Source organism: Pseudorca crassidens, chromosome 2 (assembly GCF_039906515.1).
Source record: "Pseudorca crassidens isolate mPseCra1 chromosome 2, mPseCra1.hap1, whole genome shotgun sequence".
Taxonomy (NCBI): Eukaryota; Metazoa; Chordata; class Mammalia; order Artiodactyla; family Delphinidae; genus Pseudorca; species Pseudorca crassidens.
Window position 1 is genome coordinate 162,800,968 of NC_090297.1, and position 50,538 is coordinate 162,851,505.

Consider the following 50,538-nt stretch of genomic DNA (forward strand, 5'->3'; position numbering starts at 1 on the left):
ATTCAGTAATAAGTTGTGAAGCTAAAATTTATAAGCAATTAATAATAAAAAAAGAAAGGATCACCATGCTAAAGACTGATTTCTCTATTTTCCTTATAGAAAACATTACAAAATAATTATCATAGGAAAAGCTGATCAAAAGTATACAGCCAAAAAGTGTGGGGAAAATTATCGTAACTGTTGCCCATAAAGTCTAGGAACACAGATAAATATACATAATGTTGTCAAGAGCTTTTTCAATCTTTAAAAATTAAATAAAATAATTATGTTCTGGATTTTTGGACGCCCTGTAGAAGTGTGTCAGGCAGTTAATAAAAATTTTATGGTTATCTGTGTGATGTTTGTGAGTTTTGTTAACTTTTCAAAATGTCACTTCTGAGTTCTTTCTCATTCTAAATATATATTCACTTTCCTACGTTTCTGCTCGTAATTTTTGTGTTTTTTACTTAATGACGGCCCCACAAATTGTAGGAGCTTCAGTTCCCGAAAAAACCAGGATGTGCCCTTCCACGACAGTCTCAGAAGCCACGGAATTTCTCTGCAGCCTCAGTTTCTTCTTAAAAAAAAAAAAAAAGGCATTTGCTCGGCATTTCCTTAGAATTGCCAGAGTTCCGCCAACCACACAACTCTCTACCAATGCGGAGGGTCTGACCGGAGGGGTAGGGAGCTCACCAGCAGTCACCCTCCCGTCACAGACCTTACTCGGGGTCCTTCTGACCCCGCTCGGCCCCTCCCCTGCCGGACACCGCGAGCCGCCGGAAAGAACGGCGGGGCGGGGGCCGCTGGGCTGTAGTACCCTCCCTCCGGGAGGAAAGAGGGCAGGAGGGGGACCGGGTGAAGGTGGGCACGGGGCGCTCGGGACCCGCGGGGCTAGGGGTCGGAGCGAGTGGTGGCAGAGCGGGGCCGACCGACGGATCGGGGGGGCGGGGCACCATGCCCGGGAGCCCTAGATTCTACTCAGCGGCGGAAGTTCCGGTGTCGGTAGGCGGAGGTCAGAGGTCAGCAGGAAGTCGATACGTGGCCACCGCCTGTCCCCGCCGAGGAGGCGCAGCAGGCGGAGATGGCGGCGGTGCTGAACGCAGAGCGACTCGAGGTGTCCGTCGACGGGCTCACACTAAGCCCGGACCCGGAGGAGCGGCCCGGCGCGGAGGGCGCCCCGCTGCTGCCGCCGCCGCTGCCGCCGCCCTCGCCTCCCGGGTCCCGCCAGGGCCCGGGCGCCGCAGGGGAGCAGCCGGAGCCCGGGGAGGCGGCGGCTGGGGGCGCGGCGGAGGAGGCGCGGCGGTTGGAGCAGCGCTGGGGCTTCGGCCTGGAGGAGCTGTATGGCCTGGCGCTGCGCTTCTTCAAAGGTGAGCCGAGCAGGCCCCACCCCCGCCGCCTCTGCCCCGCCCCGGGGAGACTGGACCCGTCTCGTCCTCACCCACCCGTGCGGGACCGCGGTGACCGGAGCTGGGCTCTGTCCTTGGGGTTACCCGAAGTTTGTCACTACCCGCTTGGCCACTAGGTCCCACCCGTAGGGGCCTGGAACCTTGGTTTATTAGTCCGGGTCCCGCCTCCCCGAGGTTACCGGGGCATCTTACCTGACTTAGCTTCTCGGTTTTCCAGGAGCCTGGGTGGAAGAATGAGCCATCTCTCTCTCTTTCCCAGAGGTTCCCGTTCTGGGATTTTTTTTTTTTTTTTAACTGTCGCATTCCTTTTCCTGTTTGTTATGGCTTGGCACGTCAGAACCACCGATTTTTGCCCTTTTTCCACAGTGGAAATCTTTTCATGGGTTTCATATATATACTTTCCATTCATTCTGGAGAGCTTAGGACTTGATCACCTGGCAGTACTGATGTGGCAGAGAGAAAGAAGTAAAGTATTAATCCCCCTTGGCTTGTCAAACTCTGAAGAGAAGGGATGCTCACTATGTAACTAGTAACTTCTAGATCGTTAAAATTTTACCTTATAAGCAATGTCCAAGAGTGAATTCTCAGATTAAGGTCTAAAAGTACCCTCTGTACTTCTCACAGAATTAATTGTAATAAATCTTGTCTTAGAGCTAGATTGTGGTGTGTGGGTTTTTTTTTTTTTTTTTTTGGTTTTTTTAATTGGGTGACACCACGTAGTCAGATGGTGGTGGTACCAGTCACATGACCTTGTCAGTGGGAAAAACTGATGAGAAGAGATACTTAGATCTTCTGGGGTAGATGAGCAAGGAGAAACATCAGCAAATGAAACTTTAGACGTGGTTGCTAGGTTCCATATACATTCCAGAACAGCATATTTATGACACTTTTCCCAGAGGGAGTACCTTTTGGAGTACATATCTTACTAGCTGAAGTTGAGTCGTTGAAAGTAGTGATACATTCGAAAGTTATTTGTTTTCTCTGAAAATGACTCTAATTGTGCAAACTAATGAAAGTCTTTTATAAATTTTCCAGAATATTTGGTCATTCCCCTTCATTGCATTTTTTATTAAAAAGTTTACCCTTGAAATATTCATCGTCATTGCATGATGAGTTCAGCTCTCCGTGCCAGCTTGGGGAATTGGTAATGGCTAATGGGTTTTGGATCACTTGACCCTTAGGTCACTGGCTTGAATTTAGAGTTTCCTGAGGTGATGATACCACTTATGTAAAAATCTGGTGGTTTCTGTACAATTCATATAACTACATTTTACTTAAAATTTTTATTCTTGGAACTTACTTTTCCGGTGTACAATAAGATTAAAGTATATTGTAGCAGAATAACATGTAAGAATAGAAAAGAATGAACTTCTTATACTAACTTTCACCATATAACTAACAAAAAAAATAAATGGATAATTTTATCTTCTGAGTCTGTCTTATTTGAAAATGGTAGTAATGTCTTCTTTGAAAGATTAAAACACTCTTCCCCCCCATTATTTATTTATTTATTTTGGCTGTGTTGGGTCTTCGTTGCTGCAGGCGGGCTTTCTCTAGTTGCGGCGAGAGGGGGCTACTCTTCCTTGTGGTGTGCGGGCTTTTCATTGAGGTGGCTTCTCTTTGTTGCAGAGCACAGGCTCTAGGTGCACGGGCTTCAGCAGTTGTGGCTCGCGGACCCTAGAGCGCAGGCTCAGTAGTTGTGGCGCACAGGCTTAGTTGCTCCGCGGCATGTGGGATCTTCCCAGACCAGAGCTCGAACCCATGTCCCCTGCGTTGGCAGGCAGATTCTTAACCACTGCGCCACCAGGGAAGTCCCTAAAACACTCTTAATGTGCAGTAAATTTAGCATTGCTTGGGAGTCAGGAAGCTCTGGATTCCTTTTTTTGGGCTGTGCCGCGCAGCCTGCAAGATCCCAGTTCCCCGACCAGGGATTGAACCCGGGTCACGGCAGTGAAAGCGCCAAGTCCTAACCACTGGACCTCCAGGGAATCCCTCTGGATTCTATTTACCATGTACTCCTAGACAATTAACTTTTGTCTTCCAGACTCAGTTTGTTTATATATAGAGATATAATATGGCTGGATTAAATGAAATTTGACATCTCAGATTTAAGGTTTAGTGCTCTAAACCTAACATTATCTTAACATGTTTGTTGAGTGGTAGGATTCCTAGGGGAACCTGTAATTTGGGACCTAGTTATCAGTCACCTTAAAGAAAAAAGCTACATTGATAGTTATGATTTACTAAGTTCCTAAGTTAATCTCTCAAAGCAATATCCAAGTACTTAAAAGGAGAAATAACAGTCTAGCAATCAAAAGCTCCCTTTCTGCATGGATCATTACATGTTAGCAATGAAGAAGCTATTAGTATATGAGGTTCCTGAGTTGGGGTTGGGGGGAAGGATCTAAAAACAGTCAGAAGAATTATGGAAAGTAGGGTGAGTCGAGTGTTGTCTGCCTTTGTTTTAATGTGTGAATTTTTCCAGCATAATACTTGGCATTTTTATCAGTCTTGCAAGGACTTTAATAAATCACTATTTTGTGGTTTTGTATCTCACATGAATTAGAAATACCATTACACTTTATCTTTTACTGTGGAATAAATATGAATCTTGAAAGCATGGGTATCTTTTTCCATTGAAAATAACTTGGATTGGGAATTAGGAACCCTGTTTCTCATTCTATCCCTGTCACAGTGATCATAGGCCAGTGACTGAACCCATTGTGTCAATTAGCTAACCCTCTTAGTTTTTGAAGATAAAAGTAAAATAATAGATGAAAATACTGGAAAATGTAAGTTAGCATTTTACCATCTAAGCTCCAGACATTGTTGAGTCCTTATTATGGATCAAGTTTTATATAAGGTTACCACTGTAAATGAATAGTATATTCCCTTTTGCTATTATGGAACTTAGAGTCCAAAAGAGGAGTTAAAGACCCAGTGGCAACTGCAATACAATGTGGAGGATCCAGAGAGCAAATGCCATTCCAGAGAAGGGGGAAGGCCAAGAGCCATGAAAGGGCAAGACGTGTGTCGGGGAAATGGCAAATAGAAAGTAGGTACTGTAGTTTGATGGAGAGAGCTGGGCAGGTAAGTTGGTGTCAGATCCGTGGAAGGACTGGAATGCTATTGTAAATAGCCTTTTTGACAGCAGACAGTGAGGAACCATTGAAGGTTTTTAAAAGGAGGAGCAAAGTTGCCCAGTTCTACTTTAGGAAGATTAAGCTGGTTTCCTTATCTCTTTAGGTTAAGGAATGAATCAGCTGGCTTTATTGTAGCCTTTATACTTCTTGGATAGAGTTAACCTGGGGAGTTGTGTTTCAGTTTTTAGAGTTCTTGGGGGTGAGTTTTTCCTTCTCTAATACTTTGTTGCCTCACTCCATTAAGCTGGTAGATGGTTGCATTAATTTAAAATTCCAGAGTGATAATTGCCACCAGTTATTGAGCAGATGTTCACTAAATATCAGGTACTATTTTGAGAGCTGTATATATACTGTTTTGTGTAATCCTCTACAAGCCCTTCAATGGGGGTGTTATCCTGGTTTCTTAGTTGAGAAACTTGCCCTATAGGCCCGTTAGTTACCAGTAGTAAGAGGCAGAGTGGGTCCTGGGTCTGTCTGATTCCAAAGGCAGTTCTTCCCACTATAGGAGATGAAAAGCAAATAGGAACCTTGCTTTTTGATGGTGTTCCTAGGAAAATATTCAAAACTACCTACCTTGTTGCCTTACCACGTTTTAGAACTTCTTTAATATATTTGCTTGAAAATATTAAGAGCTAATGGAAAGAGATTGTTTTTCTGCTCATGGTCACTTTATCGAGAATCTCTTCAGAGATCTGGAAAGGTAAAGTGTGGGAGAATCATCTGCTCTAAATTCCTACATAACATTGTTACCCAGTTTCCAATTTTGGTTGTTATGAAAAAATCCCTTCCAAAGGACTGAAGTAAATGTGCCCATCAAAAATATTGATAAATGCTAAATCTCATTGCTACTAATACATTATTAGACCTTTTGAGAGGCCTGCATTTAGCCAACATAATGATTGTGTTTTACTCTTGGTAAATTGAAAATGGATGTGTGATTCATTAGCAATTGAAAAATGGTAATATTCTAATTGTCTTTCCTTCACTGTAATACTTTTCCTCACATGCTATTTGGTTTGGGGTACAGCTTAAATAAGAAAGAAAAGATAAATGCTTCTTTCCCATTATTAGGTTTCAAAATAATGAGTTGTCTCCCTTAGCAGCCTCAAAAGGTGCCAGTTTTCAAAATGTTATATACTCATGCATGTAAACCTTTTTTTTTTTTTTTTTTTTTTTTACTTAGGCTCTTATTATTGAGGCTCAAATTGTATGATCTTTAGCAAGTGGTGGCCTCTTAAGATTGGCTCCTAAGTTCCTTTGACATGACTAGTAGTCTTCTGTAGCTTCCTTGGTATCTGGTATGATGAGATGTTCCAGATTCATCGTATACATTTCCTGCCTCCATAGGAATCAGCCATTTTTCCAAAGAGACATGGTTCCTTTAGTGGGAAGTGGCATTTGAAGAGCCGTAATCTAGGTGTTAGCAGTGGACGCTCATTGCTACTGGACCAGTAGCTCATTGCTACTGGTCGTTATTTCAGTAGACAGATCTAGGGTGTGTGTGTGTGAGGGGAGTGATAAGTTTTTGAGGGTGTGATATGTGAAAGGAAGCTGTAGTTGAATTTGGAGGAACTTAAGTCTAGGACTCAGTTTCTCTGTGGAATTGTTAATGAATTTCCACTAGCATTGCTGTAGATTACACTGTGTTACGTTGCTGATAGCAGAGAAGCAATCATATGTACATACTGAATAGTTCCATTTCCTTTTGTCCTCTTGAAACATATGCATCTCCAAGAACTTTTATAAATGGCTCCATTAATGTTTTAAAATACTGCACAACTGTAATTTATTCTTTGGTAACATAATAATTAGTGTGCGCCTCCTGGACTTAAGTGGACTAGCTTCAGATAAATTCAAGTTTAATTGTTACTATTGAATATCTATTAAATTTTGAGTTTATTTTTCCCTTCTTTATTGTCTTTATCTTTAGGTATACATGTATAGCGTAGGAGGATGTAATAGACCTAAGAGACACTTATAAGAAAGAAAATTATAGCCGCCAAGAATAGTAATGCCTTTTAAACATCTGCTTTTTTAATTTGCTATTTCATATTAGATTTGAGCTGAACTAAAATTTTCCTTTGAATACTGGATTCAAGGATATGTTTATATATGTGTATTTTTTGTATATATTTTTGTATATGTGTATATTTTAGTGTAACTGATTTAACATTTGCCTGAGGCCTCCCCTTTATTTACTGCACGTGCAGAAAAGTATATAAATCATAAATGGTGCTTGATGAATTTTTACAAAGTGAGTACACTTTGGTAACCAACAACCAGAAGGAGGTAATGTTTACTGTTATCAGTTAGCTAAAACGAGAGCTACTCTGGCTCAGTATTTAGGAAGTTGAGTTCTGGAGTGAACACTACCTGGGGTACTTTTTCCTAGTTTTGCCACTCAGTTGTTTAAAATCTGCCTTCCTTTACTCAAATTGTTGTAAGAATTATAAGAATTGTGTGTGTGTGTATATATATATATAAACTCTTAGCAGAGTACCTAGCAATTGGTATTCTGTGACTGCTTATGTTGTTAAAGAGGAGAGATTACCAAGAATTTATTAGAGAGTGTGTTGAATTTATGGGGGGGAGATCAACTTTTATTAAGCACTTTGTACATGCTAGACAGTTTCCAGAGTTTCATACTCATTAACTCAGAAATACTGCATTTATTATACTTTATTATAAGTAGTATAAGAATGTATCAGTTTATTTCTCAATTGAACATGGACGAGATGTGGTTTTAATTTTAATATTTCTAGAAGATGGATTTTATTCAAAGTGTATTCTCTGCCAGGCAACAGTGATAGGGCCATGAAAGAAAACAGATTTGAGCTTAGGCTGCTTTGGGGGAAATTCTGTATCTGCAATGAGAGAAGGGGGAGGTGGTCCTGCTATCTTCCACACAGTTCAGACAGTCCCTGGATACTGCTTTCAGTTTGAGGCATCATTCTTTAGGGTTAAAGACAAAATGGAGCTCATTCAGAAGAGAGCAACTTGTATAGTGTGGGAATTCGAATCCCTGCTATCATTATTATAATAGCTGCTGTTTAATGAGTGTCTGCTCTACTCAGGCACTGTATCAAGACTTTGGAACACATTATTTCTAACCCTCACAAGAAATGTGAGAAGTTATTATCTCCATTTTATTGATAGCAAAACTGAGGCTAAGAAAGGTTATCTGTGTCTGTGTTATATACTTAGTATAATAGCAGAGCTGGGTCTTTAGGAGGTATGTATGAGTGAATAAGCTGGGAATATTTAGCCTAAAGAATAGAGAACTCAGGGCAAATATGATGTACAGTATTTTGTGGCTTTTTTTGAGGTCTGATCTGTTAGATGTGTTTTATTTAATGCCAAGGACTAGAAATAGACCCTGTGGATAAAATTGAGACAGATCTACTCAGAATAAAGACCTAAAATAAAAATCACAGCTATCCAAACATGGAATAGGCTGTTTGAGACAATGAATTCCCATCACCAGGAAGTGTTCAAGCATACGTTAGCAGTAACTAGGTGGGTATGCTTTGATTTCTTTATCTTAATCTTTTATGTATCTACTTCAGGTTTTTTCTTTGTTGTTACCGTGCGGCTTATATAATATAGTTATACTATAAAGTACTATACTGTAGTATAAAAATATAGGTTAAACTGATGACTTCCATAGCATACAGTAACTCTATTCTTTCACTTCTCCCTCCCTCACATTTTAGACTATTGATGTTACAATATACACCTTTTTATATAGTGTGTCCAGTAACAAATTATTGTAGAGCAAGTGGTTATGTAGAGAGGATTTGAACTTTGGTTGTGCAGTTCAGTCGTCTATCTTTAATATCCTTTCCAACCCATAGATTTTATTGGCTTTCATTTCATCAAATAAAGGCTAGAAGGAACATTGAAATAATTTGTTACCTTCCTCTATCTTCACCTCCAGAGAGAAGAGAAAAATATTTCTCAGTAAACTTACTCTGACAGTTGACATGTGAGACTAATAACTTTTTGTTTAATTAATTTCAGATGGAAGGGTAATCTTTCAGAGCTTTGGGCTTGGTAACTGTGATTATAACGCTATTATCAAATTATTCGTGCTGTCTTACTAGAACTGTAAAGTTAGATACTTACGAATTTAATAGAAGTGTAATCTAGAAGCCATTTCTCTCTTTATTGGGAAAATGTGTTACCACAAATTTAGTGGCTTAAAGCAACACATACTGTTTTATAGTTCTGGAGGTTAGAAGCTCAAAATGGGTCTCACGGGGTTAGAATCCAGGTGTCAGCAGAGCTCTGTTCCTTCTGGAGGCTCTAGGGGAGAATCTGTTGCCTTTTCCAGCTTCGGGAGGCCAGCTGCATGCTTTGGCTTGTGGCCCCTTCCTCCATCTTCAAAGCTAGCAGCATAACATCTTCAAATCTCCGTCTGACTCTTCTTGCTCTCCCTCCATTTATAAGGACTCTTGTGATTACTTTGGGCCCACGTGGGTAGTCCAGAATAAGGTCAGCTGCAATCTTAATTCGCCTTTTTCCTGTAACCTAACATATTCACTGGGATATAGATTCTGAGGATTAGATGTGGATATCTTTGGGGGGGTAGTATTACTATGCCTACCACATGTTATAATGTCTTCTGAGCTGATTACTGAAATTGAGCATATGAGTTTACTCCTTTTACCTTTTTATCAAAGTGAAAACCAAGGCAATTTGAAAGGTCAAGTTGTGCTATAAAATTTATAAGGAAAAATAGCCAACTCGATCTCTCTTTTTTCCCATCTCAAAGACCTTCTCCCCCAAGGCAACCACTTTCCATTATTTTAACTGTTTCTTCTGGTATTTGTCTCCATTTTCCTGCTGCTTCTTTTAATTTATTAATTATTATTATTTAAATATTTATTTATTTGGCAGCATCAGGTCTTACTTGTGGCACGAGGGATCTAGTTCCCTGACCAGGGATCAAACCCAGGCTCCCTGCACTGGGAATGTGGAGTCTGGACCACTAGGGAAGTCCCTGCTTCTTTAATTTAAAAAAAAAAAAAGAGAAAGAAAGAAAAAGAAAAAAGTAGCTTATACATGTATGCCTCTCTCTTCCTTCTTCCCAAATTCTTAATTTTATAATATCACATTTGTGATTAAATCAGTGTCAGTTGTTTCTATTTGTGTTATTCATACCTGAGACAGATCTTGCACTTTGATTATATTTTGGTTCTCATGCAAACTCTTTGTCTTTTGTGTAGTTAGAGGTAATTATCATTTTTTTCTCTGTCCTCAGGTAAACTCTTTTTTTTAAGAGACATCTCTCCTAGATATCCTTAAATTTTTGATTCGGTCTTAGCTTTCTACCTTGTGAGTCTCCGCCCACTGTCATCCTGAAAATTACCTTCAACTCTCTGTGGTGTTGGAATTCCTTCTCCTGGAATTCCTTATTTTCTTTTAGACTTTCTCTTTTCCTGTTGGAAATTTCTTTCAGCCTTTTTTTTTCCCCCATGTTGGGAGCTTTCTCAAATGTCCGGTGATCCTTGGGTATTCATTCTTGTTAAAGGGTGAGGCACTGGAGAGCCAATTGTAACCTTGAGTACAAGCTTTTATTGTAGGTAATGAGGCAGAAGTTTCATCGGGGAACCCTCGACATCAGTGTCTTTCAAACTAGTACGTGTAAGTCTTTTATTTTGTGCCAGTTTTTCATGAAAATATTCCTGTCTCCTGCCTGGAGTGTATGAATCTAGTTGGCCAGCATTTAGGCACTAGACAGGAGAAGGGAGGGTGGGTGGAAGTTGTTTACCATTTACCAGCGTAACTTTCATTTCATTTCTCTTTTTAGTCCTGCAGTTCACTCTCAGGCTGGTGTTCTCCTACCTGGAGTATCTGTGATTCGTGTTCTCTAGTGTACACATCCAGACCTCTGCTAAGTAGGGGCAAGGTAGCCATCTGCCTGCTTGGGATTGCCAAACAAAATGGGAGGTAGGGGTACCTGCTTTTTAGATAGTTTTTATTTATATACATATATATGTGTGTGTGTGTATTTATTTGTTTGTTTGTTTTACTTCCTGGCCACGCCCCGAGGCATGTGGGATCTTAGTTCCCCAACCAAGAACGAATCCGAGCCCCCTGTATTAGAAGCGTGGAGTCTTAACCACTGGACTGCCAGGGAGGTCCCTAGATAGTTTTTAAACCAAAACCCCTGTTTTTATCTAGACTTCAGCTTTTAAAGAACCTGGTACCTTCAATTCCCGAGCCTTTCCAAGGTTCTCTGAATTGGCTTCCTTTTTCCTTTTAGTGGGGTTTCATTGAGGATCAGATGTAATTGTGTGTGTTCAGTTCACCATGTTTAACTGGAAGTTGAATTTTATGTTTTCAATCCTTTTAATTATATTCGAATTTTTAAAATATTTAGAAATCATTTGGCTTTTGCATTTATTTCTTCCTTTAGTCCAGGGTCAGTAAACATTTTCAGTAAAGGGGCAGATAGTAAATATTTTAGGCATTAAGGACCGTATATGGTCTGTGTTCATATTCTTTGTTTTTTGTTTGTCTATTTCTGCTTGTTGTTTAACAATTCTTAAAAAAGATAAAAAACATTCTTAGCTCACAGGCCTTAAAAAACAACTGTGGGCAGAATTGGTCTAGTTTGCCAATCCCTGCTTTAGTCTGTCTCCTTTAGGTAAAATAGATTTTTAACCTGACTTTTGGTCTTCAATTTTATAGAAAATAAACTTTTTAATATAATTGTTGCTGGACAGATGCCAACAAGTGATCCCTTTTAGTCCATTTGATTGAAAGTGGCTAGCTCTGTACGCACGCTTCTCCAGGTAGTAGCGATGGTCATTTCCTGCCTTTCATTGATGTGTTTTCACACACTTGCATCTGAAAAATAGCTCTGCCGCTTCTTTCCAGCATAATTTATATTTGTCTTTTTTTGTTGCCATAGAAAGTGCTTTTCCAAATTGATTGAATTTAATGACTTTGTACTAATTAACTCTGTAAGTGCAGGGACCGAGGATGATGCCTCTTCCTTACTGGCAGGACTGAAAGAGCTTTCCTTTGGGAATATGGTCTTGGCTAAAGATCTTTGAGTTTCAGCAAGGCTTTTCTGTCTGTTGCAGTTATGGTAGTTATAACTTCTTTCCTGCTAACTACGTTTAATGCCCTTGGAACCAGAAATAATTTTAGGAGAGGGAATTCCCTGGCTGTTCAGTGGTTGGGACTTGGTGCTTTCACTGCCAGGGCCTGGGTTCGATCCCTGGTCAGGGAACTAAGATCCCACAAGGCGTGAAACAAGGCCAAGTTAAAAAACAATAATAATAATAAATAAAATATATTTTTTAAAAAAGAAATAATTTAGGAGAAAATTAGTCTCATCTAACGCAGAAAAACTAAATAAAACAAACCTTCGTGGTGTGTGAACTAGAGCCATCTGAAGAGTAGGAGAGAAGTAACTTTTTTGTGATACTATAATAGTCTGCCTAATGATATTGATTGTGAAGGGTTTTCATTTTCTGTTTTCGTTGAAGTTTAGAATGTCAACATGATGTGGGCTGTCCCATACTAAAGGTGGTTGGGATTCTTAGTATATCCTTCTGGGTTTTGTATATTCCTCAGGAGAGAATAATTGATCTGTTAATCTCGTCCCAAAGGCTGAAAAATAAGTTGCCTTGACTTTTTTTTTTTTTTTTAACATCTTTATTGGGGTATAATTGCTTTACAATGGTGTGTTAGTTTCTGCTTTATAACTGCCTTGACTTTTTAAAAAGGTTTGTTAAAAAAGAAAAAAAGCATATGTGTATTTGATATAAAAGTACATATGCACATTGGAAATCTGTGGAAATAATAAATGAATAAAGAAAAAATCTGTAATCCAATCTTTCAGAAATAATTATTAGTATTAACATTTTGGTGTGTTTCCATTTCTTTGGTTTGTATGTGTGTGTGTGTGTGTGTGTGTTTAAGACAGATTTAGTTCCCAGCTAGAATAATGATGAATAAATTGAAGATTCAGTAATACGTATTAAAGGAAGGATTATAGCGCAAGTCTTAAAACTAGCAAATGCATAAAAGATTCTATGGAAAGGCCAGTAAAATTCGCAAGATTGGATGTACTGTTTTGCTCATTTTCACAGAACTTGACCTGTACAGTCAGTTTCTTCTTTAGAGAGATTTGTTGGGTGTGGTTTTGGTGTGGTGAGTGCCTGTTTACAAAGCGTGTGCTTAGTGCTGGCGTTCATGGTGGTGAACAAATTTATGTGAGTGCTTGACAGAAACTTACACTTAAAAACATATTCCCCTTTTGAAAAATTAATTCCGTCAGGCATAAAAAGGGCAGATGTTAAAATGACATCCAAAAATCCTGAAACCCCCCCTCCCTCTGTTGATGAGTCACCTTTTAGGGTCAAGGTTAGCCTAACACCTTGCTGAATAACGGGTACAGTTTCCTTGTTGACTCACCCTCTCCCATGGTCCCCGATTCTAGTTTGAAATAAAGGAGCAAATTTATCACCTCATAAGAAATGGACCCTCCCTCCATTAGAATAACTTTATAGTAGTCATATTTTTAAAATATTTTTTTCATACCCACTAGTCCTATCTGTTAGCTTCAGATCATCTCCCTAAAGCAAATAAGAATTCTTGTGTGTGTATGTTTGAAAATTGCTGTATTACATGACTACTCAGAAAAGTGTTTGGTCTTCCAGTGAATAAAGTTTCCATCTGACTTTATCTTTATTGACGTTTATTTGGGTCAAAGCAACCACTTTCATAGAATTTAGACTTTTTTTTTTTAAAGGAAAAAACAAAACAAAATCTCAGGGATCCTGATTGAACAAAACAAGGAAGTTATATTCTGCTATGCACTCTACCTCCACTGTTTCCCAGGCTCATTACACCTATTTTTTTCTTGAATGACCAGCAGCATATTTTTCTTTTATAAGGCTCAAGATAAAATGAATAGTTAGGTTGATGCCTTTTTGGTTTTAAAAAACAAAAACTTTCTAAATAATAATCTTTCAATTAATAGGCTAAGATCAAGGTTGGAGCTGTTTTTCAGATCATCACTTTTGGGGGAAGTAAGAAGAAAGTTGTCTGTGCTATGTTTCTCTGAGACATAATTAGCATAAGAAAACTTTTGGTGATTAGTATGTACAAAATTAAGGTAGATGGTAAAGGAAGCTTATGGGCATCTTTAAAATTGGAGAAAGGCTTTTTGGTAAAAAGTTGCCACTATTGTTTCACATTTTTTAGCACCCTAACATCTTAGAATACGGAGTTCTGATAAGCTAATTTTGTAAGAAAAATCTTAACTGTAATTTTTAAAAAGAAAGATCTATATGTGTAATCACCCATTTTTACATAGTTATAAACCTAGTATCTAATTTTTATTCTACTTATTTAAATTAATACATCATAAATATATTCTCTAAAATGCTAAAAAGCCCTTATATTGTTATTTTAATAGCTGTATAATCTATTCAGTGGATTACTATAAGCATTGCGTTATTGTTGAATAATTAGGTTTTTAATTTTAAATAATGCAGCAGTGAACAGGTATAACACCGTGTTTCTTGCTAAGATAATTGTTCAAGGCTGTATTTAGAAAAGATTCATTGGGAAGTGAATGAAATAAGGAGCACCTCTTTTAGACTTGTTGGGTTTTATTTTTTATTTATTTTTTTAAAATTAACTAATTTATTTATTTTTGGCTCTGTTGGGTCTTCGTTGCCGCACACAGGCTTTCTCTAGTTGTGTCTAGCAGGGGCTACTCTTTGTTGCAGTGCGAGGGCTTCTCATTGCTGTGGCTTCTCGTTGTGGAGCATGGGCTCTAGGCACATGAGCTTCAGTAGTTGTGGCACACGGGCTCAGTAGTTATGTCTCACAAGCTCTAGAGCACAGGCTCAGTAGTTGTGGCACACAGGCTTAGTTGCTCTGCAGCATGTGGGATCTTCGCGGACCAGGGCTCGAATCCGTGTCCCCTGCATTGGCAGGCGGCTTCTTAACCACTGCGCCACTAGGGAAGTCCCTAGGCTTGTTGTGTTTTACATGAAAGATAATGTAAAGATGTATTTCAGTTTTGTAAGCTCTCATCTGTTTTGCTTTATTTTGATTATATACTATGTTCGAATTAAACGTAACTACTGGCCCAACCTAGAGTTGGAACAAGTCATGTTATTACCTCTGACATAATTTTATTTTTTCCTTAACTCTAAAATAATTGTTCCTTTATCTCAATATAATTTTTAATAATTTGTTTACAGTATATATATACCTGAAATACGCACCTAAACACAATTATATACTGTATTGCCAAGCTATACATTTTTAATTGAGCTCAGTAGTTTGTAAACTGCAGGAGGGCTATGAATCCTCGTGTCTAGCACAATGATTTGCGTACAAGGGCTCAATAAATATTTATTAAGTTGAATGAATGAATGTAAAAAAGGGCTTATAATTTCCATCATTGATTGAAATAGACTTCTAAGAGTTAGATTTTAAAATGAGGATTGCGTTTTAGTTGGTAAATATAGACCTATGGATAATTCTGTTCTAAAAGCTTTAGAGGAAATTTCTACTCTTCGTGCTAATTGTTTAGTGATACTGTTTGCTCAGTAGCAAAGACAGATGGCAGGTCCGCAGGTTTCTGAGTTGTTTTGATTTTTATTACATAAGTAAGGTCAGTGCCACAGTTTTGTCTTTTTTCCAAATATTACATGAATTCGTGCTTGTTGAAAAAAATGCAGATAGAAGTACGTATGTATAATTCTTTTCAGTTCCCACCCACAGTGTTGCCAATCACTTCCCCAGAGGCAGTACCTCTTAACAGTTTAGTTTGTTCTTCCACATATTTTCCTTTGAAAGATTAAAATGTTTCTAGTTTTGGGACTTCCCTGGCAGTCCGGGGGTTAAGACTCCACACTCCCAGGGCAGGGGACACGGGTTCGATCCCTGGTCTGGGAGCTGAGATCCCATATGCCGCACGGTGTGGCCTAAAGAAAAAAAAAACTATAAAATGTTTCCAGTTTTCAATTTTCTGATCACCACTCCTGATCTTAGCCCCCTCCCACTTTCTCATTCTTATCTTTTTAGTGTGACTCCTTCTAGATCTTTTTCTTTGCATTTACATTCATATAAATGTATCTATAGAATATATATGTGGTATGTTGACATGATGTATTTCATCAATTCTAAGACTTACTATTATTTAAGAAAGAAAAACTTATTTAAGTAATTTAAGAAAGAAAAACTGCCAATGATAACTGTAAAATACAATAGATTGTAAAAGCTAGTCTGATTTTAGAGATGTTAAAGTGTGGGTAGCAGAAGTACTTAGAATTGAGGATATATATTTTGTGCTATGATTGTATGTAGTTTTCTGCAGCTTGCTTTTTTCATTTAACAGTGTTCCCTTTATGTGTTTCATTTATACCACAGACTGAATATGACACATTATTTAGCTGTTCCCTTACTGATGAACTTTTAATTTGGTTACAGTAACAAGAAAAGCGCGCTGCAGAATATCCCTATATCCACCTCCTTTTGTGTATTTGGGAGTGCTTATCAAGGGTAGATGATGAGAATTGGAATTATTGGACCATAGGGCATCTACTTATAATTTTGGAATATATTGCCAAATTTCCTTCCAAGATAACTGTAACAGTTTATACTTTCAACATTAGTGTATGAGAATGGGTACCTGTTTGTCCTGTTCTTACCAACTCTTGATGTTACTTAACTTTTTTAAACCTATCTGATGGCATTTTTTTAACCTATCTGATGGCAGAAAGCATCTTAGTATCTAATGGTTTCACTGTCCATTTCCTTGACTAGTGAAATTGAGTATCTTGGCATGCTTATTGGCAACTTCTGGTTTTTTCTTCTCCTCTGAGTTTCCTGTTCATATCCTTTTAAACCATATTCTTCTCTCATCATCAGTGATTTTCTTTTGGTGACCTCTGTGTACATGGATAAAATTTGTAGGCAAAATATACTACTTTCTACCTCCTGTTTTGTTTGTTTTGAAATTTGGTAATCTCTTATTATCATTAGAATCAACCAGTAATTAATTCTACCATTTATCAAAGAAGTAGAACTATTCTATAAGGACTTCCCATTTACCCAGTTTCATACTACTTTGGAATGTTGTTGGTGGTAGTTAAGTCTCTACAGGTCAAATTGGCTTCTCTCATAATAGCCCATTGGAAATCTGCCAGAGCCAGCCATAATATGAAGGAAGTAAAAGTATCTAACAGTTATTACCATTAAAACTATCCTGTTACCTCTGAAGTATCAGGGGACTGTTCACTTTATTGGTAAACAGACTAAGAGGTTAAATGGTCCTACAGCTAGGAAGTGTCTGAGATGAGATCTAAACCTAGGCTGTCTGATTCCAAAGACCCTTCTACCACATCATAGTGCCTCAGTGGGATGGAGACGTTTTGAATATAGCCTTTCAAAGTATATGTAATTGTCTCTTATGTTAAAAGTGCTTGATATAAAATTATTTTTTAAACTAAGAAATGATTGCTGAACATTTTTAACATTTGTAAAATATGTCAAGTGGGGCTTCCCTGGTGGCGCAGTGGTTGGGAGTCCGCCTGCCGGTGCAGGGGACGCGGGTTCGTGCCCCGGTCCGGGAGGATCCCACGTGCCGCGGAGCGGCTGGGCCTGTGGGCCATGGCCGCTGGGCCTGCGCGTCCGGAGCCTGTGCTCCGCAGCGGGAGAGGCCGCGGCATTGAGAGGCCCGCGTACCACCAAAAAAAAAAAAAAAAAATATGTCAAGTGGTACACTAGTATGTGTGTCCCTACTGTAGCTTGACAGATTGGTTTCTCTTTAGTAGCGGCTTTTTTTTTTTTAATTTAAATGTAGTTGATTTACTCTTTGTAGTAGTTTTAACATAAATATCAGTACTTAAGCTTTATTTTTAAAAAATTAATTCAGCATCAAGTGTTTCTATCTTGGCTTTGACTATTAAAATTTAGTACTTGAAATTAAAATCTCCCTATAGTGGGGTTTATATATATCACAGGCAATTTGTGATATACCTTACAGCAAAATTTCAACATATAATCCTGAAAATTATGTATTTTGCCAGTGCTAATTGTTTTCTTTGTATTTATTTTTCTTAAAGAAAAAGATGGCAAAGCATTTCATCCAACTTATGAAGAAAAGCTGAAGCTTGTGGCACTGCCTAAGCAGGTTCTTATGGGTCCATATAATCCAGACACTTGTCCTGAGGTTGGATTCTTTGATGTGTTGGGCAATGACAGGAGGTAACGGTGTTTTATTGTATAATGAAGTTAATGAGAGTAATGTTGAAAAGGGTACAAAGTAAATTGATTAAGATTTATATAACTGGCTCGTTAGCTTTAGAATAAGAACTAAACAAACATTTTTGCTTGCAGCTTTTGGAGTCTTCAGACGTTTATCTGTTTTTGGCTCGGAGATGTTTATGGCTAAATATTGTGGAAGAAGTTTACTCATCTGTTTATGAACATACGACAAGTACAGCTTCATTTGATTCTTCCTAAATGATATTTAAAAAGCCATTTACAATGTAGTAATTGATTCCCTTATTGGGACATACAGAGTTGTGACAAGAAAGAATATATTAAGCATTTTATTCAGTTAAGGCTAAACTATGCTATAAGAAAAGTAAAACTTTGATACCTTTTACTGGTATGGAAATTGTCAGCAGTGCAGTTAAATTGTGGTTTACAACAGTAAGTTTGGTTTGTATGTGGCATATCTAATTTAGTAAATCACTATATGCTTGTTGAAGTTTTGAACCTTTTGTTTATAGTAGAATCATTCTTCATTTTAGTTATAATTGAGACTTGTTCATATTTAGGTTTAAATTAAATCAAATTCTCATTCTATTAAGAAGAGGAAGTAACTTTTCTTGTTATTCTTCACAGGAGAGAATGGGCAGCCCTGGGAAACATGTCTAAAGAGGATGCCATGGTAGAGTTTGTCAAGCTCCTGAATAGGTGTTGCCATCTCTTTTCAACGTATGTTGCATCCCACAAAATAGAGAAGGAAGAGCAAGAAAAAAAAAGGTGAAGTTTGAAGGCACAGAATACTTTATCCTTGAGCAGCCTACTGCATAGTATACTGCTGCTTTTGCTTTATGGAATGTTTTAAATCAGGTGTCTTAGTTCCATTGGATCCCCACTTCTTATGGCAATTGCTCAAACTTTCTGATGTGAGCAGGTGTTTTTATTATGAGTTTTGAGGGGAGAGGGTTGGCTGCTTCCGTCTGGCTATACCTTTAAAAGTAACCACCCATCCATCATGGCAGCATTCCTTTTGTGTTGCTACACTAGGTTTCTGGGCAAGCACAGTAAGCTCAGCCACTCCCTTCCTCCTTACTCTCTGGTCTGATACACCCTTTGCTGCTGCCTCCCTTGGGTTTCTAGAATATACATACTCCATATCATGGTTATTAGCTGTGCTACATGGTAGACCTCATATAGGCATTTCATATTGGCTGTGGCTTATTATTTCCAGAGGTTGCATGGGGAGCTGTTGAACGTGCTGTTTGTATGTTTATGGGATTCTCTGTCATGATTGTGAACTCAACAGAATTATAGTTAGCCCTTTATTTATTTATTTATTTTAATACGTATTTATTTGTTTATTTGGCTGCACCAGGTCTTAGTTGCAGCAGGCAGGCTCCTTAGGTGTGGCATGCAAACTCTTGGTTGCGGCATGCATGTGGGATCTAGTTCCCTGACCAGGGATCAAACGCGGGCCCCCTGCATTGGGAGCATGGAGTCTTAGCCACTGTGTCACCAGGGAAGTCCCCCAGCACTTTATTTATCTAGAGGTTATATTTTCAAGAACTTTGACAGTCCAAAATTTCTAGGTAATGAAAATAATGCTGTAACACCAATTTTCCCTCAGATTATATTATACTTACTTTAGAAACAGTTGGTTCTCTGGTTTCCCACCTTAACCTGGATTGGAAATAACATTAGAACAGAAAATAACCTAACAGTGAGGGAGGAGACAGAAACCATGAAAAATAGATGCAAGAATGATAAAACTGTGGCAGTCAGGGCTAATGTGAAAGTAAACTCTCTATCACTGTATTATGACGTGTACAGTTTTTATGCTTGCAGTTATAACTCCTGAGTTACCAAGAGACAGAGTATTGGGTATAATTTATTTCTCTTTAAGCGAATAGAAAATACCTTAATACATTTCCAGAAGATACTTATCCAAAGGAAGATAGTTTTTAGCCAGAGAAAAAGTTTGATTCCTATGAGAATGGAGTGAGGTTCCTTTACTGGAATTGATTTATGTGCTGCAGTCCATTGTGTAGTGATATTGGATCACTGAGGTGTAGCTGTGTCTTTGGAAGTAGTATATATTGCTTTTTAAGGTCTTTTTAAAAAAATATATTTATTTATTTATTTGGCTGCACTGGGTCTTAGTTGCAGCATGTGGGCTCTTTTAGTTGCAGCATGCAGGATCTAGTTCCCTGACCAGGAATTGAACCCGGGCCCCCTGCATTGGCAGCACAGAGTCTTAACCACTGCACCGCCAGTGAAGTCCCTTAAGTTCTTTTTTAATGATAAATTGAATACTTAAGTTACTACTCAACATGTAAAACTGTATTTTTCCTTTTAAAAATACACCTTTGTCATGAGATGAGGTCCATGTAGAATTCTTTTAAAGCATTTAAGACTAGACTTCCTCTTTCCTGAAGCTTAAGCTCTGGTTTATGGAACATCTTGCCCTGTGTACTATCTGTGACATATAAAAAGTAGGTCATGTTATTGCTGTAGTTTGAGACTTGGTTGTGGCTCTGGTGTGTTAATCACTTATAGAAGTTTGGGGAGAAAAGGGGTAACGCACGCACTTCTCATGGAGGGCCATGAAATGGTGTCTCCTCTGAGACCCCTCAGAAGTCTTCTCTTTCATCCCATCTTCAACCTCCCTGCACTCCTCACAACTCTCAGCCTATATGGCCTCCATTCCTAGCGCAACAGAGTTTGCTCTCCCTCGGGAGAGGGGCTGTGGTGGTGAGCAAGAGCTGGGTAAGGGCTGCACCTAGATCCCCAACTGTTCTTTTCTTTTTTTAAATTAAAAGCTTTAATTTTTTTTTTAAATTTCAGAAATTATACATGAATATAAGCAATATAAATGATTTTCCATTTATGGCAGTATATGAAGCACAAACTGAAAACCTTCCTTCCCACCTTACTTTTAGTCTCACTCTCCTCTCCGTAGACAATAGCGGACAGATTTAAGGTGTATTTTTCCAGGCCTTCTTCTATTTATTTACCTGCTTTTTCCATTAAACATATATATTAAATGTCTTTACATATTGGGCCATGTAGTCCTATTCTTTTTTTATGGCTACATGGCATTTCAGGGTGGATTATTCATTTCTCTACACATTTATTGTGTGCTTATTCTTTCCCACACTGTGGTAAGCCCTGAGGATATAGCAGTGTGAGATGGGCAGTCTCTGCCCTGATGGAGCATGTACTTGATGAGTAAGGCAGATGTATTGCTAACTTTATCACACAAATTTAATTTCAACCACAGCAGGTAGTATGAAGGAAAAACTTGTGGTGCTGTGAGCATATCTTAGAAGGAAGGTTTCAGGGTATTGTAATGTTTTAAGTGGTACCTTACTGATGGACTCCTTTTTCTGTTGCTGTGAAGCAGTCATTGTTTTTGCTGTGATCTGTATATTTTGAGATTGACTCCATATGATAAATTTCTCCTCATGAAGTATATGTATTTCAAATTGTGATAAAATTATCACATGATTCTCTAAAAAGCTTGTGTCAGTCTTCACTGGGAAAGAGTCTTAAATTATTTTTAAACGGGATTCTTTGTTTAGGGTTCATTCCCTCTGTCCTTTACCTTGTAGGAAGGAGGAGGAAGAGCGAAGGCGGCGTGAAGAGGAAGAAAGAGAACGTCTGCAAAAGGAGGAAGAGAAACGTAGGCAAGAAGAGGAAGAAAGGCTTAGACGGGAGGAAGAAGAGAGGAGGCGGATAGAAGAAGAGAGGCTTCGGCTGGAGCAGCAAAAGTACGCGTGCTGTGTGGCTTGTGTTTCACAGCGAGCAATGGATTGCCACACTGTTGTGCTTGACCGTTTACCATTGTGTGCCTTGGAATAATTCTCTGATTTGTTTGACTGGGAAGTCGACCAGCATTAGCTGCTTGCCATTTGTACCAATGATGTATTACCAAGGAAGGCCTCATCTTAAGCATCATTTGGTTGCGAATGAAGAATGTATTAGAAGGATTTGGAATTTGCTCCCAGAACCCAGGCACTAGAATAGGAGCTGAGGTTGCTTGCTTGCTCTCTGTCTTTGGGTCCACACAGTCTCTTGTCTTTGCTTCTCTCAGCTATGTCTCTGTTTCATTCTTCCTGTTCTCTGCAAATTGTCACTCTGCTTTGTCATATGCAAGGCTGTCCTAGCCAGGATTTATGTGGTCTTTGTTTTCATGCATCTGACAGAGACTGGCTGGCATATGAGAGACCCAGTTACAAATTCCCAGGCCAAAGGCTCTAGTTGGTTCAGCCTGTGTCAGGTGTCTGTTCCTAGTCTCCTAGTACAGAACTTGGGAGCTGAAGCCATTTCTTATTCAGTAAGGGCTGTGAAAGCAGCTGTCTCAGAAGGGATTGATTCTTCCAGAGGGAGCTGTGGGAATAAGGAGAAAGGGATTAACGCCCATAAAACACTGGGAAGAAGGCCTAGGGTTCTAGATGTGGCATGGAATATAGATTAAACCAGAGGACATGTGGATCCATTGTTTTCTCCCCATTATTTCTGAGTAGTTCCTCAGAAAAGCTTCAAACTGACCCAGGGCCTCAGTCTGCCTTGGAGAGAGACTATGACTGCTACTCTTTTTGAGGGGAGAGGGGTGCCCTAGATGGACCCAGTGTCATGTTCTATTCAGGAGTTTGTGAGATTCTGCTTTGTTATTATCTGTTAAGAGATGGCTTTGAGGTGTTTATGTTTGGTCACATGACTGAGTTAAGCATGTGGTTCCTCTGGAAAAAAAAAAAAGAAGAGTAATAGTTTACAGAAATCAGTATCTCTAAACCAAGTGTGCCCAGTTATTATCTTCAGTATTCCTCTTTAAGGCAGGCTTTACATTAAATGCCAAGGGCACTCAGATTTTCACTGGCTTTCTTTATACTTACCAGAGCCATCTGTAACATCTTTTAGCTATTCTGCCTTTTCATGTATTTAGGTAGAGAAACCATGGCCAACAGTTAAATATCTCATCGCTGCCATAGATGACAACCCATCCTTTTACAACATCATGTTTAAAGAGTATAGGCTGGAGCCAGACTTCCTAGACTTGAATCCTGGCTCTGGCATCTACTAGCAGTGTAATCTTGGGCAAGTTACTGAACTCCTCCATTTCCTGCTTTGTGAAACCCTACCTCAGAGGGTGGTTGTGAGAACTAAGTGGGTTAGTACATGGAAGTGCTCTGAACACTGCATGGCACATAGTAAGGGCACAATAAATATTAGCAGTTATGATGGTGATGATGATGGTGGTGATGATGATATGCTTATTCTCCCTCTTCATCCCAAATTTTCCTTGAAAAACCTATGTGAAAGATTAGGGGCCAAGTTTATTTTCTTATTCTTTCTCTGGACCTAGGACACATGTTGATTGGTATACATTACTACCTTAGTCATTTTTAAGAGTTATGCATTATAAAAATCAATAACAAGGACATTTTATTTTGTCATGAACAATCAATCTCCTGTAGTCAGACTAGTGTATATTTTTTAATGTTTTTAGGCAGCAGATAATGGCAGCTTTAAACTCGCAGACTGCCGTGCAGTTCCAGCAGTATGCAGCCCAACAGTATCCAGGGAACTACGAACAGCAGCAAATTCTCATCCGCCAGTTGCAGGAGCAACACTATCAGCAATATATGCAGCAGTTGTATCAAGTCCAGCTTGCACAGCAACAGGTACGATAGATAACCCCCGAATTCAGCCATAGACAGGGTTTTTAGTTTCATTGGAACGCAAGTTCTTTTTTAACAGTTGCTGATGAATTTTGCATTAGTTAGCCTCTCAGGTATAACGTAACTTTTAGATGACCTTTATTAAGGGAGATTTTAACATTGCACTGGCAATTATGAAAAGAAGCATATGATATTGAAGCAATAAATGAAGTGGCCACTATTATATTGTCATAAATGTATTTGGGATTTGTATGGACCTAGTGTTATTCCAGTGAGTTTGACGTAGATTCTAATAGTGGTCCTGGAACCATGAGGACTTGGGTGATTAGTGCCCCCACAGGCTTTGCTTCCACATAGGAATATGCGGTTTAGGGGAAGGACATGCGACTGGAGGTCACACACCACTTGGATTCTGTCCTGGCTTCGCCATTATCTTGTTTGATCTCAGACAAGTTACCTATTGCTCTGATTTTTCCGCCTTTTCTCCCAGTCAGTAAGAATGGGCTATAAAATCCTGGTACTTGTCTTGTTAACCTTACAGGACTATCAGAGGAATAAAATGAGAAAATAGTTACTCTGTGAAAGTATTTGGTACATAGGGAAGATAACTGATTTTACATTCATTTTTTTACGTCTTGCAGAGGCATAAAATGCCTCCTTAAAGTTAACGTAGCTAAGTTTACGTATTTAATTAATTTTCACTTATAAAGCAGTTACTACCTGTCCAAATACCTGAGTGAAGTAAAGTGTTGCAGGGAATTGCCTGGCGGTCCAGTGGTTAGGACTCGGCACTTTCACTGCCAGGGGCCCAGGTTCAATCTCTGGTCAGGGAACAAAGATCCCGCGAGCCACATGGCATGGCCAAAATAAAACAAAACAAAACAAAACAAAACCAAAAAACACAAACTATGTTTCTCTGTAAATTTAATAAAATTTTTTTTTTTTAAAAAAAGAAGTGTTGCATTATAGTTGCTCCATATTTCTTGTTAGGTGAAGTAATCTTTGTTGTTTTGCCAAGCTCTTTAAATTCCTTGAAAATTAATATCCTCACCTAAAATACGTTTTCCCCTGAGTCTTTAGCATTTAGTGAGCAGCTAAAAGGCACTGCAGGTTTTGTATAATCCATGAGAAGAGGAAAAGGATGTCAAACTAGAGTTACAAGATAAGTGGTATTTTGGAGGGATTTCTTTTCTGTCCTCTAAAGCCTGTTTCTACTTTAGCATGTCATTCCCCGTTTCCTGCTTCTTTGATGGACGTTGAGATAATTTTTTAATAGGCTAGCTCATTACACACTGTCCTGCTTATAGGTTGCTATCACTTAGTCATAGCAAAGTCAGTCATATAGGGGAAAACCAAAAATCTTTGAAACAGAATTGGAAAGCCATAGTTTAGATTGCAGTGAACAAACTCAAGTTTATCAAATTGATTGGTTGTCTCTGGAAAGAGAGAAGGAGAGGGACTGGGGAAGGAGCAAGGGGAACTTCAGTCCCATAAAGTATTAATTTTTATATAAATACTGAGCAAAATAACAAAATGGGAACACTTGTTAATTTGGGGGTGTGGTTACATGGGTGTTTGTTACATTGTTCCTGTGCCTTTCTGTTCTTTTAAAAACTTCCTGGAGTATAGAAGAGAGATTATGTAAATACATGATTACAGTCTATTTTATGTAATAGATGTATATTCATAGGCAGTGGGATCCTGGGATAGGGAGTTGTTCATTCTGCTAGAGAGTTTCAAGAAAGGCTTGAAATGGAGAGGAACCAGTTGAGCTGACCAATTGATCATCAACAGAAATGCTTTTTTTGCTTTCCTGTCATGCAGTGAATGTTCTGAGTGTGCTGACTTGTTTTGGTTATATGCCCTTTTTCTTGAAGCTGGTACTCTTTTAGAAAACTGATGTGGAAATTACTGAGAATCTAGGCCTTGGAAGAAGGTATTTTAAACTCTTAAGTGTTTTGCCAACCTGCACTAGCAGCAGAGAGAGGCGTTGCTGTTTAAATAACTGGTTTGTAAATGATATGTTAAATGAAATGTATATACAGATATGCCAAAATATATCATTATCCCTAAACCATGAAATTATATTATAAAGGCTTTTTTTCCCTATGTTTTCTTTCTTTTTTTTTAACTGTTGTAAATGTATGCTTACTTATTATAACTTAGTGTTTTAGTTTAAAAAGTTACTGAAATGCCCCAATACTCAACAGTAGATTGGATAAATAAATTTTGTATTTTCACAGTGGCATATCCTGTCGCAATGCAAACAAACAAAATAGTTATAATTACTTGTGATGAACCTCACAAACAAATGTTGAGTAAAAGAAGCCAGACACAAAAAAGAGCATATATTATACAATTTCATGTATGTAAAGTTCAAAAACAGGCAAAGCCAAATCTGTAATATTACAAGTTAGAATAGTTGTTACCCTTGGGGGACTTTCTGGAAAGGGGTACCAGGAAGGGTTCTGACATGCAGATAATATCTTTTTTTTTTTAATTTTATTTATTTTTTGGCTGAGTTTGGTCTTTGTTGCTGTGCGCGGGCTTTCTCTAGTTGCGGCGAGCGGGGGCTACTCTTCTTTGTGGTGCGCGGGCTTCTCATTGCAGTGGCTTCTCTTGTTGCAGAGCATGGGCTCTAGGTGCGCAGGCTTCAGTAGTTGCAGCAGGCAGGCTCAGTAGTTGTGGTTCGCGGGCTTAGTTGCTCCGCGGCATGTGGGATCTTCCTGGACCAGGGATCGAACCCATGTCCCCTGCATTGGCAGGCGGATTCTTAACCACTGCGCCACCAGGGAAGACCCACAGGTAATGTCTTGATCTGGGCGTTGGTTACATGTGTATGTTTGGCTAATGAAAATTGATCAAGCTGTACATCTATGATTTGTATACTTTTCTATATGTACATCACAGTTCCCCCAAAAGTTACTCAAGTAATACTTCGGCATTTCTAGTAGTATTAATATTTATTCATCTTGATAGGAGAGGAATGCCCTAAAGTAGTTGTCCTTGAGATTTAAGATGTTTTTATTCTCCATTTTGACTCAGAGGACATTTTGATTTCATGTTTATGAATATACATATTTTAATCATAATTATGTAAACAGTGATGAATTTTCATTAAGAAAGTCTTTTTTTTTTTTTTTTTTTTGCGGTACTCGGCCTCTCACTGTTGTGGCCACCCCCGTTGCTGAGCACAGGCTCCGGACGCGCAGGCTCAGCGGCCATGGCTCACGGGCCCAGCCGCTCCGCGGCATGTGAGATCTTCCCGGACCGGGGCACGAACTCGTATCCCCTGCATCAGCAGGCGGACTCTCAACCACTGTGCCACCAGGGAAGCCCTAAGAAAGTCTTTTGACCTCAGACTCCATTTTATAAGCCTGTTTAATTTTTAGGTCAATATTTTTTACATGATTAACAGTTTGTAGTTTAATCGTGATAAGAATTTTTCTGTATATGGTTTACAGTGAAGATTTAATTTATTGATTACTTTTGTCCATATTTTGATTTGTTGGTTACTTTGGGGGCCCTTATCAGGTTTCACCAGTTATAGCTTCTGCCTTTATGAATTTTCTTCTGTGACCATTTATTTCTACCAAGTTTAATTTTTCTGATTCAAATTTTATGTATCTGAATTTTATCAAGTTTTTCTTTTATCAATTTTAAGAACAGATGTTACTGTGTTCAGTTTTTACCTATAATAATTTTATTTTGGGTTGATTATTTCTACCTACTTTAATTTTTCCTGGTTAGTTTTTCTAGTGATCCTCAGGTCACAAAAATGTGATCCTCAGTTACAGTTTTTTTGTCCACGTTAATATTTTGACATTTTTAGCTATCAGTTTGATATTGTGATACTAATATTCATTATAGATAGGGTAAAAACTGATAAAGTTTATTAGTAATTTCTTGGAGCTACTTGATGGGGCAAAAACATAGGGTCAGAATGCATTTCAGGGCAAATGTCCGGTTTATTAGCCCTCCTGGTCAGTGTATCTTCACTTTTTCTTGACTTATAGGCAGCATTACAGAAACAACAGGAAGTAGCAGTAGCTGGGGCTTCTTTGCCTGCATCATCAAAAGTGAATACAACTACGCCAAGTGATATGATGTCAGTGAATGGACAGGCCAAAACCCACACTGACAACTCTGAAAAAGAGCTTGAACCAGAAGCTGCAGAAGAAGCCCTGGAGAATGGACCAAAAGGTATGGTTTGGCATATGTGCTCTTCCATCCACATGCTGTAATTCAGACTTCATGAAAAGCAAAAGTCAGGAAGTCAGGTTAATTTGCTTTTGAGAGCAATTACATATTTGTGAGAATTGAATGCCTTTTCACTCTTTAGTCTGAATCTGGTGCTTCTGGTGACTCTTTGAATAGTTTAGAAGAGCAAATCAGATGTCCTTTGGACACTTTGGGTTGTCTTGTTGTATATATTGGTTTTCTGTCGCTGTGTGACACACTGTACCTGAATTTAGCAGCTTAAAATAATAAACATTTATTATCTCTCTCAGTTTCTGCGGGTCAGAAATTTGAGAGCTGCTTAGCTGAGTGGTGGTGGCTCTGGTCTCTCATGAGGTTGTAGTCAAGATGTCGGCTGGGACTGCAGTCACGTGAAGGCTTGACTGGGACTAGAGGCTCTGCTTCCAAAGTGGTTCCCTCCCATGACTGGCAAGTTCGTGCTGGCCGTTGGCAGGAGGGCCTCAATTCCTTGCCCCATGAAGCCTCTCCAAATGGCTGCTTGAGTGATCTCAACACAGTGGCTGGCTTCCCCCAGAGCACATGATGCAAAGGAAAACAAGGCAAAAGCGTCAGTGTCTTTTATGCCCTAGCTTTGGAAGTAATACATCCGCACTTCTGCCATATTCTGTTGGTCCTGATGCATTTTGGGTGGTAACCTTACAAGTACATGAATACCCACAGGAGAGGATCACTGGGGGCCATCTTGTAGATTGGCTACCATATATTTACAATATATTTTTGAGACAAAAGTACCATGTTACCAATAAGAATTTAGGTTTTCAAAGGTCTGCTTACCTTTTCATGGACAGCTCATTCATTCATTCAGCAATTGGTTGAAGATTTTCTGAGTGTTGGGCTACAGTGGTGAAACAAAATTACACACATAAAATGAGCATTGTGGCTATGGTAGGTACTGTGCTGGAGAGAAAGGTCTATTAATGATGTGAGAGCACATAATATGGGGGATATGACCTAGTTAGAGAGGTCACCAGAGGTTTGCCTGGGGGAAGGGACACTTGAGCTGAGAGATCTGAAGCAAGAGTAAGAGTTCACTAAGTAAAAAGGAAGAAGAGAACATTTCAGTGACGGTGATCAGAGATGGTGATGTGGTTCATAAGAAAGTTGATTTCAGAGTTCTTCCTTGTTCTTTTTAGAACAAGTAACAGAAAATAGTTTCAGAAAAGACCTTGAAATACCTTGGTTCACACAGCCCCCCCCTTTTTTTCCCTATTAAGAGTTCACCAGTATTTTCAAATGAATCTTTTGTCAAAGGCTCTGTGAATAACTCTGGAAAACCTGTTGAGTACACGTAGATACTGCTCAGTAACAAGACTTCACCCATTTTTACTCAGTCGCTAGTGGTTCCCTTCCTATCCAAGTTTTTCTCTTTCTTTGAGTTCTTTTAGAATAGCCCCTCCCCTAGAACTTTGGTTTACTCTGAGGTCAAGACTTTTTTCTGACAGAGAGACTGAAGTCAAAGCCCACCTTTCTTTGTTCACATCCAAAAATGAATTTATTTCAAGTTCAGATCTCTCTTCTTTGTTAGCATGTTTCCCTATCTCCAGCTAGGAAGTTTCCAAGGTCATTCTTCATGGTCATGCCCTTATGCAATTAGAGTGTTGGGAAAAATACTCCTTAAGACTATGGATTGCATTTATTACTTAAAGTGGTATGATGACCTCTAAATACCTGTGGCATTGTTAAATGTAGTAATTTGCGGGGAGACTTCCATGGGGAGGCTTTTAAAGTCCTCAATCTGAGGTAGACCAGATTGCACTTGGTGCCCTCATGTGTCTGAGCAGGTCATCCTGTGCAAATGTTGCTGCCTACTGGTGAAGGCTCATCCTCTTTAGCCTTTGTAATTCCTGTTGCCTTTAGAATCTCTTCCAGTAATAGCAGCTCCATCCATGTGGACACGACCCCAGATCAAAGACTTTAAAGAGAAGATTCGGCAGGATGCGGATTCTGTGATTACAGTGGGCCGAGGAGAAGTAGTCACTGTTCGAGTACCCACCCATGAAGAAGGATCATATCTGTTTTGGGAATTTGCTACAGACAATTATGACATTGGGTTTGGGGTGTATTTTGAATGGACAGACTCTCCAAACACTGCTGTCAGCGTGCATGTCAGTGAGTCCAGCGATGACGACGAGGAGGAAGAAGGTAGAGCCATTGGTCCATATTTAGTAGCTGGGTTGTGTGTTGGCAAAAATGCTAGCAGTTCAGATGTCAGCCAGCCATATGCTTCCTAACTAACACTTCCTGGACGGGAATCAGTCGCTTCGTTAGTGGGACATTGGGCTGAAAAGATTGTGAGAGAAACTAGCCTCTTAAGGGTCTGGGGCCTGAACGTGAATTTTTTTAAACACCAGGAAGGTCTATTTGACAGTTTATTTTACCGCTTTCTGAATGCTGTTTTACTTCCAGCCTTGTGTGTTGAAAAGCCAAATGTGCAAGGCCATTTTGAAAAATTTTAGAAGAGCAAGCAAGAAATTCTGCCAACTCTGGAATTTATTTAAATTTATATTTCTGATATCAGCTTTTTAGGTTGTTTTTCTAAGATTTATTTTCTCTAACTAGACAAAATAGAGTGTTTCCAATGACCGTCTAAACTATCTTGGTCTAGGAAGTAGGTTGTGAAATGTATTGCTTACTAATTGAGAAGGTGGTCTCTTCAGTTTTGTTATCCAGAAAGGTTAGAACGCAGGGCTTTTGTACACACCTAGTAAGCACTTAGGTATTTGTTAACTTGACTGAGAGTAATATGGAAAGAGTGCCCTGACTGGGAGAATGGAAAAGCACCTTCAATTCTGGCCCTAACTAACCTTTTAGGTGACTTGTAAACAAACTGCTTATTCTTGAAGAGTGCTGGTAATCACAGAGACTCCATTGGGATATGTTTAAAGAGGTAGTTGTTGGAAGGTGCATGGAGCGGGGCTAAAAGTTCAATCAGCTTTTGATATACAAGTTCAGTTACATCACCAAGACAGTCTAGGCCCTTTAAGGTCGTGTATGGCAACACACACACATGGGCCAGTGTCATTTAGGAGCTACTTTGTCTTACATGGCATTTTGTTTTCAGCAAATCTTTATTTCTAAGTACCACCAGCAAGGTAAAGCATTGCCCATAAATACTACTAACGGAACCAGAAAGAAAAAAAATGTAAGAATGAGGAAAAAAAAAAGAAAAGGTGAGAGAGAGACCTGAGATTGCAGGGCAGGTGCCACTACCATTGTCTTAATGCCCCTCAGCAACATCAGGACCAGTAACTAAGCCATTTACTAGCCTTTCTGATGCACATGGGGACTCATTAAAATCAGATGGTTTGCAAATGTTTGGGAAGGGAAGTTTGGTTTTTTTTTCTTTTTAAATTTAATTTTATTTATTTTTTATACAGCAGGCTCTTATTATCTATTTTATACATATTAGTGTATACCTGTCAAGGGAAGGGAAGTTTTTGTTGCATGTGCAAATTACTGTACTTTGTGAATAGTAAGAAGAATTCTCTGTTAAGAAACGGGTTGAGGTAATATATTTCTCCTGGCTTGTAAGCCAGGTAGCTTTTAAAGGAGATTACTTCCTAGTCTGAGCCCTCAGCTGATTATCATTTTGGGGTTATTGCTGTTGGGAAGAGCACTGGTAAAAATGCCTGGGGTCCAGTTCCTGACTAGAGGTAAGACATCCTTGACCTTTGCTCTAATGTATGATAGCCCTCAAATGGAAAATAGCATTACCTATCCTTGTGCTGTTCCTAATCATAAAATGATTTGCAACTAAAACTAACCCATTAAAACCTCTACATTAACAGTAACTACAGTGAGGGGAGTTCCCTGGTGGCCTAGTGGTTAGGATTCCGGGCTTTTACTACCATGGCCCGGGTTTTCAGTTCCTGGTCAGAGAACTGAGATCCTGCAAGCTGTGTGGTGTGGCCAAAAAAAAACAAAAAAAAAGTGCAACACTGAGGATTTATTGCTCCCCAGGATTGTTTCCTAAGAGTGAGCCTGTCTCCTTTTTGAAGATTTATCTCACAAATGGCTTTTAGCCATATGCCTCCTTATGGAGGCTACTGTGCCACCATGTCTTATCCACACTGTGTATTTTATTTTATAGGGGGTCGTTTTAGCTTGGTTTAAGATGGAAGAGGAGTCCAGTTTTTTTGTTTGTTGCTTTAGTTTTTCTCCATTAGGTCTTGAAAGATAGAAAGATGGAGGAGTTTGTTTTCTCTGAAGAAAACATAATGGTAATCCATCATCCTGCTGTAGTTCTCCACTTGATTGTTTCCAGGTCTCAAGTCTTTGCTTAGATTGATGAAAGATGCATTGTTCGTCTATCCCAGTAACCTTTAGTTTTATAGATTTTGAACAAAATTTGGATCTTGAATTAGTGGGGCCTGATAATCTGTTTCATGGATATTCTTATGGGCAATAGTGTATAATTTGAATGGCTTGTATTTCGCATTTGCAAATGGAGGACATTTAATTTTCAAGTAGTATTGCTGTGATAAAGCAAATCTGACTTGGGCCCGTTTATAAGTGTCATCTACTTTTTTTTTTTTTTTTTTGTGGTACGTGGGCCTCTCACTGCTGTGGCCTCTCCCGTTGCCGAGCTCCAGACGCGCAGGCTCAGCGGCCATGGCTCACAGGCCCAGCCGCTCCACGGCATGTGGGATCTTCCCGGACCAGGGCACGAACCCGTGTCCCCTGCATCGGCAGGCGGACTCTCAACCACTGCACCACCAGGGAAGCCCTCATCTACTTTTTTAAAATAAACTTTTCATTTTAGAATAGGTTCAGATTTACAGAAGTATTGGAAAGATAATACAAAGAGTTCCTATATACCCGACAACCCAGTTTCCCCTATTATTAACACCTTGCATTGTACTGTGGTATGTTCATCATAGCTCATGGACCAATATTGATACATTATTAACTAAAGTCCATATTTATTCACATTTCCTTAATTTTTCCTAATGTTCCAGGATCCCATCCAGGATGCCACATTACAGTCACCACGTCTCCTTAAGCTCCTCTAGACTGTGAGAGTTTCTTAGACCTTCCTGGTTTAAATTCCTAATAGTGGCCCATTGACAGGCGTCACATAATTGACTCATGTCTCTGTAATTCATTCTGTCATGTTGTAAACCTGAAAGTCTTTTAAAATCTATGCTGAGTATTCCCTTGATCTATTTTCCTTGAGGCTGTTTATATTTAATATGTTAAACTGAAACTTTTAAACTGGTTCATAGTTCTCATTCCTATAGGTTTCTACAGGTATTTTTTTTTTTCCTAACCTCATATCGTTACAGTTCAGAAAACTATAAACTGGGGCAAACCTAGAATCAGAGCTTATTTTTTGCCACTGAGATCATCCCTGGGTTTCACAGGCCTAGTGAAAATAATTGAATTTTCAGAGTGTCTGTGAATGTCTACCTCTCTAGTGTGGTTTTCTCATTTTACTCTTTATATTTCAGATAAATAGAAAATAATAGTCCTCATAAGCTCCCTTCCCACCTTCCTAAAACAAGAGAGGACTTTCATATTGTTGAGAAGAGGAGGATCAGAGTAACATTTTCCGTGGTCTCACTCAGATCAGTGAGATTCCACCTGTTGGGAGGAATTAGGAATTGAGTGGATGTGGATGGGAAAAAGTGGGGCTCAGAAATAGGAGCAATGGTCTGAGTACAGAGAGGGAGAGAGGATGCTGACTGCTGCCACCACCAGATGTTTGCCACTGGGCTTCCAGGGCCCAGACAGTGCTTGGTACACATAGCAGCTGCTCAGGTATAGAAGGAATCAACACATGTTTGCCTGCAGAAGTTGTAGCATGGATTGAGAGAATTCCTAATGAGCAGTTTCTCAAAGAAAGGATGGAGTTTAAGATGCTTGAGGCAAATGTGGTTTTCCTGGATCTGTTCACAGTGACGTGTCTCTATTCTTTCTCACAGAAAACATCAGTTCTGAAGAGAAAGCCAAAAAGAATGCCAACAAGCCTCTACTGGACGAGATTGTGCCTGTGTACCGACGGGACTGTCATGAAGAGGTGTATGCTGGCAGCCACCAATATCCAGGGAGAGGAGTCTACCTCCTTAAGTTTGACAACTCCTACTCTTTGTGGAGGTCAAAATCGGTCTACTACAGAGTCTATTATACTAGATAAAGATGTTACAGAGTCTGGAGTCTAGGGTTGGGCAGAAGATGGCATTTAATTTGGAAATATCCTTTGACTTTTGTGGAGCATTGCAGTCTGTGTTTACCCTATTGATTTTGGTCTGATGGTTTGTGACTCTTCTTGGGAATCAGGATTTCCTTGAAACTCTTGAGCATTAGTACTTTGGGGTTAAAGGGACTCCTCAGACTCATCCAGCCCTTTGGTGCTGACCAGCAGAGTCACAAGTGGATACTGACGTTACATGAGCTACATGTTAAATTTTTAAAGTCTCCGAAATAAAATAGCTCAGCATTGACCCCACCTGGCTGATGGTTAGTGCATTGCTGCCTGCTCTGTGTTTTATGAGAGCACTTAGTTCCTTTACAGTGCCCTCTGAGTTGAAATCCTTTGTTAATAGTCTACATGAGGTACATCTGACTTTGATCGAAGGTCACCATTTTTAAAACTTAAAAACTTAAGACCTCACGGATTATAATAGAAAAAGAAATTGCCTCAACTTGATCTTGTTCCGAATGACCCAGATTGTTTTTGCTTTGGGTGCAGCTATTTAGTTCGGAGTTATGTTACAGATAATTATTTTCTGAATAATCTTAATATAGAATGTTCAAACCTGATTGATAATTGAAGTATCAAGATGCATAGAACACTTCAAACATCCCTCTTAGCAAGCCTCCACAAACTCTTGGCCCTTTTCTCTTAATCTGGTATTCATAACTACCAGTAGCAATGCAAAGTTAATTCATTTTTGCCTTGATTTGGCTTTATAGAGCATCTCAAATTGAAACTGTTTGCTACACAAGCATCTAGTTAGGGATTTTGTAAACTTAAAATGACACCTACTGAATTGAAATATATAAAATCATTTAAATATAACTCAGTGTATGGGGAATAACATTGCACTAATATGGAAATCACTGCCAGAGACAGTCCGTTTTCTTTTGATTTGATACTACTTAGGCATACACCCTACATGATTCCAGTTGGGAATTACGAGAAAGAGCTGGAAATGCGTATGCCTGTACTTAAGTTTTTTTATAGCTTTAATCTATATTATGTCTTCATTGATGGAAAGAGGTACATCTTTGTTTTCCTTACTGAAAACAAATATGGATTAACTGCCTCAAATTTGTATAAGTGATTGACTCGTCTGGAGATTCTTGTTTTCAGAAGGGAGGGTGGTATAGATAGAAAAATCACAAAGATGGCAATATACACATAATGCTGTTATTATATGTTATTACTGAAATACTTAGATTTTTAAAATTTCAAATCACAAATCACTTCTTGTCGGAGGGTTTCCATTGATTAGCTGCAGTGTATACAATTCACTACATATGGGGCTGTTTGTTTTTTGTGTGCTGCATTTCTTTCTGTTTTTCAGTACCTGGTTTTGTACATATCTAACTCTGTTCTCTTTTGGTTGTTCAGAAACTGGATTATTTTCTCCTAAGCGATGCTTAATGTGTGTTTTTTAATTTTGATTTCAGTAGTCCCAGCTTATGGATGTCCGTACTGTTACACCAGAAGGTTTGTCAAGCTGTCCATCAGCTCTCATGTGTACATGGTATAGAAACCTTGGGGTTAGGCACTTCCTGGCTTTTTTTTTAATGAGAAAACACTGTATTTAAAATGTAAAATAAACTTTTAAAAAGCAGGCACTAATATATATTTCTTCCAGCCTTTGATTACAGATTTTTCCTTGCACATGTTAAGATGAATTATCCTCCAAAAATATTGTTCTTGGGAGCAGTGTATGTTACTTGACATAGCAGCAATTCCTGTCACATGTTCATGTCAGAACATTTTTGGTTTTAAACTTTTTTATTGCCTTTGGCTGTTGGTTAGTATATTACAAGTGCGATTTCAAAAAGATCTTGAAAATAATATATTTAATCAATTAAAATGTTTATCTGTATCTTGTTGATGTTTCATTAATATAGTTACTCTTTGAAGCATTAGTTCTGTATTTCATCATTTGGGTAGGACAAGAAATGTTTTAAATGATCTTTTCTGTTTTAGAAAGTTAAACAACAACAAACTTTCTGGCTAATTATTTCGTTTCTGCTGTGAATTACCCTAGTTTGTTCAAATAGGTTAACAGTTTTTCAGACTTCTTGATGGAAGGGAAAGCGCTGACTTTTCTTATTGACAGTGACATTATAAAAGTATTTCCCCTTCCAAACCATTTGTGTACCATGTTCCTTGAAGACGGAATATGCTCCTTTAAAATATCTCCTGAGGTGTGGTGCCTGGGAAGCAGCAATGAGAGGCATGCCCCAGTCAGTGTGATGTGGAGTGCCACAAACCGTTCTAAAAATGACCCCACTGAAATGCACGGTCACTTGGACATCAATTTTTTTTTCTCCTTTGGAAATTTGGAGAGGCTAGATGAAGTTACCATCTTTTTTTCTTCCTTTCTGTATAGTTTGTTGCTACCATGAAGGCAGATCATGGAACAGTTAAGGAGAGTTGTTGATGTGTGAGCACATCTTAGAAACCATGCTACCGAGTCTTGACCATCTGCTTTATGGAAGAGAAGAAACAATTAGTTCAAAATAGCAAATGATTGCTAATAATTCCTTGGGACTTAGAGTGCAGTAGTCTATAGCCAAAGCCATCTTTGTTTGTGTCCCCAGCTTCTTCTCAGTTCAGCACTTCTGTCAGCAACCTAAAAATGTATGCATGTATTCTTGGGGTAGCACAAATCCTAATTTCATTTCCATTCACTAACTTTTCAAAATGTGTATGAATCAATATTGGACTTTAATCTCCATACATTTGCCTAGGGTTCCTCAACTTTCTTATTGAAAGTTTTTTAAGACCAAGTTGATTATTGTCCTTTCAACACCCTTATTTTGAGTTTATTGCATTTTTTCAGTTGCTTATTATATTGCTTGATTTGTTTTGTAATTAGAGATGTAAGCACTAGCTCTGTGTTTATTAGTTGACAGGTCACTTGTAAGTTGCAAATTGATTAGGGTACTTAATTTAGTACAGAAAACTAAGTGGCTGACTTTTTCAGAACTGACATTGGCATTTGGACTCAGGCAGTCCAAACATGGGGTAAACGTGTAAACTGAGCAGTTAACTCATCTGTGTTGAAAGCTTGTGTGTGGTTGCTTAGTTCAACCCTATGGTGAACTGGTGATTTGCCGGTCTGTTTCTGAAAAGAGCAAGTACAAATTTGATTACAAATGCCGATTTTTTTTTAACCTTTCTTTATTGGCATATCTGTACAATTATAACAATTTTTACCCTTTTCTAAGATCATTAATTTAAATATATCCAGTATGAAGGTAACATAACTTTGGGGGGGGCATGGCAAAATGCAGAAATATAAACATGTTTTTCAAAAGGCCTGCATTTTGCACTTAAAATTTCAGGTTGCGTTTTGGAGAACATTTCCTGTTAGTAGGTATGGGTCTACTGTGTTCTTTCAATCTGCTCTATGTTCTTCTGTGGAGTGGCTCTTTGGCCGTTTTTGTTAGTGAACATTTTTGGTTACTTCTGGTTTTTTTCTTGTAAATGGTGTTCCAGTGAACACTCTTTTATATGTCTCTGCATATGTGCATGACTTTTTCAAGAGTAATACCAAGTAGTGGAATAGTGGAATTGCTGGATAAGTTCTGTGCTTTTTTTTTTTTTTGGCCGCATCACATGGCATGTGGGATCTCAGTTCCCCGATTGAACCTGCACCCCCTGTATTGGAAGCACGGAGTCTTAACCACTGGACTGCCAGGGAAGTCCAGTTCTGTGCACTTTTAATTTTAATTGTCCTCCAAAGTGACTGAACTAATTTTCCCTCTAATACACTATGGTGGGTAGCGTCTGAGAATACTGTTTTTTTCTCTTTTAACACTTGATATTATCAGACTTAAGTTTTGGTTAATCTGATGGGTGAAAAATGGAGTTTCATTTTGTGTGTTTCCCTGATAACCAGTAAGATTAAGCATCCATTTTTATTGTTAATATGTATTTCTTCTCCTATAAATTGCCTGTTTATGTCCTTTACCTATTTTCAGTTGGGTAATTTTATATTGATTAATTAGCATTTAAAAAAATAGTTCGTATACTTATCATACATTATATGTAAGTATTTTCTCCCAGTTTATTGCTAGTCTGTTAATTTTGTTTATGGTGTTTTTGGTGTGTGTATATGTCTGTTTGGTCATAGAAGTTATAACCTGTGTTGTCAATTTTATTCAGTTTTTTCCTTTATGGCTTTTGCTTGTTTCCATATATATATGAGTTTGTCTGTGAACTTTGTTCCATTTATCTGTTTGACCATGTATGTGCTAATACTACGCTTTGAATACCTGTAGGTTTAAAACATATTTTGATACAAGGTGAATCTCCTCTGTTCTTTTGATACTTTTTCTTGGCTATTTTTGTACCTTTCTTGCATATGAATTTAATCATTAGGGTGTCATATTGATATTTCATGAAAAATCTTGTTGGGATTTACAATACTGTGTTGAATTTCTAGATTAATTGGTAGAGCTTCAGCCACTGATTTTTAGTGTAGTTTAGATTGCCTTTCTAAAGAAAGGTGGATAGTTCTTTGTTCTTAAATGGTAATTTCAGTAGAAGAAATGGAAAATACAACCCTTAAGTGGTCTTTCCTGCCATAATTAATTAGAATACTGGCTAATCTGGGACAACAGAGACTCAAAAATAAAGTAGTTCAGATAAGATAGTTGCTGTCTCATACAGGCCAAAGGAGGCAAGTGTTGCAGGGCAGGTGGGCTGCAGTATTTGATGAAGTGATTGAGAGCCCCAGATTCCTAAAATGTTACTGCTCCAGCGTCCTGGGGGACATTGTTTCTGTGTGCATGGTTAGACTCAGGCTTGCTGGGATTACATTCCCGATTCAGCTAGGGTGGGGGGAGGGGATCATGACTAGTTTTAAAGAGAAAACGCCTATTTCTTTTTATTTTCCATTAGCAAGTACTTAAGTTACACGGCCGTCTCTAGCTGGGCAGTCTTGTGCACAGCCAAAACTTGGAACTTGGAGAGGGGTGAGTGTGTTTATTATGAAAAGGAATGGATTCTAGTGGACAGTGAGCAGACTTGGATTTATCAAGTGAGTTTTTTTTTAACAGTATTTTATTTTATTTTTTTTAATTAATTTTATTTTTGGCTACATTGGGTCTTTGTTGCTGCATGCGGGCTTTCTCTAGTTGCGCGAGCAGGGGCTACTCTTCATTGCAGTGCGCGGGCTTCTCACTGCAGTGGCTTCTCTCGTTGCGGAGCACGGGCTCTAGGTGCAAGGGCTTCAGTAGTTGTGTTGTGCGGGCTCAGTAGTTGTGGCGCACGGGCTTAGTTGCTCTGCAGCATGTGGGATCTTCCTGGAGCAGGGATCGAACCCGTGTCCCCTGCGTTGGCAGGTGGATTCTTAACCAGTGCGCCACCAGGGAAGTCCCCAAGTGAGTTTTAAAATATTGATTTAAAAAAAAAATCATTGATTTTTTTTTCCATTATAAAAGCCGTACCCATTTACTATAGAAGATTTAGACAGTATACATAGGTGAAAAGAATAAAATTATAAACCTACCACTAGGAGATAATAGTTATCATTTGGAAATTTTCCTTCTGATCTTTTTTTCTAATTTTCAATTACGATATAATTCTAGTGTACATTAAAGTATAGAGCATAACATGACTACTCATGTACCCAGCACCCCCTTTGGTCATATTTGCCATTTTGCCTTATTTGCTTCAGATCTTGTCTAATTAAATACAACATTAATGAAAGAGTTTGAGCCTTGTGTACCTTTCCCTGATTACCAATCCTCTTTCTTCCTCCCAAAGATAATCATTATTCTGATTTTTATGTTTATCATTCCATATGCCTTTTTTTTTAAAAAAAATATTTATTTATTTTTGGCTGCATTGGGTCTTCGTTGCTGTGCACGGGCTTTCTCTAGTTGGCGGCGAGCAGGGGCTGCTCTTCGTTGTGGCGCACAGGCTTCTCATTGTGGTGGCTTCTCTTGTTGTGGAGCACGGTCTCTAGGCATGAGGGTTTCAGTAGTTGTGGCACGCGAGCTCAGTAGTTGTGGCTTGCAGGCTCTAGAGCACAGGCTCAGTAGTTGTCACGCACGGGCTTAGTTGCTCCGCGGCATGTGAGATCTTCCCAGACCAGGGCTTGAACCTGTGTCCCCTGCATTGGCAGGCCACTGTGCCACGAGGGAAATCCCCTGTATGCCTTTTATAATAATGTATGTTGCCAGAAAAGTTTGATTGCCAGAATAGTACGGTTTTACAGAATGCTTTTGAATTTTATATAAATTTTGATATCATTTGATAGTTTGTTTTTTCTAATCTGCATTGTTTTTAGTGATTACCTTCATATAGCTCTATGCTTAGAGTAATCCATCATGTGGATACTACATAACGCCATGTAGTCATTCTCCTGCTGTCGGATGTTTAGGGTTTTTTCAGGTTTCCACTCTTATAAATATTCTTGTACATGTCTACTTATGCTCATGTGCAAGAGTTTCTCTAGTGTACATATCAGGAAATAGAATTAAGTCATAAGCTACATGGATCTTCAACTATTCTGGATAACGCAGAATTACTCTTCAAATGATTGTGCCAATTTAAACTCCCAAAAGCAATATACAAGGGTGCCTGTGTTCCACATCTTTACTGACAGTTGTCAGATTTTGTACTTACCAATTGGATGGATATGAAACGAATCTCATGTGTGGTTTAATTGCACGTCCTTAATAACCAGTGAGGATAAGCATTTCTTCATGTTACTGGCCTTTTGTGAAGTCCATATTTATATCCTTTATCCATTCTCTTGTGTTTTTTCTTGATTTTGAGAGTACTTTAAATATTCTGGATCCTACAATTTATTTTTGGTCATGTGCATCACAAGTAACTGGTGTCACACTTCAGGTTGTCTTTTTACTTTATTTATAATGTCTTTTACTATTTAGAAGTTTTTACTTTAAATTTATTAAACTTTCATGGTTTGTGTTTTCCATATCTACTTTAAGAAGTTTTCCTCAGCCCTGAGGATGTAAAGATTCTCCTCTGTACTTTAAAATGTACTTTAAAATGTGTTTTGCGTTAGGTCTCAAGTACACGTTAAATTTATTTTTGATGTGAAGTAGGAGTTATTAATTGATTTTTCTATAGGGATAACTAAAATTATTCCACTATCATTCATAAACTAGTTATCCTGTGTGTATTTTTATATTTATTATTTATATGAGTCTGATATATACAGAAAAAATATATATATATATATATTCATACTATATATGTACAACAGCTTATATAAAAATTAGCTTCTCACCCTGTCCCCAGCCATCCAAGGATTCAAACTTTGCTCCCTGAAGGCAACCAGTATTACCAGTTTCATGTGTATTATGCATATCCAAGTAAATAAGTACATACTTATAAATTCTCCCCTACTGTATATACTCTACAACTTTTTCCAACTTAAAGACTTACTTTTGTAATCTTATATCAATACATAATAGCTTCATTCATTTTTTTAAAGACTCAGAATATTTATCTTTTGCCTATTATTTTTTTTAATTTTATTTATTTATTTTTGGCTGCGTTGGGTCTTCGTTGCTGTGCACGGACTTTCTCTAGTTGCAACAGGCAGGGACTACTCTTTGTTGCGGTGCGCGGGCTTCTCATTGCAGTGGCTTCTCTTGTTGCAGAGCACGGGCTCTAGGTGCGTGGGCTTCAGTAGTTGTGGCATGTGCACTCAGCAGTTGTGGCTTGCGGGCTCTGGAGCGCAGGCTCAGCAGTTGTGGTGCACGGGCTTAGTTGCTCCGCGGTATGTGGGATCTTCCCGGACCAGGGATCGAACCCGTGTCCCCTGCATTGGCAGATGGATTCTTAACACTGTGCCACCAGGGAAGCCCCCATTCTTTTTTATAAATATATATGTCATTGGATAGACCAGTACATCTTTTTCTCTTTTTTATTAGATGAAAATCACATAACATACAATTAATCATTATAAAGTGTACAATTCAGTGACATTTAATGCATTCACAGTGTGCAACCACTGCCTCTAAAATTTTTTCATCTGCCCAGCAGAACACCTATACCCATTAGAAATCACACCATTTCCTGCTCCTCCCATCCCTTGGTAACCGCTAATCTGTCTTCTGTCTCTATGGATTTGCCTATTCTGGATATTTCATATATAAGGAATCATAATACGTGATGGTTTGTGTTTTTCTTCTTTCACTTAGCATAATGTTTTCAAGGTTCATCCAAGCTGTTGCATGTATCAGTACTTCATTGCTTTTTATGGCTGAATGAGAACCCATCCTTTGGCTAGACCACAGTTTGCTTATATGTTCATTTGTTGTTGATGGACATTTGGGTTGTTTCTACATTTTGGCTGTTGTGAATAGTGTTGTTATGAACATTTGTGAACAAGTATTTGCATACTAGTTTTTGGTTCTTTTGGGTGTATATCTAGGAGTAGAATGGCTGTGTCCTATGATAATTCTATGTTTAACTTCTCGAGGAACTGCCAAATTGTTCTCTGCAGCGGCTGCACCATTTTACATTCCCATTGACCACAAATGAGAGTTCCTATTTCTCCACACCCTCTTCCAACACTTGTTGTTTTCTGTTTGGGGATTTTTTTTTATGGCCTCATAGTGGATGTGAAATGGTATCTCATTGTGGTTTAGATTTGCATTCCCTTAACAACCAATGATGTTATCTCTTCATGTGCTTGTTGGCCATTTCTATATCTTCTTTGGAGAGATGTCTATTCAAGTCCATCGCCCATTTTTAAATTGGGTCATTTGTCTTTTTGTTGTTGAGTTGTAAGAGTTTGTTATGTATTCTGAATATTAAACTCTTATTAGATTTGTAAATATTTTTTCCCATTCTCTAAGTTGTCTTTTCACATTGTTGATAATGTCCCTTGGATACACAAAAGTCTTTCATTTTTATGAAGTCCAGTTTATCTTATTTTTTCTTTTGTTGCTTGTGCTTTTGGTGTCAAATCTAAGAATCTACTACCAAATCTGAGGTCATGAAGATTTACCTCTATGTTTGCTTCTAATAGTTTGATAGTTTTAGGTCTTACATTTGGGTTATTGATCCATTTTGAGTTAATTTTTGTATATGAAGTGAGGTGGGGTTCCAGCTTCATTCTTTGGCACGTGGTTATCCAGTTGTCCCAGCACCATTTGTTGAAGAGACTGTTCTTCATTGAATGGTCTTGGAATCCTCCTTGAAACTCATTTGGAATCCTTGTTGAAAATCCTTGTTGAAACCATAGATGTTTCAGTTTATTTTTGGCTTCTCAATAAATGGATTGTACAACTTCAGTAATAAAGGAGATTTAGGTTTCCAATCTTTGCCATTAGAATTTTGCAGTAAATGATCATGTACCTATATCATTTTGCATATGTATCTCAGGGTAATTTCATTTGTTTCTTAAGTAAATCTTTAAATCTCTGATACTTTTTTGGTGCTATTGTAGATTATCTTTTTTTATCTTTGTCGTTTTTTAAATATCAAGTTTATATTGAGGCTTATTGAGGTATAAATTAAAGGCAGTAAAATGCACCCTTTTGAGTTGCACTGTTAGGTGTCATGATGCCAGATTTTTTTACCTTGTCCCATTGGAGTCAGTCCCCTTTCACTGCCTCCTGGCAACCACTGGTCTGATTTCTGACCCTGTAGATTTGCCTTTGCCAGAATGTCATATAAGTGTAAACAAGTGGAGCTTTTTGTGTCTGGATGTTTTTATTAAACGTAACGCATTTGAGACTCATCCTTGTAGACATACAAGTAGTCTATTTCATTGCTGAGAAGTATTCTATTGTTTATCATTCATCTGTTAGTGACATTTGGGTTTTTCTAATTTTTGGTCATTAGGAATAAAGCTGCTGTAAACATTCATGTATAGGTATCTGTGTGGATATATGTTCTCATTATTCATGGGTTAATATCTAGGCGTGGGTTTGCTAAGTTGTTTAGTAAGTATATGTTTAATTTTTTTCTTAACAAACTGCCAAACTGCTTTTCAGAGTAGCTCTGCCATTTTGCATTCCCACCAACACAGTTCTGTCTAGTTGCTTCATATCCTCACCAGCACTTTGTGTGTCATTTTAAAATTTTTAGCCGTTTAATAGGTAGTATCTCATTGTGATTTTCATTTGTAGTTCACTAAGGACTAGACGTTGAGCATCTGTTCATGTGCTTATTTGCCATCCATATCTATCATTTGATGAATTATCAGTTCAGATCTTTTGCTCTTTTTTGACTGGACTATTTTCTTACTGTTTACTTGTAAGAGTTCCCTATATTTCAGGATACAAACCCTTTACAGGAATGTGTTTTGCAAATATTTTCTTTCATAGTTAGGCTTGTCTTTTCATTTTCTTAACAGTACCTTTTGATGAGCAGACATTTTAATGTAATGAAGTTTAGTTATCAGCTTTTTTCTTGTATGATTTGTGGTTTCTGTGTCCTAAGAAATCTTGGCCTAACTCAAGGGTTTCTGCTATATTTTCTTCCAGAAGTTTTATAGCTTAGTTTTACATTTTAGTTTTATGATCCATTTCAAGTTGATTTTTGTCTATAATGTGAGGTAACAGTTTTTTTGTCTTTGTACATAAATGTCCACTTATTCTACCACCATTTATTAAAAAGACTCTTTCCTCTTTTGAATTGCCTTGGCACCTTTGTCAAAAATTAGTTGACCATATACAGGCTTCCCCTACTGAAAGTAGAGCATTCCTGTGAAACCTTTCATAAGCCGAAGTGGCATAAAGTGAAAAAGCAGTTATGTTAGGACATATCTTGCTAACATGTACAAAATAAATCGAGGTAAAGTGCGGATGTTCACAGACACAGTTCACAGCTCTGGTGGCTTGATGCTGAGTGTAGTTTCCAAGGAAGGAGCTTGGCAGTGCCACTCTCACTGCTCGAGGTGCACACTGCCTCTATAACGGCTCAGCTCCCTGCAAAACACTCCTTTTAAAAGGAGTAATGGGCTTCCCTGGTGGCGCAGTGGTTGAGAGTCCGCCTGCCGATGCAGGGGACACGGGTTCGCGCCCCGGTCCGGGAAGATCCCACATGCTGCGGAGCGGCTAGGCCCGTGAGCCATGGCCGCTGAGCCTGCGCGTCCGGAGCCTGTGCTCTGCAACGGGAGAGGCCACAGCAGTGAGAGGCCCGCGTACTGCAAAGATAATAATAATAATGATAAGAGTAGACATCCTTGCTTTAGTCCATCTTAAAGAGAAGACATTTAGTCTTAACCATTAAGGATGATGATAGCTATCGGTTTTTCTTTATAAAGTTGAGAAAGTCCCCTTCTGTTGGTTTGCTGAGAGGTTTTTTTTTGTTGTTGTTTTTTAAATTTTATTTTTGGCTGCATTGGGTCTTCATTGCTGCCCTGGGCTTTCTCTAGTTGCTGTGAGCAGGGGCTACTCTTCATTGCGGTGCACAGGCTTCTCATTGCGGTGGCTTCTCTTGTGGAGTCCGGGCTCTAGGCGCCCAGGCTTCTGTAGTTGTGGCACACGGGCTCAGTAGTTGTGGCTCGCGGGCTCTAGAGCGCAGGCTCAGTAGTTGTGACACATGGGCTTAGTTGCTCCACGGCATGCGGGATCTTCCAGGGCCAGGGCTCGAACCCATGTCCCCTGCATTGGCAGGCGGGTTCATAACCACTGCACCACCAGGGAAGTCCGAGAGTTTTTACTATATGTTGAATATTGCCAAATGCTTTTTCTTTGTCTATGGAGATGAGATATACATGACTTTCCTTTATTGGCCTATTGATATATTGAATTATATTGATTACTTTTCGAATGTTGAGCCAACTTTGCATTTCTGGGATAAACCCTACTTGATAATGATCATTTTTATCACTGGATTCAATTTTTAATATTATGTCTGTGTTCATGAGGGATGTTGATATGTAGTTTTGTTTTCTGATAATATTGTTGTCTGGGTTTGGTTTCAGAGTAATGGAGGCCTCATAAAATGAGTTGGGAAGTATACTCTCATCTGTTTTCTGGAAGAGCATGTGTAGGCTTGTTATTATTTCTTCCTTAAACGATGGTGGAATTCTCCAGAGAAGCTATCTCAGCCTGGAATTTTCTTTCTTTTTAGCTGTGAACTTACTTTTTTGATACATATGTAGTGCTATTCACGTTATCTGTTTCTTCTTGAGTGAGCTTTTGGTAGTTTGTCACTTTCAAGGAGTGTGTCCATTTTACCAAACTATCATTTACTGGTATAAATTTATTCATAATATTTCCTATTGTTCACTTAATGTCTGAGGATCTGTATAGAGTTGTCTCCTCTTTCATTCCAGTTGGTCTGTATCTTCTCTCTCTTGATCTGATTGGCTAGTGATTTATTTATCTTTTTAGAGAATCAGCTGTTGGTTTCATTGATTTTTTTTTTTAACATAATTGATTTTACCTCTTACTGTTACTTCTTTCCTTTTGCTTGTTTTGGGTTTAATTTGCTCCCACCTCTCCACCCCCAGTTTCTTAAGGTAGCTTACTAGGTTATTAATTGGAGATCTTTCTTTGTCTAATCATTTGAAGCTATGAGTTTCCCTCTAAATGCTGCTTTATCTACATCCCATAAATTTGATATATTGGTAAATTTGGTATTTTTGCATTTATTTAAAATATTTTCTAATTTTCTTTGTGATTTCTTCTTTGATATATAAGTTATTTAGAAGTGCATTGTTTCATTTCCAAATATTTGGAAATTTCCCAAATGTTTTCTGTTGTTGATTTCTAATTTAATTCCATGTGGCCAAAGAACACATTTTATATGATTTCAATCCTTTTTAATTTATTGAGACTTGTTTTAGATCCCAAAATAGTCTCTCTTAGTAGATGTTCCACGTTCACTGAAATAGTATGTGTTATCTGCTCTTGGTGGGGAGAATGTTTTGTAAATGTCAAGCATGTCAAGTTGGTTGATAGTAGTAGTAAAGTATTCTATATCCTCACTGATTTTATGTATGCCCTATCAATTACCAACAAAGGAGTGTTAAAGTCTTCGACTAAATTCTGAGTTTGTCTATTTTGAATCCTTTTTTTTTGGTCGATTTTTGAATTATGTCTTTTGAAGCTCTATTATTGGGTGTCTACGTTTATGATTGTTATGTCTTGATGGATTGACCTCTTTTTTATTATATAATTGTCTCTTCACTCCTAAGGACACTTCCTTGTCCTAAAGTCTGTTTCATCTTGTATTAATATTGCCACTTAAGCTTTCTTTTGGTTAAAATTTACAGGGTATATCTTATTCCATGTTTTTACTTTTAACCTGTCCATGTCTTTATACCTAAAGTGGGTTTCTTGTTGATAGCATATAGTCGGATTTTTTTTAAAAAATCATTTGCTCTTAATGGGAATGTTTAGACAATTTACATTTAATGTAATTGTTGGTAGATATGCATTTAAATCTATTATACTCTTGCTGTTTTCTCTGTTGCATCTCTTCTTTGGATGACTTTTCCCCTCTTTTACTGCCTTCTTTTGGAATTCTCCTACTGACTTATTCTTTTGTTTTTACTTTTTTTTGGTTTACTTAGTGTTTGTGCTAGAGTTCATAATACATGTCTTTAATGTGTCACAGTCTACCTTCAAATATATTATACCACTTCATGTACAATATAAAAACATTACAGCAGCATACTTCATGTCCTCCCTAGTGGCTTTAGAATAGATTTTGGCCTGGGCTGTGGAGGAGAGAAGGATTCCTGGGAAGGAGGTGGGTTTTCACATCTGTTCCCCCAGAGCAGCTTATCACTCCTGCATGCATGTGCCGCCAAGGGTGGCTCTCTCCATCCTCCTGGTCTGTACCATTGGAGGCCCAACCCAGAAAAGAGCTTGCAAGTGAGTGTGAGTTCTCCTTTTCTGGTCCTCTCTGCTGTCAAAATTGACACACTAGCCCACACTTGGCCTTTAAAAACTTGTTAAAATTTTAGTTCATTTCTTCTTCCTTATCTCCAATGGCGCCCACCTTTTTCTTCCATGATCAGCATAATATGACATGCTCAGTGCATCCCTTTCTCTGCTTGGATGGGTTTATTACCCTTTAGAATTCAGTTTATTTGGTTCCTTTGTAATAGCTCTGAGATGGGCCCAAGGAAAGTTATGATTTTTGAATATTACTCGGTTTTTCTTCCATTGTTAATGTATTTCTACATCTTAAGAATGGTGAACCTACAAAATATATTTTTAAAATACCTTTTTTCGTGATTTGTTGCTAATTGTTTTGCATATTTATCTTGTATCCAGGAGTCTTTTTTTTTTTTAATATTTATGTATTTATTTGGTTGCACTGGGTCTTTGTTGCAGCCGGTGGGCTCCTTAGTTGTGGCATGCGAACTCTTAGTTGCAGCACACATGTGGGATCTAGTTCCCTGACCAGGAATCAAACCTGGGCCCCGTGCATTGGAAGCACAGAGTCTTAACCACTGCGCCACCGGGGAAGTCCCCAGGAGTCTTTTAGAATAAGTTATTCTACCTTGAAAAGATTTCACATTTTTTCTCTCCAGCCTTATAACAAGATTATTTGATACTGGTATTGACACATGACAGTTGTACCAATCTGGTGACAGATTGGTTTTTTATTTATTTTTATTTTAGTAAAATATATATAACATCATATTAACCATTTTTAAGTGTACATTTCAGTGGCATTAAGTATATTCACGTGTTGTGCAAAATCACCAATATCTCTAGAAATTTTTCATTATCCCAAATTGAAACTCTGTCCCCATTAAACAGTAACTCTTCCTTACCCTCTGCCCCAGCCCCTGGTAATCACTATTCTACCTTTCTTTCTCTATGAATTTGACTCCTCTGTATACTTCGTATAATTGGAATCATGCAATATTTGTTCTCTTTGTTTCTGGTTTATTTCAGTTAGCATAATGTTTTCAAGGTTTACCCATGTTTAGCATATGTCAGAATTTCATTCCTTTTTAAAGCTGAATCTTATTCCATTGTATATCTGTGTATACCACATTTTGTTTATCCATTCATCCGTTGATGGACATTTGGGTTGTTTCCACATCTTGGCTGTCATGAACAATGCTATGAACATGGGTGTGCAAATATCTCTTCAAGACCCTACTTTGCAACTCTTTGGGGTATATACCCAGAAGTGGAATAGCTGGATCTATTTTTCATTTTTTGAGGAACATCTGTACTGTTTTCTACAGTGCCACCATTTTACTCTCCCACCAGAATGCGATGTACAAGAGTTCCAGTTTCTCTCCAATGCCTGTTTTATATATTTATGAAACAGCCATCCCAATTGGTGTGAAGTGGTATCTCACTGTGGTTTTGATTTGTATTTCCCTAATGATTAGTGATGTTGAGCATCATTTTTTTTTTTGAGCATCTTTTCACATGCCTGTTAGCTACTTGTATGTTTTCTTTGGAGAAATGTCTATTCAAGTCCTTTGCCCATTTTTTAAACTGGGTAGTTTGGTTTTTTGTTGTTGAGTTGTAGACGTTCTTCATATATTCTGGGTATCAATCCTTTTAACAGATAAATGGTTTGCAAATATTTTCTCCAATTCTTTGGGTTGGACATATTGATTTTGTGAAGGCTTTTGCTTTCTTGCCTGTGGCATAAGCAAGATTGCTGAACCTTTTTTTTTTTTTTTTTTTTTTTTGCGGTACGCGGGCCTCTCACTGTTGTGGCCTCTCCCGTTGCGGAGCACAGGCTCCGGACACGCAGGCTTAGCGGCATGGCTCGCGGGCCCAGCCGCTCCACGGCGTGTGGGGGCTTCCGAGACCGGGGCACGAACCCATGCCCCTTGCATCAGCAGGCGGACTCTCAACCACTGCGCCACCAGGGAAGCCCGAACCTTTTAAACAGTAAGTGCAGTGGGGATAGAGAACAGATAACACTCTCCACATCCATCCACTGGGCTTCAGGATTATATTGAGAACTAGCTTCAGAGTCCAAGGTCTAATGAGGACAGATTTGTCACAGCCAGCTGGTGATTATACTTTGAGCTGTGCATGCAGTAAGTCTCTCCTCTGTGGTCTCAAAGACCTTTATTTGGCTACTCTTCCGGAGTCTTCTGTCTGCCTTTTTTTTGTTTGTTTTAAAGGCCCTTTTCTCAGCGATTTGTGAGGAGACTGAGAGGTTTTGAGAGGTTTCTGCCTGTATCGTCCCCCCACAGTGATTGTCAGGAACTCCTTCGACTTCAGCCGTTTCCAAATAAGGCAACCAGCAACAGCCTGGAGCCTCACTTAATTGTCTCTGGGGACAGCTGCCTGTCCCCAGAAACCTTTTGCCATGAACTGGCTGTGAAAGGGGAACAGAATCTTTCCTGGAACATTTAGCTCTTTAATATAATTAAATCCCTTAAAGAATTAAAACTTTTGTGGCCAACACTGTCTTTATGTTCCATTTATTAATATCCTGTGAATACTATTTCTGCCTAAGGGATTTTATACCTGTGTAGCATCTTGGGGAAGTCTTTATATTACACAACAAAGCACTGAGTACACATACAGACAGGCAATCCATGGGAATCACAGAAAATTAAAGTGAAGATTTTTGTTTCTTCTGGACTAAAATAGGTGTACCACAGAATCTCTGTAATGCTTTCTGGCTTTACGTACTAGCTGCCAGTATCTGAACAGGCTGCCTCCCTCTTTTCTCAGTTTCCC

At 38.6% G+C, this 50,538-nt stretch overlaps 1 protein-coding gene and 1 pseudogene across 2 annotated transcripts; both read left to right on the plus strand.

Moving 5' to 3' along the window:
* Positions 1–997: 997 nt before the first annotated feature.
* On the plus strand, positions 998–35,525 carry ACBD3 (acyl-CoA binding domain containing 3). Of its 2 annotated transcripts, none has more exons than XM_067729589.1 (8): positions 998–1,346; positions 17,635–17,776; positions 18,422–18,562; positions 21,394–21,552; positions 23,292–23,466; positions 27,480–27,666; positions 29,581–29,865; positions 33,648–35,525. In XM_067729589.1, exons 1-8 carry the CDS (start codon positions 1,061–1,063, stop codon positions 33,857–33,859), a joined length of 1,587 nt encoding a protein of 528 aa, XP_067585690.1. In that variant the 5' UTR covers positions 998–1,060; the 3' UTR covers positions 33,860–35,525. The 2 variants fall into 2 exon arrangements, with proteins under 2 accessions (XP_067585690.1, XP_067585691.1); XM_067729590.1 differs by lacking the exon at positions 998–1,346 and adding an exon at positions 10,314–10,480.
* LOC137219851 (uncharacterized) lies at positions 33,898–35,786 on the plus strand (annotated as a pseudogene).
* The last annotated feature ends 14,752 nt before the right edge of the window (positions 35,787–50,538 follow it).

Excerpts from the sequence above, each read along its gene's own strand:
- ACBD3 (XM_067729589.1), top strand. The coding sequence starts at position 1,061 with ATGGCGGCGGTGCTGAACGCAGAGCGACTCGAGGTGTCCGTCGACGGG. Across the intron at positions 18,563-21,393 it reads GAAGAGCAAGAAAAAAAAAG|GAAGGAGGAGGAAGAGCGAA; the intron begins GTGAAGTTTGAA and ends TTTACCTTGTAG. Across the intron at positions 21,553-23,291 it reads CTTCGGCTGGAGCAGCAAAA|GCAGCAGATAATGGCAGCTT; the intron begins GTACGCGTGCTG and ends TAATGTTTTTAG.